At 40.3% G+C, this 72,089-nt stretch overlaps 6 protein-coding genes across 6 annotated transcripts in view; 2 read left to right on the top strand and 4 right to left on the bottom strand.

The window, feature by feature from the left end:
- Window positions 1-42,251: 42,251 nt before the first annotated feature.
- Window positions 42,252-42,959, bottom strand: LOC131686999 (uncharacterized). The gene has a single exon (XM_058971035.1). It carries the CDS (start codon window positions 42,957-42,959, stop codon window positions 42,252-42,254), a length of 708 nt encoding a protein of 235 aa, XP_058827018.1.
- A 153-nt stretch (window positions 42,960-43,112) lies between these two features.
- On the bottom strand, window positions 43,113-44,942 carry LOC131686998 (uncharacterized). Its single transcript, XM_058971034.1, has one exon. The coding sequence runs from the start codon at window positions 44,940-44,942 to the stop codon at window positions 43,113-43,115; it is 1,830 nt and encodes a 609-aa protein (XP_058827017.1).
- Window positions 44,943-50,610: 5,668 nt separating this feature from the next.
- Window positions 50,611-51,235, top strand: LOC131690919 (enhancer of yellow 2 transcription factor). Its single transcript, XM_058976995.1, has 2 exons — window positions 50,611-50,815; window positions 50,887-51,235. The coding sequence occupies exons 1-2, from the start codon at window positions 50,760-50,762 to the stop codon at window positions 51,107-51,109; spliced, it is 279 nt and encodes a 92-aa protein (XP_058832978.1). The 5' UTR covers window positions 50,611-50,759; the 3' UTR covers window positions 51,110-51,235.
- Window positions 51,236-51,411: 176 nt separating this feature from the next.
- Window positions 51,412-53,556, bottom strand: LOC131690917 (F-box only protein 42-like). Its single transcript, XM_058976994.1, has 3 exons — window positions 53,261-53,556; window positions 52,809-53,199; window positions 51,412-52,754 (listed from the first exon to the last, which is right to left on the bottom strand). The coding sequence occupies exons 1-3, from the start codon at window positions 53,379-53,381 to the stop codon at window positions 51,446-51,448; spliced, it is 1,821 nt and encodes a 606-aa protein (XP_058832977.1). The 5' UTR covers window positions 53,382-53,556; the 3' UTR covers window positions 51,412-51,445.
- A 5,379-nt stretch (window positions 53,557-58,935) lies between these two features.
- LOC131691006 (pre-mRNA-splicing factor syf1 homolog) lies at window positions 58,936-61,827 on the top strand. Its single transcript, XM_058977129.1, has 2 exons — window positions 58,936-59,097; window positions 59,169-61,827. Exons 1-2 carry the CDS (start codon window positions 59,056-59,058, stop codon window positions 61,719-61,721), a joined length of 2,595 nt encoding a protein of 864 aa, XP_058833112.1. The 5' UTR covers window positions 58,936-59,055; the 3' UTR covers window positions 61,722-61,827.
- Window positions 61,828-69,283: 7,456 nt separating this feature from the next.
- The window catches only part of LOC131690953 (eIF-2-alpha kinase GCN2-like), a 5,226-nt gene continuing 2,420 nt past the window's right edge, over window positions 69,284-72,089 (bottom strand). The window contains exons 3-5 of the mRNA XM_058977050.1: window positions 71,881-72,089; window positions 70,379-71,819; window positions 69,284-70,315 (exon numbers count right to left, since the gene is read on the bottom strand). The exon at window positions 71,881-72,089 is cut by the window's right edge and continues 6 nt beyond it. Coding sequence (XP_058833033.1) covers window positions 69,430-70,315; window positions 70,379-71,819; window positions 71,881-72,089 — 2,536 coding nt within the window. The 3' untranslated portion in view covers window positions 69,284-69,429. The remainder of the gene's footprint in view (window positions 70,316-70,378; window positions 71,820-71,880) is intronic.

The raw sequence follows: 72,089 nt of genomic DNA, 5'->3' as shown, positions 1-72,089 counted from the left end.
GATCATTGTTTAGGGCACTTAACATTAAATACCGTTGGTGTCATATGAAATAGCGTGCTTTGTAGTATAGATCACCAAAAAATGGAAAATACGATATTTTTTATATCTTGCAATGTTTACTCAAAAATAGTTTATTTTTAGTAAAAAGTATATATATATAACCTTCTAACGAGAGAAGTTAGAAGTTCGGTATATTGAGACAAAGTGTTTTTCTCCAAAATATCTTAAAGTATTTCTAAAGTGATCTTAATGAAAAATCAAAACTGCAAAAGTTATACAAAGAAAATCAGTTTTTAAGAAGCACTCTAATCTTTTTTGGTAAATTTCTTGTAAAATGAAAAGTACACGACATAGAGTTCCTGTGTTTTCGACAAAGTTTTTTTAAATTTTATTTTATTCAATTTTTTGGAAGACCGCGAGACTATATCTCGAACCATTAAAAAGTTAATCTGATTTTACTAAATTTAGAACCCTACCCACTATTCAAAATAATAGAAAAGTATTGTAAAGTTCAATATTTTATCATGAAAACGAAACTATATTTTTATATTATCTACCGTGAAAGTAATTTAAACATATTACAAAATGGTCAATAAATTAAAAACCACATTTTTTATATAACTTTTTCAGTTTTAATTTTTTTTTTCAACCTATCCTTCAGATGTTTTTCGGAGTTCTTGAAGACAAAAATTTTCTTGTAACACATCAAAACTTCAGCTTCTATTATTCAAAATATATAAGCACCTAATATATCAAAAATATAGTTTTTGAATCAATTTTATTTTTATACCGTGTTCGCCATTTTTTGCTCAATTATAACTCAAATCATGAACTAATTTATAGTTGAAAAAGAATTATCTTTTGATTGCCCCAATGTGTGATATTGTTAATCCAAAGAACCCCATTTTAAACAAAAAAAGTCCCTATAACTTTTCAGCGAAAATAGTTAGATATGTGGTGCCATGAAACAAATTATTCGCTTTAAAGTTACCTGAAGACTACTTCAGTTTGAAATCAATACCGCAAAAGTTATTTGAATGAAACAGTTTTTCTAACAAACATCCCAACCTTCGATTTTAAATTTGTTGTAAAATTAAAAATATGACAGGTATAACTTACATGTCTTCAGCAAACTTTTCCAAAATTTGTTGTTCTACAACTTCGCTGAAGGTCGATTGGCTCTAGTTAGAATGATGAAAAAGTTAATTTTTTGATGCTGGTAAAATTAGAACCACCCTAACTGTTGTTTTAACAAAAAGGAGGGGCTCATAAACTACAAAAATTTCTCTAAAGACTTAATAAGGCTAAGTTGGTTAGTTTGAGTAAAATTACAAAATTCTCGCTAAATTTGTATTCTGGACCACTGTGCAATGTTCTGACTATTGAACTAGGATTCAGGGACCAGTTCACGAATACATCTATAATATTTGATGATTTTGTGAAGTATTTTACGGGCATGTTTGGTCAGTAGTGACTATTATATTAGGAATCATGAACCAGTTCACGTATACATGAATAATATTTGATGATTTGATGAACTATTTCACGAGCACGAATGGTAAGTCGTGATTATTATACTATTATCATAGACCAGTTCACGAATACATGAGTATTTGATGATTTTGTGAACTAATTCACGGGCACATATGGTCAGTCCCGACCAGGCCCGTGCGCAAGGAAGGGCTTTGGTGGTTCAAGCCTCCCCATGCGAGTTTTGAAGTTTTTAAAAATTTATTAAATTCCTGTTCAGGAAAAAATATAATGCGAGGCTTTTTGACACACAAAATGTCATTTGAGTTCGGTCACTCTAGAGCCAAGCCGTTGAAAAAACCTTGAGAGAGTTGCTGAAAAGAAATGTATAATAAGTTGGTCGGCTTCAGTGGATCTGTTCACGTTTCGACAAGTTTCGATATTAGTAACTGTTGCAAATAGACCAGTTACACAGCAAAGGTCGGTCAGCGGGCTAGCAACGGGAGATAAAGAAGAAAAACACGAAGTCGTAGAAAATCAGGATATCGTTGTTTGGAGAAATTTCATCGCCGATTATCTCTCCGTCGGAGTGACTGGCAGCTAAATGGCTTGCAAAAATTGGCGTCAGTATCGGGAGAAATACAGCCGCCAAGGAAGTCTCAGCGTCAGCTAGCAGATAAATTGGAACAGGTAGCACCCAGCACGATAAGAATTCCAGCAAAGGAGGTTGTTAAGAAATGTAAATTATTATGGTCGACACCTCTGGATCGGTTGGTGTCTCAACAGCTAGCGATATTTGTAGGAGAACTGAGAAGGTCAGATATACCGCGAAGGTTGGACAACAAGCAAGAAAAGGCAGCAATGAAAAGGAAACATGAACGATTAACCGCAAATAAAAGAGCAAGATCACAATCCCCACTGCAGTAACGCCTAACGGTTGCCCAGCATGGATGACGATTGCGAAATACAAGAGGTTTAGGTTTGGTCGGTAGGCTTAACTACTATACGGGGTATTTTTTGCGAGGATTTTCCAATTAACGCGGTTTCTTTTTACGTGGAAATTCCAATAAACGCGTTTGTTGCAAAAATGTTCTAAGTCCTTTTGAATGCAAAAGGCATACTTTTTCTAAAAAATATTCTAAGTAAAAGGAAACTTCTAAGTAAAAGGAAAAAGGAAGAATTTTGGCAGTTTTTTTTTGCACAGATTTCACAATAACTACGGTTTTTGCAAAAATATTCTAATTGCTTTGGAATGCACAAGACTTAGAAGATTTTCGGAAAAATGGAAGAGACAGGTCTGGAAGAGTCCTTATAACCTCGCACCTAAACAATATGGGTATTTTTGGAATGGTCTTGATTTTTGACGCCATTTTGAAATCCATGGCGAAATTCGCTATAACCCAATCAATATGGGTATTTTCGAAATGGACTTGACGAGTGGGAGACAAAGGTCAATGTTTGATGTCATTTTGAAATTCAAGATGGCGATTTCCGGTGCACCGAAATTCTCTATGAATTAACCAATATGAATTTTTCAATTAACGCGCTATCTCCCGCACAAAAAACCTGGGTTATCATCCAAAACTTCCTCGAATAAGATCTGATCTTAAACCAGCGAAACGCAAAATATTTTTATGTGGTCATCCGGTGAGAATACAAGTGAGAGAAGAAAGAGAAGGATGTGGTGCGACTTGGAGGTTTGAATTGATTCAAATTAAACACACTGCTAAACTTCAAATAAATTCAACTGTTTACTTAAAACTTTTTGTACTACTGCTTCAACTTCCGAAAATACCCACATTGATTGGGTTATAGCGAATTTCGCTAAACCGGAAGTCGCCATCTTGGATTTCACAATGGTGTTAAAAAACAATTTCGGGCACCAACTCGTCAAGACCGTTTTGAAAATAACCATAGTTTGGGTTATGGAGAATTTCGCTAAACCGGAAGTCGCAATCTTAGATTTCAAAATGGTGTCAAAAATCAATTTCTGGCACCAACTCATCAAGACCATTCCGAAAATATTTATATTGATTGGGTTATAGCGAATTTTGCTAAACCGGAATATCAAAATGTCAAAAATCAATTTCTGGCACCTGGTCGTAAAGACCATTCTGAAAATACCCATATTGTTGATGTGCGGGTCAGAAGGAGTCTTCCAGACCCGTCTCTTCCATCTTTCCGAAGGTTTTCGAAGTCTTTGTAAAACTGCGTAATTGGAAAATCCGCTTAAAGCCCGTGACATGATTATTGCAGAGTTCATAGCACTTTATTCACGATATTGGGAACAATTTTTTTCCGTGCAAAGTTTGTGTAATTTTCTTCCGAAGTTGGCGCCATCGGCTGGTTTCATCCGCTGAGTTTTCTACGTACATTAATCTACACTCGCATCCACTTAACCTCTGCCTGGGGCGATTTGCAATCATTATCCGTTGCAGGAAGCACTCAAATATTGTAATTATCTCAAGAAGCTTTTTCGCGAATCGCTCATACGCATTCGAACGCGAACAACGGGGTAATGTTTCACAGTACAGTGCCAAAAAAGAAGATGCGATCTTATGAACTTAGAAATTGTAATTGTTTCTAAAAACTTGTCAGACTAAATATTAAGTGTAATTTTCATCAAAATACCCTTTCTTTATAGAACACAATTTGTTCCAAAGAGCCATCTGGCAGGCAGATAATCTCCAACTAATAGCACACAAACACGCCCCATACCAAATACCTGTGTGCAAATTTTTACGAAAATCGGTTAAGCCGTTTGGGAGTCTATAAATCATATACATACAAAGATTGACTTTTATATATATACTAGCTAATACCCATCGCGCGTTGCTGCGACTTTCAACGAAATATGAGGAAAACACAATTTGTCCCGAAGCGCCATCTGGCGGGCACATAATCCCCAATCAGTGGCACACAAACATGCTCCATAACAAATGCCTACTATGTATAATTTTTTACGGCAATCGGTTAAGCCGTTTGGGAGTCCATAAATCATATACATACAAACATTGACTTTTTTATATATATATATATATATATATATATATATATATATATATATATATATATATATATATATATATATATATATATATATATATATATATATATATATATATATATATATATATATATATATATATATATATATATATATATATATATATATATATATATATATATATATATATATATATATATATATATATATATATATATATATATATATATATATATATATATATATATATATATATATATATATATATATATATATAGATAGATAGATAGATAGATAGACAGAAAGATAGAAAGATTGTGCTAATCTAAACTTTTTAGCCTAAATCAAACATGTACGAATGTGCGACGCCTCTACTGCTCATGACCTAATATTATGCCGATTTGCTACATTTTTTGGCATAATTTTAAACCTCGCAACAGACGGCGAAAATTGGTGGCTCGGAAAAAACGGAGCTAAAAAATGCACACTCTAAAGCTAATCACTCGCAGAGCAACAAACATTCACTTGAGTAATGTTCATTTCGTTACCATTTTTCTTTCCTTCTTCAATTGTTTCCTTTAGGCCTCTGACTTTGTTACTTACTAACTTAGTCCTCTTCTTCGCCTCACCTCTTCACCCAGCTTTGTTTTCGTTGCAAATGTTTCAAATTTGAATTGCTCTCCTTCATTCGAATTGGCGAGACGCAGCTGTTTTTTTTTCGCTGCTTGCGTTGATAATTTTTAACGACTTTTTTTTTTAACGTTCACGCTTTTTACCTCGTTCTATCTGTGGGTTCCAGAGCCGTCACTCCCAGTCTGAAGAGTCAGCGAAGTAATGCGCCAACTGGTTAACAACCGATGCAAAAACCGGTAAAACGGTGATGATGTCATAAGCCACCGCCGCGCCGCCACAACACGGTTGAACGGTCGTTTCATAGTTTACTGCCAGAATTGGAATTTTTGAATCGCGCGGAGAGACTGCCGCCGTCCTGTGCAGCCCCCACAAGAAAAAGGCGTACAGACAGTGATAAGTGAAATATTTTCGTTGAAGTAAATTTAAACCACTTTTCTGCCTCCATTCCGACTCCGCGTACCGGCAATTCCACTCGAATAAACGTAAATGTAAATAATTTTGAATGCTGAAGAAGTTCGGACTAAGATCAGTCCCGTATGGGTGCGGGTAATCGTGGAATGGTAACCGGGGTGCAGCTCGATTTATGAATCTTTGAGTTTGAACGTCGCAAATAAAGAGTTAATATTAATAAGAATTGAGTTACTTCGCCACCCAAGCCATCAGCAGCGGCGCGGGTTCCGATTTCCCCCGAATAGCGATGGTTTGCGATCACGACAAGCGAATGGTGGGTGAAGGCACGCAAAAAAAAACCGTTTAAGGATGCTGAAGTGTTACGGTTTGTTTTGCTTTGTGGTTGTGATTTCGGTGATTTATGTTTCGAAGGTTAAGTTCAAGAGTACAGTTCCGAGTCTGTTGTATCCAATTCGAAAGATTTTGGGTTCTCTAGACACTTTATTTCTCCGACACATTTTAAGTGTTTTAACCGCTATTGAAGCGCCAAGAAGTTCAAGGTTCTATCTCTTCGCATTTTCAGTGTAAAGTTGGTTAAATCTTATATCCCCTGATACACAATGAGTAATATTTAGCACGTTTGTGAGTAGATTTGATTTCATGATTTTTTTTCTATTGCATCGAACTGTACTAATTTTTTTAACCAGATTGAGGAATTTAATCAACGAATTTTAATAATGGTATTGTCGTTTGCAACAATGCTCTACACCGGTGCATTGGTTTCTGCAAACTTGGGTGTAATATCTCTACTACTCCAGTGTAACCACAGGAACAAACTAAAACGCCTCAAAAATTGAAGTGTCTACTGCCATTCGTTTGTTCATTTGGACAGTTTGGACGAAAACAAGGGTACTTTGAAACTATCATTATGATTGATGGATTTGAATTAAATTGCAAGTTCACACTTTACAACTTTTCAAATTTAAATTTTCAAAAGACTGATTAATAAACAAGTAGTTCATATAAAGGTTACTTGCTCACTTGAAATATAATCTATCTTAATTTTCTCAATACGAATCTTCAGAAGTAAATTGTTGAGTTAAATACTGCGTCCTTTCTTGCTTATTTTTCCTAGAGGCTAAAGTAAACTTTTCGAATATTTTAAATCTCAGGGTGTATTCACTATCCATAATAAGTAAACCAAGATTTGTCTCAGTTAATTAAGTAAACCTTTCTCTGGTCGCATCACGTGTTGACCGCCTGAAATGTTGAAGGAATCTTCCCATCAAATGATCCTACATGAGACGTTAGTACGCATGGTGATCCACCCACAGAACATCTCCCCTTACCCTATACAAATAAACATCGCATCAAACATTACCCGCCACAGTCATCTGGGCCTTTCGGACTTATAACATGTTAGAACTTTTATGGGACTTTACGAAGTAATATTTGGTTGTAACCCAAAAAACAAGAGTGGGAGAAAACAAAGGAAAAATATCGTAAATAGCCTCGAACAGGCAAATCAGATTGCTTTCAGTAACAGTTTCGCGTCTACGTACCTGCAAAGACAGTAGAAACAGATGGCGTGTTCGCCCAGCCACGTCTGATGTGCAAAGATCTGTTCAAGTCCACGGTTGTCTGCTTTAAGGACGCCTTACTTCAACATTTGAAAATTTTGTACTGTAAGCAGTTGTGTTCAGCAAACATCGAGGAGAATAAGACTACTTAATTTCAAAAAGACTCGTTTCCAGGTATTTTCGCCAGGTCTTCACTTCCTAATTATATCCTCTTAGATAAAGTCCGTCTACTTGTTCGCCTGTTTTGTACCGCCTGTTTTGTACCGCCTGTTTTGTACCAGCTGCATCAATTGCAAACAGTTGGGTCTCACATTACCTGCTGTGGTAATAAGAAACGGAGGGGGTACTACGCATGATCGTCTATAATACACTGAGTACAAGCAGTGTGAAAATTAAACTAAACGCTCTCATATGGAACGCTCAAAGAATGCATAGCCCGGTCCTTTCGGAAAATTTATTTCCTCTTTTGCCTTGTGTTGAGTATGAATCTGATGATCCACTTGAGGGAATTTTTTTTATTAATTTTGGGGGGGGGGGGACCAGGAAGAGCAAATATCTTTCCTCCCCTAGATTGCCTGCGCCAACTACACCCAATAAATCCAATGCAAATCCTGTCTTAAAGCTAAAGCAAGTTGTTGAATTTAATTTTCACAGCCTTCAATGTTACTGATACGTCTTCTGATAACTTTTCTTCTTATACTGAATACATTATTGAAGCAGTTGACAACTAAATGATCCCTTTTGCAGTGATCGAATCATTCAATAGCTAAGTTGTCGAACAAGGTCACCGATTCGAGCACTGTTCTACAGTGGAATTGCAGAAGTATCCTCCTAAAAATAAATTTCTTAAAAATTATACTAAACAGTTTGAGATGTAATACAATTGCATCTCAGCTTCAACGATATTAATATTATTCATGTGAATTGAAAAGAAGTGCTTCTGGAGAATCAATAATTTGCACCCATTTTACATAATTTGGTCGACTTTGAACGGACGTTTGGCTGTGCAGCTCTAGCAGTTCCGCGCATCGTATTCTTCCAGTTGTCAATGAAACACTCAAGCTAGTCTTATTCAGCTACTCTATATACACAATATCGTACTGATAGAATTTAATAATGGCTTAGCATTACCACGACATTGAGCATGTTGTTTGGTCATACACTGAATATCGTGAAAATACATTCTTTAGCCTTTCTTTAGTCCGAGGCAGACCAATCCATGTTCCTGTTCAAGACATGCTGGCCTACCGCGATCCTCTATCCATATTATTTGACAAACATTTTTAGCAATAGGTTCTGTCAAAATTTAATTATGTTTATCTTCTCATGCTCTCATCCACGGCAAATCAGACACCAACTTTTTTTTTATTTTGATTATAGAGGTTTTAACCTTAGGGTCATTCGCCTCTTTGTCAGGTTAGAGAAATCTCTTTAGAAAAATCTCTAAGTCTATGTGCGGGGTTGGGAATTGAACCCAGGTGATCTGCGTACAAGGCAATCGATTTGCCAACTACGCTATTTCCACCCCTCTTTAAACACCAACATTATATTTCCCAAAAATTTCAATTTCGTTTAAAATACTGTCAACAGCAGAAATGAAATGAATGAAATACTCAAAAATATTTTGATATTTTGGATTCTGAAATTTTTTGTAACATGCTTTGTAAAATGAATAATGGCTGCACAAATCAATTTTCCCCGTAATAACATACAACACTTTGTTGAGTGTAGCAATGTTAACTCCAAACGCTCTTTTACAATGAAGATAACGCAATAGAAAGCCGATTGCATAATCTGTCTTCGAATACACAATAGAGTGGGACATGATTATATGAAAAATAATAAATTTTGCTCCGAGCAACTTTTTGGGTTCCATTTGGGTCCTAGAATAACTGCAAATTCTAAGCTCAATCGATGAAACTATATTGAAATCTGATACATTCTATCAATTTAGATTGTTTTCGGCTATCTTTTTCATGTAATTAGACTATTGTGAATACTAGATAACTGCATTTAGCATCGAAAAATGAAAACGGAGCAGCGTCAAACACGACAAGAGAACACATATTTTGTTTAAAACAAGTTGACCTCTAGAGTCTTTAAAAAATAGTTTTGGAACCCTATATAAGTCAGAAAAAAGTTAGACATTAAAGGGTTAAATCACAACCTGTTGTCTAACCGCAAACAAATGTTAAACCATCAGTGAATGCTGAATTTTCTAGGACAACATGCAGTGCATTTGCAGCAACAGGTCAGCACCGCCAACCCGCAAATCGATTAAACAAATTAAAAACTTCAATAATCTTCAAGATAGCAGCAGTGATTGTAGTATGGATGAAAGCGAAAACTAAGGAAATTCGCTTCGCGAAACAACATGCAGCACACCGTCGAATACGAAAACGTAAAAGTCAGTATTCTTGTACATAAGATAAGTATTCAATAGAGACTACACGATCTGGTACCGCGTATCCCTGTGAAATATGGAGAGGTGGATTCTGTACGGGAAGATATTTGTAGGAATTTCTTAACAGGCGTTCCCAACGGCGTCCGAGTGACGACTTCTTCCTAACTAACCCTTCGAATCAAAAGCTATATAGTTTTATATATGCTCAAAACATCGCTGATTACGCACCCGTGCCAGATCTGCAGTCAGGCGCATTACGGAAAGCTATCAGCATTTGTTAGGGAAAGTTTGTCTACTGCAACGTGCTTTTACGCTGAACGCTGAAAGATTGCCAAACTAATAATTGCGCATCAAAAGCTTATATTCATGACTGCACCTAGTACCTCAAAAGCAATAGACATAACAGTAAGCGAAAAGGCAAATGCTGCTAGCAGATACACGATCGCGACATGCAAGATCAAAAATCAGTCAGAAACATCTAACAATACGCACCAAGACAACAATAGCGACAATAACATGGATGCGTACAACAACGACCGAAAAGGCTGATAGGAGGATCACCAAGCTGAATGACAGTTCCGAGTATTGTTTGCAAGCGAATAAAAGCATTTTGCCAAAAGTGAGCGGAAAAATGTGATCTGTTATGGACTTTAAAAGAAGGAGTTGCTTCGCTTGGCCGAAAGCGGTTAAATTTGAGTAATTCCAGGAAGATTTGTCCATCACCGGCATGGAAGACTAAACGTTCTCCGGAGTCGATAATAGTATTTTGACTCAAGAGCATTTTTTAAACGGGCGTGAAAGTTTCTACATGTAGCATTTTCGAAAAAAAAATGTCGATTACCTTATTTTATACAACAAAACTATATGAGAACGAGTTACAGGCAGTTAATATTTCTGTTCGAAAAAAATATACGCTGAACAAAATATTGTGTCATTTTTCACAAAAACAAAAATTTATCATAAAAATTGAGTTGCAAAAACCCATTTTTTAAATTTTTATATTTTGTCGATAAAAATCTAAAGAGAAAAGAAACATTTTGAATGTAATTTCATGATGGAGAACTTATCGGTACAATAGTTCTTCTAATAATAACTTTATACATGTTTTTAAATTTCATACTAATTGACATACAAAACGATAATTTTATTACAGAATATGATTCTAAGTATCATTTCAATTCAAAATTCATGTAACAAGAATCTTACCAAATGCGATAGTTGTCGAGATATTTGGAATTTTGCTCCAACAAAAAAAATTGATTCGTGTAATTGTGCCCTTTTTAAATGTTATTCGCGTTTCACCATCTTAAAATATCAACAATCTAATATTTATCGTTTAAAAAACGTTAAAAAAAACTTTTTCATTGTATTAAGCTGATGGAGAGGTTTTCAATAATTTTTTTTCTGACTACACAATGTTGTCGGCCTTTTGGAAAACGTCTTGCTGTTGATAAAAAAAAACGCGAACAACTTATGAAAAGGTTAAAACAAAATAATTGTGTTGTTAAAACAAATTTTAAAATATCTCGTGAACTACAACATTTCAAAAAAAAAAATTGCTGAGAGCATTTTGATTTGAAATGGCGTTTAGAATAATATCCAAACAGAAAATGTATTTTTGACTGTAAATAGCATGAATTATGAAAATATGTCAAAAGTTGTTGTTAGGAAAAATGATTCATGATCCAAAAATATACTGAAAAAGTTTCTTTTCCGTCTTTAAAACGGTAAACATTAGATTGTTGACATTTCATGATGGATAAAGGCTTACTTTTAAAAAGAGCATAATTACACGAATTAATTGTTTTTGTTGGAGCGAAATTCCAAATATCTCGACAACTATCGTATTTTGTAAGATTTTTGTTGTTTGTTTAGATTTGGAATGATACTTATTAAAACATGTATAAAGTTATCGTTAGTAAAACTTGTATAAAGTTATCGTTAATAAAACTTTGGAAACTTTTTACCGATAAGTTCTCCATCAAGCAATCACATCCAAAATGTTTCTTTTTTCTTCAGATTTCCGTTGATAAAAAATTAAAAAGATGGGTTTTCTGTAATTTAAATTTTAAACATAATGCGATGCTTTTGAAAAATGACGCATTTTTAGTGCATATTTTTTCGTATAGAAGTATTCATTATACAGTACAGTAATCGAACGGAAAATTTTCGAAGCTGATGCACGCAGAAATGTTTGCGTCCTTTTGAAAAATAGCTCTTGTATCAAAATATTGCAATTGGCAGAGAAAATTATAGAGATTCATAAACCGAACACAACTGCAAAGGTTCGTTCGTATCGGCGATGGTCATATTTTGTGGTCGGCCTGTTTTTCATGGAATTCCTCATTTCGAACATCGTATTTTCTGTCGATTGTTTTTCAAATTGACCAAAGTGTTCTAACATTGTATCTGGCAATCGCATTAATTCGAACTTCAGTCTGGTTGCAGCGACAACTCATGCTTCTCTTAAGATCTACTCCCAACTCAGTAAAATTCTCAGCGTCAAAATCACATCAAAAGTGGCAACCATATTTGCAGCTTTTTTGAAATCTCTCCCAGCTTCAACTTTCAAGTAACTCTCGTGATGCGTCACTTAACGGCCAGCATCAACCACATTATAGCTTGTAATGGAAATCAACTATTAACTGACCCAAATCTGTCGCACACGGTTGATTCAACAATTACCCGCTGCCAGTCAACCCTAACCCGGAGGTGTGCTCCTCCCCGACAAAGGAAACGGATCCGTAAGTTGCTGTGAAATCATAGACATCTCAAGACGTGTACCTGATGGAACTTTTTCTCGCCGTACACAAAACTTTGCACATCCGCTTACAGTGCTTCAACGATTATGGTTAGGCGTTTTTCCTCTCTCAAAGAAATCAGCGAGTTTACCGCGAAGCTAAAGCTGTAAAAGTTGCCCATCGTTATCGGTAGAATACCTCGGAGATAACCGGAGAGACTCTCGGATAAGTCTGCGGTTACACGCGAAGATGGCGCCAGCCTAAACCTAACCGTACATTTTCCCCGACTTTTGACTATTTACCTGCCAGGGGTCATGATTCCGTTCTTGCACGCGGCGGCTTTCGATGGTTGTTCGCTTTTGTTGCGAAACGGCCCTCTTCATGCCTATCTCGGCGAAGATTGCACATCGGACTTGAAGCACACGACGACGAAACATGAAACAGCGAGTCAGCAGAATAGAAAAAAATGCTTTGCTAAATCCGATTCAACGCTCCAATAAATTAAACGCTGTCTAAAGGTAGAAATTACAATGGAAACTATTTAATTAACTATTGATACGACGATTTCCGCTTTTTGTCTTTTTGCGAGTTGCTGCCGTGCGTCCGTAGCCGGGTTCTGTCTCGTTCAGCTGCAATTTTTTTTCGCATCTGTTTTTGTATCTGTAATTCATTAAAGTTTCTTGGTTCGGTCGGGTCTCAGCTGGTGTGCTACCACCTCGGTTAACCGCCCCAGCCAGGGGGGAAGCAAGCAATGATAAGCGATCCATGGTCGTAATTTTCTTTCAATTGACGCTTCAACAAGTTTTTCTTTTCATTTCCTAACCATCTTCCTTCAGCTGTACAAGTTCTCGAGTGAGATAGAAACAAGGGCATGTTCGTATAGATGGTTAGAGGAGAGAAAGAAATAAAACGGACAGTAATTGGTGCATGTATAGTAGGGCATTGCAAAAAAAACTTTTTTTTGAATTCTCAAAGGCCCCCCCTCTCATATTGTGACAAATATCAAAGTAAGCTCAGATGCCAAATTTCACATCATTTGGACAATTTTAGACCCCCGCCCACTTCGCTTGAAATTTTTTGAAACTGGTGCTATGGGAAAATATGGAGGAAAAATACATTAAATGCTATAACTTTCGAAGTAGCAATCAGAAAATTACAATTTATACCTCTTTTGAAAGGAAATAATCTAAGTATTTGAATGAAGAGATATCTGTTTCTTGAAAAATACGGGAAAGTGGGGTACTGGCTCATTTTGACCCCAAAATCCCCTATTTTTAATGATTTTTCTGCTCCGTGATGCAAATCATACATATTTTGTAGTTTTTCTAATGTGAAAAAATCTCAGAAATCGAACGGAACCATTTTGACCTTAGTTCGAATACGAGAAGTTGGGGTTATAGGGCTTTTTGTCAGTCATATTAAATTTTATCATTTTCTCATGCATATATCTCTATTATTCTTCAATCAATTTTCATAAAATGTAACTTATTGAACGTGTAAAATTCTGAGGAATAAAACAAAAATAAAAACGTTAAAGGTAAAATTCAGAAACATCAAACTTTTTGATATTTACTCTACAAATCTAATTTTTTTCATTATTTGTCATAATACCTCAACTTCCCCTATTTTTCCAGGAATGGAACTTTTCTCATGTGATCCCTAAGCATATTTTACACTAAAAGTAGTAAATTAAATAAGAATTTTGTTGTTAAATGGAATTAATATGTGCGATTTTATGATAAAAATGTGAAATCGACACTATATGTCAGATAATTTGATGTTCCTGAATTTTACCGGTAACGAATCTATTTTTGTTATAATCCTAAGGATTTTCCACGTTCAACAAGGTATAGTTTATGAAAATTGAGTGAAGAATAATAGAGATATATTCACGAGAAAATGATGAAGGTTAGTATTAATGTCAAAAGGCCATTTAACCCCAACTTCTCGTATTCGGACTAAGGTCAAAAGGGTTCCGTTAGATTTCTGAGATTTTTTTACATTAGAAAAACTACAAAATATGTATGATTTTCATCACGGAGCAGAAAAATCATTAAAAATAGGGGATATTGGGGTCAAAATGACCCAGTACCCCACTTTCTCGTATTTTTCTAGAAACAAATATATCTCCATTCAAATACCAAGATTATTTCCTTCCAAAAGAGGTATAAATTTTAATTTTCTGATTGCTACTTCAAAAGTTATAGCATTTAATGTATTTTTCCTCCATATTTTCCCATAGAACCAATTTCAAAAAATTTCAAGCGAAGTGGGCGGGGGTCTAAAATTGTCCAAATGATGTGAAATTTGGCATCTGAGCTTACTTTGACATTTGTCACAATATGAGAGGGGGGGCCTTTGAGAATTCAAAAAAAAGTTTTTTTTGCAATGCCCTAATGTATAGTGCTGCTGCAATTTTTTCGCAGTAATGGTGCCTTCTATTGCGCAACCTAGTGGTAGCTAGTTCTACCTTTCATCGCCAATGGAGCGTTTAATTAGTGCGAACGGTCCGTTTCCATCTGTTGAGTCATAATGTTCTAGATAAGCTGAATCGATTTTATTAATGTATCAGAAATGCATTTTTCTTCATTTCACGGAAAACAACTTATTCAACCAACGATTTCGATTAAAGATTGTTTTGGACAATCAGTATTGTTGATGATTTCACTAATTACTAGAAACGAACGTAACATGATTATTAGGCAGTTTGCCGAAGAGTCCTAAAACATATTATTTATCTATTCAGGCACTTCAATTTAATTCTTATGTTATGCAAGGCAATTCATTATGCCTTACGTCTCCCCCTGTTCATCATATTTCGTCAATCACACTATTTTAAGCCGTTGATGAAACCTATAGAAAGAGTTCATCAGTCCCTCTATTTTAAGCAATGCCAAAACAGATCCTTTTTCTATTAGCGTATTCTATTCTTCGCACCATCCAAAATAGGAACACCCTCTTCGCGAATGTTTATTTTTCCGTTACCCGAAATCGTACAAACACCCAACGGACGCTATAAGGCTCCACCTGGTCGTTCGTTTCATCTATATAGCATGACCACTTTTGGCTTCGATGCGAAAGATAAACAATTTCGCGTCTGCCTAGGCCTATTTTGGGCTGGTGTATACATTGGGCCATAAAAAAGTGATACAACGCTGAATTAGAGAAGTAACTTTCCAAATGCGAGCTGCACTGAGGGTTGGGAGGCGTTGGAGGGTCAATCTGTCAAAATGCTTTTAACTCTGCATTTCAATAATCGTAACCGCTGCATGTTATGGTGGAAACGATTTCCTATTGACGGTGGTGGCAGCGTGAAAAAAAACTTTCTCGACCCGAAGACGTTGAAGCACAGTGGTAGTGTAAACAATTTTGTCCGAGGGCCCAGACTGTTGTTGATCTCGTGTGGGTCATTAAATATTATTAAATGCAGTGCTTTCTTTGCTGGGATTAATCCAACAGAGGAATCGGATCGATTCAGTTTGCCAGGCAAGCCTGTCACTCCGATAAACGCTTTAATTAGCTTTGAGGACCAGGGGGCAGATGTGTGATCTGGGAAGGCTGGCTTCGTTAACATGCCTAGCGCCTATGAGTGCCCTGGTTCGTGTTGTTTGAAATAAAGGTAAATATTTACTCGGCGGTTCAGAAGAATTAATTTGCAATGCATATTTGTGAGTAGTAAATGGGTGAACCATCGAATGGTGTTGTGATGGAAGGAGGCCATGCAAATGCATATTTCAGCAGTAGCAGAGATTGTTCAAATAAAATACACTCAAAATCAGGCTCTTCTAGGGAATAAGAGCAAGTTCCCCGCATATGAAGACTCTTATTTCCAAAATGGTAATAAGACTCATTTTCGAAATGATCGTAACTAATACATTTCATTGTCCGGGTATTTTTTCTGTTTTGTGCGACGTATGCTTTTGTTTCTGCTCGCTTTGTGCATATTACACGTTGTACAGTTCACGTATCACGAGGATTAAAGTATAGTCTGGATTGGTGCGTCGTTCGAAACCGAATCCAATATAGGTGCTGTTGTTTGAAGCAACAGGTAGACAATATTGCTTACTGCGATTTCTTCATGGATTATCGCATCTACATCTCTGATCGCGAAGTCGAGATCGGTGGTGTGATCACTGATGAGAGTTTAACACACAAAATCTGCTGAAATGCATGGTTGGCTATTTTAAAGACCCCTCACTACAACCGGTGAAAATACTGGATAGCAATCGTTTGCATTCCGTTTTAAACGTGAATCTTTGCTGGATCTTCTTTGCCGAGCTATATCCTCTTGTATAAGCGTCTGTATGTCTATCTATTTACACGGATCATGAACTGCTTGCAAGCAACTGGGCCACACAGTCACTTATTGTAGCAATAAGGCGCGCCGTGAAAGTGCGACGAGAATCATGGATGATCCATGCAGTGAGAATGCTGATAAGTGTCCTTACTGTGGGAAAAATCTGTATGATCTTTCGATATGTCCCGCGTACAAACTGCGCTGGGATAAAGTGAAACATTCCCTTAAGGAATATTCCACGCGTGTGTTGTAACTAAACCGAAGCAAGGAACTCCTGGTCTCAGAAGATTAATATATGACAAGCAGTTCCAAATACTTCACTGAGTGCCAAAAACACAAGTGTTCGTTTGTTTCAGTCCGAAAATGATCTCTGTGCTGAAATTATTAATTTTTTTGACAGTAGCAATTTGTTAATGTTGAGACTTAGCCAGACAAACATCAAAATGACGAAACAATGGATGGTGAGAGTAGTGCAAGAAGCGCGCAATCAACCCCCCCGTTGCTATTAATCTTTACAGTACCAGCTTACAGTATTTCGGAAAATTTGATTTTAATTTTGCTCTCATTTCGGCTTTAAAAGATCTGGAAAGTCCAGTTTCTGAGTACTCAGTAGCGTTCGAATCCGTAGACCACTTCCGGAATTAATCCGAATTCCAGTGTGGCTACATCCGGCATCCCAGTGGGGTGACGAAAGAGTTTTGAAGAAACATCTCTTAAATTTAAGTAATTGTTTTTTGAAATGCGCTACGTATGACTATTTTCCATTGATCCTTCACAATAGACATGAATTTGACCAATATTGGCCATCGGAAAACTGTTCCGCGAGAACCGAAGAATATACTTTTCTATCATTTTGGGTTTATACGAAATGCAAAGTTCTTTCAATCAGACGGTCCTGCAGGTCCGTCAACATATGGCAATTCCGCCACCGGTTCCGGAAGGAGTTAAAACCGGTTACCACAACCCAGTGAAAACTATCATCAATATGGGTATCATTTGAAAGGGAGTGGTCAGTAGAAAACAAAAATTGATTCTTGACGCCATACGTTGAAGGAGCTGTAGGACCGTATGATTGAAACAACTTCGCATTCCTTATAAATTTATCAACCCAAAATGCTGGAATGATAGAAAAATATTTACTTTTTGTGTATGTTCTCCCGGAACAGTTTTCCGGTGGCCAAGATTGGTTCAATGTAGCGCATTTCAAAAAACACTCACGTAAATTTATTAGATGTTTCTTCAAAACTCGTCCGTCACCCCTCTGGGATTCCGGATATACCCCATGGGAATTCGGGTTAATTCCGGAACCGGTCTACGGATTCTAGTGCTAATAGGTGCTCAGAAACTGGACAAAATTCCAGATCATCTAAAGCCAGTTCCATCCAAGTCAGTCAAAAGTTGACGAAATGAGAGCAAGATTATAATCAAATTTTCAGAAAAATTGTAAGCTAGTACTGTAAAGGTTAATCGCCTGTCAAATTAAGGTCCCTAAAGATCCTTAATTTTCGATTTGACGTTCTTGTAGCACGTTTGGAGGATTGTCCCTATTCTGCACAAATATTTTTGTCTATTCAACCAATCCATCGTATTATTCACATAATGACAGTTTGAAAGAGCAAGCATCTATTGATATAAACATCTGTATCAACCAGCTTCAGAGTCACTGAAAAAGCCTTCTCAGAAATGACTGCCTACACCAAGACCTTCCGCTCGAATTTCGATTCGTCAGCAAATTTAACATCGTTTGGTGTTGCTTCAATGTTTTCAGTATAATAGTCATCGTTTTCACTTCATTTTTGGCGCGAAAATGTAAAGTACGATTCAATGATAATTCAATAATGAATTATCTATTCGCAGTGTTTTTCACTTAAGGGGGTATTCCAGCGAAAAATTTTTTAAAAAAGTTTTTTTTTTGTTTTTGCATATTCTACAACTTTGAAGAAAAGTATACTCCAGAAAGTATTTACTCGAATTTAGTTTGGTTCGTCTACCAGAGTTCATAAAAAAATTTCATATGAGGCTGACAAAATAAGATCAAAAAGCTGATAAAATCGGGTCTGCACTGTATTTAAAAATATATATTTTGTTTGCTTGCAATTTTAAACTGCTAATACTAATTTATATCTTTCCTAAAAAATATGCGTATATGCCTTATAAGGACTGAATTATTGCAAACTATGGTGAATTAGTTATGGAATTTGCGTTTCGACTTCGTCTCATCAGAACCCGGGAAATATGGTGACATGACGCCGAACCGATGCTAGCTCCAAAAACGAAAACAAGATTTGTGTTTCTGAGCAAACTGATTTTTCATTAGTGATTAAAAATAGTTACCTAAATTTTTGTCCACTAAGGAGAAATATGGTGTTATGAATCTATGATGACTCCAAAATATCCTGTAGTATTATCAAATCATGACCAATTCCATAGTGCATGCGAAGATTTTCTTACGCTTTCATCCATATTATTGTCCTACTGCTTGCGGCCAGTGATTGCTTGTTTTCATTTGTTATCGTATTGTGAGAGACGAGTTAGTGATGTTACTTCTTCGTTTTAGTTGTCAATTTTTGGTCGAGAGGCAAACCAATCATCCAACAGAGTAGATTCGCACGTATCTCATCTGCATAGATGTATACTGTTGTCCGAGCGTAAAACGTACCCTAAGTATGATAACAAATGGGATTAGGCGGTCAAAACGGATTCTCACAATGTTATCAGACCAAGAGAGACATTCCTAAATATTGCAAATTAGCTACCTAACGCTATTCGATAATTTTTCTTGCCGCAAAATTACGATCAATTAAGTTAATTATTAGTAGCGATTTTTTGTCCCTACTCATATTCCAACACACAATAGAAAATAGATATTCATAGAATGCAGAGTCTATAGAAATTTAAAATTAAAATAATGGTAGGTTTCTGTCCATTTTCAAATTAAAGAACAATTTTTGTTTTTTTTTCAATCAAGTTTTTCCAGTTTTATTTGAAAAATATTCCAGTTTAGTTAAAAAAAGCTATTGACACCTATGTGACATAGACATGTGTGCCGATGAATTTTTGAACGGCGAGGGTCGTGTCAAAAGTTAATATCAGGCCTCGTTTTCAGGAGAAATCACTATTTTGGTGGGTAAAGGTTTTCTTCTTAAAGTAGTCAACAGACAGGATAGGTTGCAAAATATACCAGAAGGTACACCAATCAGTTGCATCAAAATTAACTCGAATGACTTCCTAAAGTATCAACAAAAACATATGTTATTTATATTGCTACATGTCACCGCTACTAATTAATGGTATGCAGCTAATTTATTTTAAAATATAAGAACGCTAAAAAGCAGCATAGCTCCGATATTCCTGAGACCACCTTTAGTGACTGCTAATTATTTCTCTCATCTATCCACAGACTGAAGTGAAATCTGATCGGGACCGCGGTGGTCCTTGATGGGAACGGCCGAAGCTACTTTGTCTTATTTTAGGACTTTCATCGCCTTTTCTTGTTACCCTTTTTCTTTCTGAAATTGCGTGCTGCCCATCTAGTTGTGGCATTTAACCATCACCGTGGGAATAAAACGCAATCAACTCTGCTCGAACTGGGATCCAACGGACTGGAACGTGGCACGTTGGTGCGGTTTCTGCCGGCTGTGGCAGCCATCAGCAAAAAAGAAAATTCCACCGTGAGTCATCGCTGGCAACGAAAGTGAGGACAGTCCGAATGAAACGAGGGTGCATAAGTCATTAAAACAAGTTCACGTTTACCGATTACGCAAGTCATTAGGGAGATCATCTGGAGAGCTTTCGAACGAGAAGAACGTGTAAACAGTCGGACAGTGTCGGATAACATCTTCTCACAACCAGCACTAGTCGTTCAGGTTGCGGTGGGATACCATTAGATAGGAAAGCGCCGTTCGTAAAGACCGGAAGCAGTATAATGATTCCACCTTTCCGGTTACGGAATCGAGCAGGTTGAAGAGAAAAAAGTAGCAGTGCAATTTTTACCCAGTTGGAAAATCCAGATGGAAGATCAGATGATACAGCTAGAAATGCAGAGGCCTTCGACAGTGGGTTGAATTTGCGTCGTCCCGCATCTGCATTCAATCTTTGGCGGATTGATTTATTCGGTTGCCAATTGTTTTCATTTTTCTTTAATTGTATAATTGCTTAAAGTGTTAATCTCTGCAGATTTTCTGAAGCAAGGGATTGGGAAGGTAAGACGAATAAAAATGTATATTGTCTAATGTATTGGCAGAGAAAATCCAAAATTTCATGAACCAGGTATAATCGATTTTTCGGAATCTCTTCCTTCTATTGCGATTATAGATAAAAGACATTAAAGATATAATGGGCTCATGGAGCGGGCGAAATATGCAAAGACACGAAGGTCATAAATCCCTGACTTGGAGACAACACTGACGCACGTGGTTTCAATTTCAATTTTATTTGTTCAAATGTACGTACGGGTAGGTCGCGTATTTTGTGGTTACTCCAGAGTGCTGGAATAAATTTGCATACGACACAGCTGTTTTAAGTAATGCTCCTGATTGCGAAATCGTTTCTTTGTTTGAAGACTCAAATAGGGGTTGCCCAGAAAACAGTTGAACAGCTAGAAAATTGAGTTTAAATGCGATATGAGGGTGTTTCTTGAAAACAGAAAGTTATTAATTTTAGATGTATATGTATGTTTGTATTTATAACATCCTTAAAACTAAACTAAAAATGTTCCCAGTTTCACGAAAGGTGTAAAATACATCATTTGAGATTTCTGACAAAAATTTGTAAGTTTTCTATTAAAAATTTGTTTCTAAAATCCAAAGAAATCCTGTGTTTGCTGGAAATATATCAAGCTGTTTACTTACTACAAAATTTAAAACAAATTCAAGGTTCTGAAGCCAATACACTAAAGTAACCGACTTACATTCATGCGACGCACAGTGGGTCAAGTGAGCCGTTTAAAAAAAATAAACGATGTTCAACGCGCCTAATCCAATTACTAGTGGGAAGCAAACCACTGGATCTGTACATACACCTATTATTATATCTGGCTAGAGTACTCGTAACGGGACTTCAGGAGAGACGTTTCTTTACAAACAGTTGGCTACCATTATGTAAAGAACCACATCAGACGCCAAAAAGCCGCTTTCATGTATCCAAAATACATAGTAGCGGCCGACGGAAGAGGCTCATTGTTGCCACGCTGCCACTTCATGGCTCCGTCAAACGGTTTCTACAAAGTATGGGCACATTTAGATTTCAGTATGACTGCTATTAGCGTGGCACTGAATACGATGGCACACTTCGGTGAGATGGTAAGTTCGAATTCCATCCGGTGTTGCGAAAATAGTTCTTTTCATTTTCTCCTCACGACACACATGCAGGTGATTCAGCAACTACGTGTAACTGTAGAATTGTTACGAGGAATACTTCGCCAAAACGACAGTCATGTTCCAGTTGAGGATCCAGTGCCTGGCTGCCAAGTAGAAGACGACAGAGAGCTAACGCCAACACTCTGTGGCGATGAAGAGAGAGAGAGGTTCGCAGAATGGGAAAAATTGCTGTGGTCTTGCGCGCCTGCCTCCGTCAGATAGGTACGTATGTTTTGTTTACTTTTACGGTGGAAACTGTGAATAGGAGAACGGAATTTGATGAATGAATGAATGGGAAAGGGAGAAACAAGCCGGCATCGGAAAAGGTCATTAGCGAGGTGGTCTCTATGCTTGAAAGTTGATCCAGTTGTTTATAAGCAAGCGGTATACGAAGCCAGATTAGATACCTTGATAATTATGTATATCAAAGCAAAGCGCCGCACTATGTTAAATTGAAATGTCAAAATTAAATTTTATTTTAATTGTATGACAGCAAATATAAGTTGATTTTCTCGAAATATGGTGACTATCCAATCAAATGTGCGCCCGCTCAGTTGACCCCAAATATCCCTGACAAAAACCCAACTCAATTTATTTTAATGCATTCATCACAAGAAGAACAGTTTTCCACCGCAAGATTTATAACCGTAAATAAAGGTATAGATATTTCATTCCCAGCTATCAAACATCCACTCCCCGCCCAATCCCGTCATCCGATTGCTCGGTACCCAGTTGACACACAATAGAGATTAATCTAGTCCTATGTGAATAGCAAAAGAAAGTTGGGCAAATGCTGGGATCAATTCGATTCCTCCCGTAGAGCTCGCCGTAAAGAGGCTCGTATTCACAGGTAACATGTACAGGCCCGGTTAGGTACTCACCTTTCAATATTTTTTTTTCTATTCTCAAATCTGTTCCGTACGATTTGTTCGTTTCGGCGACTTCCTGTTGTGCTCGTGCAAGCTTGGCAAAATGTTATTTCACCTTTTTTTTCTTCACCGTTTCTAGCAGCAGCTGCTGTTACACTGCCGCAGTGTACCAACTGGTGATTAAAGCAGATTATTAATTTGGTGGTAGATGCCGACCAGCACAAAAAGGTATCCGGATCACAATTCCAATTGCTTCATTCACCCTGGCTCCGGCTTCACTGCTAGGTGTTTGCAAAAAATACAATCAACGGATTCGTTTTATATTTTCGCTGTACCTTTCACTGTTACACTTATCCTCATTTATTCCGGTTGGAAATTAATTGTCAGCACTCACTATTTTTTAGATTTTACTTCTCGACCAAAGATTCAGATAATCCTCTGGCTCTTTTTTATGGGTCCACGATCAAAAGAAACCGAATCGCAGCACTTTCCACAAAATTAGATGTCGGCGGCTTTCTGCAAAAAGAAACAAAGCAAATTTGATTGAATATTAGTGTTGATTCCGGGAAATCTAAAAATATTACAGGGTTTCGAAGTAATAGACACACGAATTATTGCTCAAAAATTAACCTGTCGTGGTTTAAACAATTTCAATCTTGTTTATGATGCTTTGGAAATAATATGCAGTGGTGCACACACATTTAATCTTGAACATTGGAACGGAACCTGGGAGTAGTTATCCATCCTTAATGTACACTTCTCGAGAGTTCTATACTTTGAAATGGCAAAAACGGCACCTGCCTCACTCTTACATTCATCAGGGAAGGAAAGGAATGTTAGTGTAAGACCCATCGTTCTGGAAACCGTGTGCATGTTGACGTTTACTGTGAAATGGAGTTTTTGCTTGAGGAATGGAATAAAGAGTTAAAGAATTCCGGATCACTGCAACTCTCAGAAATGTTATCATACGATCACTGGTCTGGGCAGTAGGCTGCCGAGAATTTATGAGATTTATCGTTTATTGAATTAATGCGGAAAATCTCAGCTTGAAAAAAAATGTTACTTCAATTCTGGACAAGCGACGGTTGGAAACTTATGTTTAATTTTATCAACAGGCATTTTATCATTTCTGATCCTTTATTTCGCCTAAACACGACATTTTATGAACAATGTAATGTAACAAAAAGCGATTACCTTAACTGTAACAAGACACTTAGCGAAATATATATGCTAATAGGTATAACTCCAGTTTCCTAATATAGGGGAACATAGGGAGACTTGACCAAAAAAAAGTTTTCAATCCTACAAAACTCATTGAGATATGATTTGCAAAGGTATTGTGCGTGTTCGCAATTTTTTGCAGAATTTTGAACAACAGAACAAAAAATAATGACATAAAATATACTGTAATCCTTTTTTATGAAGCAGAGATCCTTAGGTATCAGTAAAAAATATAAAAGGGTTGCATTTCATAAATTTCGATTTTTTTAATGGATTAATTGTACTGCTGCTTTGGCGTGTTCACATGTCACGAAATCAGCCATATTACTGCTAACTTTTTTTAGTAGTACTAAAAGATATACTGATGTTTGAGGTGAGATTTTTTTGTGACGTGATTAACACTAACAGTAGGTACCACAGCATAGTAAATATCTGAAATTTTGTATCTTACTTCAGTTTATTGCCACTTGGTCAAGTCTCCCCATAAAATCTTCGTCAAGTCTCCCCAACATTAGTTATTGCGTTCAATGTTGTGCAAATTTTAATACCCCCCCCCCCCCTTTAAATTCATTTTTTTCGCTACATCTCCCAATGCAAACTATTGGGATTCCTCTTCTCTTGAAAGGTTCGACTACTCGCTTGTGATCCTTCATTCTATACCGAAATCCAGTTTGGTCACTTTTTGCTTCCTATCGAAGGTCAAATGTCCGTTGTGCCATTTCAAAACACTACTGATCGTAGATTAGACTTTTCCAAGCTTCTCGTTAAAGGTTTGGTGAGATAAATCCGGATTCTCTAGAAACGGGCGAAAATTTGTTTACACTGCTGATATTCTTCCGACTCCATTTTTGCAATAGTTGAACAATGACCAATGCAACGTACACAATGCAAACCATACACACTGCACGGATTTCACCCAAATTTTTCAATAGAAAATACCCAGTGAAAAAAAAAGTTGCAGTAATTTTGAACTGATACATATTGATTCCGTGCGCGCTTTAGACAATAAAACGACAGTTATGTATTGCTTTATTTTTCTGAGAAAAAAAATAACACTGTGCCACAAAAAATTTACTTGAATGTTTATTTAACACGGCTTGATGCATGAAGTTAACGAATATTTATTAAAGTGTGTCCATCGGATTTGTCGCACGCAATTTATCAGTGCGTGCGGAGATTCTTTTCCGTTGCCGAGGACCATTTTAAGCGTCACTCGGGTACGCTTAATGGTCATTCAGTCCACTTTCTTCTTCGTCGCTTTAGTCTAGGCCTGGGACGGGACGTGCAAAGTGAAATAAAGTAACTCGTCGCTGTTGTGCTATCTTATGACAAGCGCCATTTAGCACATTTCGAGAAAAACGATTTTTAAAGTTTGAGATTGAATATCTTGAAACTTATAAATGGTATAAACATTCCAAAGAAGACAATTAATGCTTCTATCTATTCTTCATCAATCTCTCAAATATTACGAAGATCGCTTGACTATGTTGCGAGTTTTTACTATGAATGTAAACAAAAGTCGCACTCACACGTGCCATAGGCGTGTATTGATGACAAAATTTGTATAACGTGTCATAATCGTGCATGAAAAATTTTCCATAGAAAAAAATCATCAATTTTTCCTTTTATTCATATCTTTGCGTTCATATGGGCTATAAACAATCGGTGAAATGCATTTTGAAGGGAATGAGTCAGGGCATCTAGAAAAAATAGTCATTTTTAGTTACAGTGTTGCCAAATATCCTTTATTTCCAATTTAAAACTAAAACTGTGTTTTTCTCACAACTCGTGTAATTTTCTTTTGAAAATGTTTATGTCATTGTGTTCCTCAGACATTTTCACGCATAAAAACATCTAAAACTTCAATATAACTTGAGCAAATCCCTAGATACAGTGATTTTAAGCAAAAAACTCACAATTTCTCATGACGTTTCTCGCAATATCTAAGTAACCAAGTAGAATTTCAAAATTCTGAAAACGCCACTTTGTAGAGATTTTTCAAACAAGTAATGTGGCATATCTAACTCAGTTTACCCCAAAATGGCGTTTGTCATAAGATAGCACAACAGCGACGAACTGTCACCGCGAACCGGCAATGGCCTGTCACTGCGAACCGGGCCTTTCTTGATGATTTTCATTGTCTTGTAATAAACAGTGTCTGGGTAGTATCGTAATATTCTGGCTATATACAAGGTGTTTTTAGAAAATATATTTTACATGTTGCTTAGATGCATGTACATGCACAGAAACAAATATGAAAAATGCAACGACGGCAAGTGCAATTGTATTATTCTGCTCAACAGTTATGGTTAATGTTGTTTTACATAGCACAGAGAAACGATAACATAATTCATGTTATGTATTTTCGGCACAAATATGTACCTCATCGGCAGAAATCTATGCCGCATCGGCACAGCATTATCATCGACATTTGCTTGAAATTTTTTTTGCAAGCTGATTTTTCCCTGCAAAATAACATCAATATCGGGTAGAGAAGACCGTCTTCGAATGTTCCGTCCCAGGTCTAGTCCATACTTTCATCATTACTGCTGTCTTGGATGTTGTTGATTTCTTTTGTTTGTTTCTTTAGTTTGCGAATTATGGTCGTGAAACCATCTTCATCGTTTCCTGTATTATTTTTGACGGTACTATTTCTTGTTTTAGAGGTACTAACTGTAGTCGTAAATAATTTGGCTTTCGTTGATGGTTCAATATGTGTTGGTAATTGGAAAACTATTTATGAATTAATTGCATATGATGAAATCTGTTTTAGTTGTAGTAGGTGCGTTTTGCTCGGTAATCCAGTGCAGGATTGCATAAGATATGCAGATTGTTTGCAGTACTGACAAATGATTGATTGTCATAAGTACACCGCGTGGTATGAGCCCGGATAGAGCCAGGACACAGGTTCACGAAGGAATAGGGTGCCTCAACCGCATTCTAAACACACAAACACCATTGTCAACGTCTGGGAAGAAGTTCCTCCATTTATCGTCTCTAATGGGAAGAATTTGTGTGCATTGCGACATAAACTGGCGAATAGTGCAATCGAGTGCATGCAGAGACGTAGTCATACCTTCGTTAGCTTCATAATACACGGGGATCTTTAACCTAACATTGTCTTACTCAACAGAGTGGCGCATGTTGTTAACGGAAAAAAATGTTTGGTTAGCCGATACTTTTGAATCCTACCAGTACAACATCACGTACATGGTGAAACTGAATAGAAAGAAATCAAGATGCCTGAAACACAATTTATCTTTTAGTAAGCGCTCCACTTATCGTACGTGTGGTGTAATTTAGGAACCACGAAAATCCACTACGGCAGTAATTTGACCCTGCAAAGAATTTTCCTCACTATCACTGAGACATATCTGGACCAATACAATCCTCATTGTCAGAACGAAAAGAGCGGTACTTGACTCCTATAGCACAGAAACGAGCGTAACGGTATTTGTGTTTCTATGGCACAGTGCACATGTACCTAACGCGAATGGTTAACGGTATATTTCTTCGGTTTGTTATTCGCGACCAATGTCTTTACTGGATGGAAGCAGACTGCGAATGGCTGTTTATTTACGACAATTTACACCGAAGGACGATGCTTTCGTATCGGAAGGCACGTTTTTATATTTTTGGCTCAATCTTTTAATTTTACAATGTTTTGTATAAATTCGCTTAGACTTTTAACATTACATAGCCCTATTGAAAAAAAATCTGCAGGTGTGATTCACACGATTTGGGCGGCCAACTGACAGATCCACGGGGAGAAATTAGACGTTCACCGAATTTCTCCCGCAATCATTCCACTGTTACATTACTTGTGTGTCACGTGGCGCCGTCTTATTGGAACCAAACGTTGTCAAGCTTTAAGATCGGACAGTAACCAGTTAAGATGTTTTTAAACCAAGAATCTTCCGTTAAATACGCCATGTTGTTGCATACGACAAGCCTCGTTGTTGAGAACAATGTCATTGTTTAAAAACCTCAAGTTGAATCACCCTGTATATCACGCAACCTTCCAGCATCGTCGTGTTTTCTGCAATGAAGAATCACATGACAAAACCGAACTGATCTACCGCCGTGTAGACACTCGCGCAATAGATTGCATCGCCAGCAGCTCGAATGGCAGTTTGACGGTGTCCGATCATTTGAGTGAAAGCCACGCTGTTTGGCCGAACGCTATTAGGCCGATTGGCACCTAGCCGAATGACTGTTAGCCGAATGGGTTATCGAATGCCATTTTGCCGAATGTCATTGGGCCGATTGATTTCAGTCCTAGAGTTATTTGGCTAAAAGTAATACTTACAAAAATACCCATTCTATTTGACTGAATAAACGTAATAGAGAAATACATAGGTACAACCTAATTAGTAACCAATATGATTTGCTTCTTTTGAATACAATACTGTTTATTTAATCTTGTATTTACAGTATTTGTTGTTATTTATCTAAACATTCTGTGGATATTTTCATTCTTTTTAACATGAGCTGTTCTTTCTATACATTGATTTTATATCTGCCTATAAGGAAATTAAGCAATATTTTCCATATCCTAGAGCTCGATAAGGTTCAGGTTCAGAAAAGAGAGAAAGTGTGTGTGAGAGAGAGAACATTCGCGTTGAATGTATCATTTAGATCATCTAGAGGAGACTGAGTTTGTATATGAGCTTGTTTTTTTGAGACCAAGATTGACCTAGGTTGCAGGGACCAAAAGTCGAGGCTTCTGGACGAGACCGATTCTTGTTCACGTGGGAATGTTATAATCACACTGGAGACGACGTTTACAACTTTGTAAGTCCTAACATCATCGGCGTAGATGTGCACAAATGATCGCGATTACATCATCTTAACAGCTAACACTGTGTCGTTGGGGCACCAGTAAACCGAAAGCTATGCTCCACCCAGAATCGCTGGACAGACCTCAGCACCTACTGCCTGGTCCGGTGGGTAGGTTAGGTCTACTACCGGGGACTAGATCGAGTAGATCGGGACAATGCAGGGAGCAAAATGAATCACGGAAACGAACATCAATATCGAGACAAATCTACCGCCGGTGAATCCACAGTAGGGTAGATTCGCTGCCGTGGACATTCCTCAGACGAGAAGTAGGGTGAGTTCACCGTAGGGGACTATCCGAGTAGATCGTGATAAGGCCGGGAGCTGAATGACTTACGGAAACAGGAGCTAAATGGTTCATGGAATCGGTATCTAAACGGCTCACGGAGACGAGAGATGAATGATGATGTAATAGATGTAGACAAGAAGCAAGAGGAGAGTTAAATAGTTAAATCAAAGCTTAAAGCTCGAGCCATTGCATGAATCAAGTGAGGCTCTGCGATAGAGTAGAAGAAAGAGATGCGAGGAAAGCACGAGCCCCCACGAAGTAATACATTAATGTAGTTCCGTGGGTAAGATGGGCGATAAAAGAGTAATGAGTGTATTTAGTGGTTAAGCACGAACGTGGGTCGTTAGACTTTTGAAACTTTTAAACCATACTATAAAAAGCATGATCCCATGCGTGCTCAGAATTGTATTATCGCAAAGGACATTATCTGCATATTCACGTGAGATTTTGAATGTTCGCGCGAGTTTGATGTTTAATTTTGAGTGTACGGTTCAAATAAAGGAAGAAAGTGACCTCACCCATCTCACTGGGGCCTATAACTATGGCGCCCTGGGACTTGTCTAGTTTCTGTATTTTAGAGTGGGAGCTCCCGGAAGATTATGCTTTAAGAAACGCGAAATCCGGCGTTTGTATGTTGGCATAGCGTTTATAAATTCGTAAGGGCTACCACTACCTTAAGGAGTTACGCCACTGTAGAATACAAAACAAATTAAGCATGTTTCAGAAATATTTCTTGTCGCAATGAAGTGGTGCATTGAGATGTCTGTAACATGGGATTTATAATAGTAGCACAAAAACATTTTTTCAAATAATTTTGCCACAAGATGGTGGCTGCGCAGCATTTTCTCGCGAGAGCGTTTTTTTCTGGAAGGGTCAACGGCCAAAAAGTCGATTTCTTATAACAATAGCAAGTGACGTACGTAGGATTTTGTCGATTATCTTGATGTTTCTCGAAATGATACACTTTTCAGTAAGAAAAACTCTAAAAATGTCATAATAATCGACACAAAACTGTTTATTAAAAAAATTGAGCAATACAAATCGTCGCTGGAGAAACAAATTTGAATTATACTTTGAAAATTTCAAACCGATAAGAAATCATATGTTCAAGTTAAGTTTTCGACAAGCTCAAATTATTTTTCAGTACGCTGGCAGAATTTCAAATTTGAACATTTAGCTATTATTGTCGTTTTCCATTTTTGGTATATCGTTTTGAAGCCTTTAAAGCACATTTTAAACAAATAAAAAAACCGTTTTTTATAATTCTACAGTAGTGTACTACCCATGGTCGCATAGGTGTCCCGTTATCTATGGGATTTCCTATCTTTATGGGACTGATATGCGATCATGGGCAGTGTAGCCCCTTAAGCCTAGAAGTCTTTTGTCTGAATTGACTTATGAGTGTTACCATAACGCTATATAATTGTTTTTTTTAAATGCAACTATTTTCACTTGTTTTTTCAGATCTTCGATAGAAAACATCAAAAGAAAGCTCATAGTTGCACTCGTTTTGATAAATGTTGAATTACACTTGTCAATAAAATATGACTAATCTACTGCCATTGAACAGTTGATTGCAAAAAAATCCTACAGAATGAAACTAGACTCCTAAACCGTCGATGGCAGAACGTTTCTGTGTTACAATAAAAAACGATTAAATTTTCTGCCGCTTTCTAACAAAGTACGATATCAGTTGCAAATGTTTTGTCCAACACTGTACATCTTCAAAAATGGCTGATTTACGGTACACTATTGCCTACGAAGAGTAACCAACACAACTCTTTTCACCACATTCTGCAATGCATCAGCGACACATAGTCCACCTCCGAAGGTCACATCCTGTAAATTTTCGCACCCCTGGATTGCATGACTCATGTCTTGTTTGTCTGTATCCTTTATTTGCACGAGTACTCGTGAACAGCACGCGTTCGGCTCCCGTATACGGTCGCGAGAAGAGGGGGGACCAGCAAAACAGAAACGAACGGGAACACACAAAATTGCAAATACGATATCGATTTTTTGTGCTCCACGGTCGGTTGGTCGGTCGGTGGAATATATCCTGAGCACACAAACAGCAACACAGAAAAAAGAAACACAACACTAAAAACACGCTTCCCCATTCGCCAACATCCACCCTCGACTCACACATACACCAGCGAAGAATCTACACGTATATATTCCGTCTTTTCTACGTGTGGTTCACGTTTCACTTCCTTGCACTTCCTAGTTCATCCCACTTTCGCCCCCCCCCCTCATCAACCATTCCATTGACCGTAATAACCAACAACACGCGCCACCTTTATACATATAGTAAGCATCCTGCGCTTCAGTTTCCTATTTCGCGTATTTTTGTTTGAACACCTCCGCACCGCACCCTTCGATTCTATCCGCAACAAAATAAGCAATGTTGAATCCTGAAACATGTTTAGAAACGAAACACTTACACAAAACTTCAGTAATTCAGTACACCGGTTTGCTGTAAAATTCCGCATCAACACAAGCACATAATCGAATTCCACGCTTGATTAAATTCCACTCTACGGTCACGATTATTATTCTCCACCAAAAACTCCCCAAAAGAATAAGATTAGCAGCGCGCGCGAATCCTTTTTCACTCTACACTATAACACCATCAACGGTTATATGCATTACCCAAAAAAAAGTAAACAACCAACCGTACACACAAAACTTGCAACCGCTCAGAAGTCCCGTTCGAAACTGATCTGATGATGGACAAACACAAAGCCGAGAGCTTGAACGGATGGATTTCCACAAAGCGAAGCGGAACGAGAATTGAAGCTCCGAAGGAACGCAGGAGCATAGAAACCGAACACACGAGCTTACCTGTTCGGTTACTTGCTTAAAAATTCTCTGGAAAAATGAGTGTTTTGCTTTGGGGTTGGAGATAAATGACGATATGCATTTACTCATATTTAATTTTCCCCTATCTATCAGTATCCAGAATCCACAACTGTCGTACTAATAATATTTGGAAAAACTTCTAGCAATACTTTGGGATTACATTTTCTAAACCCTGCAAAAACACTAAAAAAATATTTCCGTAAAGCGACAATGCACCGAAGACATCGCTTTTGTCAATCCCCTTCCCGAAGCAGCTGATTCGTCATCGGAGCTTTTATGATTTTGCGCAATCGCGTGAGTGCCAATGCCACGTGTAGAAAAAGAAAGGTAGACACATTTGTCATTGTGAAGGCGCGTTGGATATTTTTAACGAACTTAATCAAACGAAAGTTATGAATATTCCGAATATTTATTGTTCTTGTTGCAATTGAAATTCGAAAATAGTTAAGTTGTGCCTTTCGTTGTTCTTCTATTATTGGAGTGAGCAACTAATGCGCATCTTGTTAACATTGTGAAGTATCGCATCATGCATAATGTGCACTAGACTCGTACGCTGAAAATTGAGTTATTTGACATTAAAGACACAAATACAGTGTGTATGGATATAAATTTCTACGAAATAAAAGTGTGCTTGACATTTTCCACCTGTTTTAACCTTTTTTGTCCAAAATTCCACCCGATTTAACCTCAATTAAGTACGTAATTACCCACTCGGTTATTTTCGAGTGGGTAGTACTACCCATACTACCCACGCTTTCCGCCGGCCCTGATTACGTATACATTCGAATTTAAAAGTGAAAACAATAACGTGGAAGTGTGGAATTTAAAAGTGGAAAAAATAACGGAAGATGTAAGTCTAGAATTTTACAGTACGCGACAATCCCTTACTAACCCTTTAAGAGCTCATGCGAGCAAGTTTCTAATTTGGAAAAATAACTCTGCCACTTTCAACCGATTTTGGTGATAAATACACAGAGAACAGACGTCCATCTTCAGCATTCAACTTGTGTAAAATCTCTAACGGTTTCGAAGTTAGTTGGGATATCCAAACCAGGTGCGCTACTGTCGTCATGTTTTTTGTGGTTGAGTTCGACAGAATTGACAGCGGTTATTCCTCTACCCAGTCAAACTAGTCCGGAACCGGTTCGGACTTCCAGCATCAATTCCAGCTCAAATGCATCAACCGATAGAGTCGGAATCGGTTGTTTTCTTTGAGCAAGATTCCATACTGAATCCATTCAGGATTTCGAACCGATTCCGGAATGGATTTGACGGATAGTTGGGATAGGTTGGTTTGGCGGTGCTAGTGTTTATCGTATATTAATTCAAATGTTTACACACGTTTTTTAAATATTTTTGTTCGATCATGGATGTCTGTTCTCTGTGATAAATAGGTAGTTAGATGCGGAATTACATGTTCTCTCTAAATTACTATTGAAACAGATACACTTCCTAAGGAAAATGTTGAGTAACTTTCATGGAAAAACGCAAAATAAAAGTTGTTTTCATATTGTTGTCCCAAAATCGCATGGCATTTTTAACAAACGAACATCCCGCATAAATAAAAACTTTATCTGGAATCCTCCATATTATACAAAAATCATAAGTGCTATGGTAACCACATACGTTAAAATCTATTTATGATATTACGATAAATGCGTTTTCCTGTAAAATTATATGAAATTATAGAATGAAGATACGAGTTATTGTTACAATATAGGGAATGGTTGTAATATAATATTGTATGTTAGAAAAGAAATGAGGTGCTTCCGCAGGATTATTAAAAAATATATCGAAATGATTTGAGTTGAAGTCACAATGATGGTAGTCGTTTTCATATGGTTCTGTAAGATTTGCTTTAAAGAAAAACGTGTAGCGTTACAATTTCCTTATAAGATTACCATAATGTTCACCTCACGTCGAATCGTTTGGTTATAGTTTTCAGTAATCCTTTATATTGAATTGAATGTGTTGTTAAAATGAAATAACGAATCTTTGTTTATTGCACATATTTATTGGGAAAAAATAATTTATCCACGGATAAAGTGCTTTAATACTTTATTATTATTTCTTACCAAGTTGAAATCTGGTTATTTAGGTTGGATGAAAGAAATTCCAAATTTAATTTTTTGCGTACAGGTTTCGTTTTTGGATAAAATCTAAAGCTTCATTACCTTAATTCACATTTCATCTATAGCAACAATTTGTTTATAAGCACATTCAGCAAAATGGTAAAACTAATCATAATCAAATTTCGTATATGGCAAAATATATCACATCATAACACTGCCGTTTAAGAAGTTCTGTTAGTAGGAAGGAGCTTCACGAATTTAGGATGAACTTCTAAAGGAGGGCTAACAGCATGTATTGCAGTCCTAGCAACTCAAGAAATTCAAATCCTCCTCTAATACCCGAGCTTATACCTATTTCTTAAGTAAATCAATGTAAATGTATTAGATTTTTCGTATACATCACGAGTCTTTTTAACAACGTAAGTACACAACTGTCGGAAGTTGCTACACCTGTCAAGACGAGGAGGGATGGTCAATTCTAATAACGGATGCATCATCCAGATTCTCGATTTGCCTAACCAACCAGATTCAACGGTTTATATATTATATATAAATATATTGTATAAAACACACGGCTCACCATCACCAAAAGGCTCGCAAACCTCCTCTTAAACCAATTCAGGGAAAATTTGAATTGAAGTTCCAACCACATACGGTGTGCTCCGTAATTATGCAGTTCATACAATCATGGTCATTCGTAATCATCAACAGTTTATTAGTATATGACATGTCGATTTGCCCTCTTCCTAAAGTCGATTGTGGCTAGATTATTATGAAGACCAAAATACGTTCCACGAGATTACAGAAATAGCTCAATTGGTAAAAGCAGCAGTACCACCACCATAAGATGTCAACAACCGAACAATGGAGGCCGGCATGTAATCAAATCCAGATTACCATAAATCGATAGAATAAAAAACATTATTCGAACTGATGAGGGGGGAGGGGGAAGAGGCTCTTGGGTGAATCAGAAAAAAAACATTTATAAAGTTCTTTTTACATCTGCCGCATTTGATAGTGTCGATAAAGTAGTTTATTATACACACTCATCACATTTTGCCCATGGCATAGTGTCGCTCGAAAACTATAACTGTACTATTCGAGAAATGGTTATCTGTGGTCACAATACACCAAATGATCGAAACGATTTGTGGTATGGTACCCTGTTATATCCAATAACAATGTAGTACCGCAACAATGGATTATAAGATCACCATTCCCCTTATAATATGTCCTAAAATTTGTTCGAGGAAATCGGCATTTTTGAATGGTAACGTTACTTAACGACCTATTCGGTAAATGGTACAAGTGGCGCTGACCATAAGTGGAATAGTCAATATGATTGTCGGTAGCGTTGGTTTATCGTTTCGTTAATGATAAGAGGAAACTTCAGGGAATGGTTTTTTAAGGTCCAAATACCATTGCGGTTATCTTACAGGAATGGTCACCAAATATGCGGGATAACATAGCATACCGTTGGAAAGGTCATTTTTACTCCTTTCCAAAACACTTACAAAATATAGGGTTGTTACGTAATACGACAAAATAAAAACGCGCCGAATCCGCGTGAAATTTTGCGTCGTTCTCGAGCCAAATAAATATTACAAATTGCATTGGTTTTTATTTGAAAATTCTAGGATTTCTCATGTATTGTCCACCTGAATCTTTTATTAATAAGCCAAACAAATCGTGTCTTATTACTTGTAAATATTGCTAGCTTTTAGAGCTATTTTTTTTTAAATAATTCAGCCCAAAATGTTTTCACCAAATGTTACAATTGTTTTGTTAACGAACATAATTTGGATCGAATCTGACACCCATTTGGTTTTGATTTTTCGTTATTGAGAATGCAAATCACATTCGTTCTACAAAGCAATCCGTCATAATGCAGAATAAGGCTGATTAACAATACTAATATGCGTAACAATATACATATGGGCGACGAAAATTTTTATTGCATTCTTCTTACCGCACCATCTGACCATGCATCCACATGCTTCTCATTCGACTGGCGAACGATGAATGAAGCATTTAGCACAAAAATGCATGCGGAACTTATATAATTTCCCAATATTCGATTTCGTCTCTTAGGTGCACCATATTGACGGCTCTGCCTGAAATAGACACTCAAATCGGGTTTTCCGCGTCACTTTCGAAAGTTTTTGCGGTTTTCATAGAAGTCATGCATACTTCGAAATTTAAAAGAAAATTGGTAACTATTTTTCCAACTAATTAGTACAAATATAATGTAGTTCCGTTCAATACAATGAAAGTTACTATCGCTCAAAAACTTTTGAAATTTTTAAAAGAAGCCTCTATATGGAAAGGTAAGTCGTAGTCACGACAAAAGAATATGAAAAACTTGAATCAGATTCCCCAAAAATTACAAATAACTACATACTTATGCGCAAATTGGTTCATTCTTTTTTTTCCTTCAAGAAAAATAAACGTTGCATACTAGTAATGATTATATTCTTTTTAATAAATGCAGGGTTCTTGTGGACTCAGTTGACTGCAACTACTTTGATTGCGCAAGAATCCACACAATTGCGTGTGTGTATGTGTGTGTATTTTTTTATCGCGGAGGAATCATCAAAAGAAACCACTACCGACTTGGCCGTGGTACTATCGGATTCTTACTGCAGCTCTTTCTCCAGCAAGCCTACCGACTAAACCTCAACCTCCTGTATCTCCGTATTCTCTTCCTCCCTGGACCACCGTTGAGTATTACTTCGGGAAGGGATTGTGCTCTTGCACTTTTTCTTTCTTAGAGGCCCTTGACTCCTCGATTGCGCTTTTTAGCTGTGTGGGTGCTTTTTATCAATTTATTATAAAGGGCGAACACGAAATTATTGCGACACATTCAACAGGGCATAACTTTTTTACCATTGGGTGAAAATCAACCAAATTTTGCACACTTTCTCATTGATGTGTATTGTTTACATGCTGTCAAACTCGAAGTCGTGTTTTTCGATTCAACGAAAATGGAGGTGAACCAACGCGAGTCGAGAGAACAAATTCTTTCCAAACATCTGGAATTTCCTCACCTGTCGCATCGGCAGTTGGGAAAAATGTTGAACATTCACCATTCAACCGTCTCCAGAGTGTTGAAGCGGTTCCAGGAGCGGTTGACGTTGGACCACGGCAAAGGAGCTGGAAGAAAACCGGGACCGGAGAACAAAAAGACGGAAGGAAAGTTGAAGCGGGTGATTAAAGCAAATTCCAACGTCTCAAGCCGTGATTTGGCTAAAAAGATCGGCATGTCGCAGAGCTACGTCCAGAATGCAAAGAAGAGAGCTGGACTACATACATACAAGGTACAGAACTTCCTAAACCGCGATAAGCGGCAACAATCGACGGCTAAAACTCGGGCACGGAAGCTTTACGAGAAGATGCTGACAAAATATGGCTGCTGTGTGATGGACGACAAAACGTATATAAAAGCCAATTTTAAGCAAATTCCGAGGTTGAAGTTTTTCACCGGCAAGAGCAAGTTCTGTGTGGACGACAAATTTAAGAAGAAGAAAATGTCGAAGTTCGCCTTCAAATATCTCATTTGGCAGGCCATCTGCTCTTGCGGACTGAGGAGTGAGCCTTTCGTGACAAAGGGCACAGTAAATGGCGAGATCTACAAATCTGAGTGCCTCGAGAAGCGCCTTTTGCCATTCTTGCAGCAGCACGACGAAGCTCCGCTATTTTGACCAGATTTGGCATCATGCCACTATTCTAAAAGTGTCCTGGAGTGGTATGAGGCCAATTCTGTCCATTTTGTACCAAAGGACATGAATCCGCCAAACTGTCCGGAGCTGCGCCCGGTGAAGCAGTACTGGGCAATGATGAAGCGGGAACTTCGGAAGAGCAAGAAGACAGTCAAAGACGAGAAGGACATGTTAAGAAAGTGAAAAAAAAAACTGAGAAACTGGTACCGGATGACACTGTAAAGACTTTGATGGAGGACATCAAGCGAAAATGCGTTCAATTTTACACTCAAGGCTCCATCGATTAACTTTTCTTTTGATTTTTGAAGTAAATATATGTATAAAACTACCCTAAAATTTTGGTTTGATTTTAAACATTATAAGAGCATGTTCAGGAGTGTTTCAGTTCTAGATTCATAATTTTGACAGTTCTATTATATAAAACTAAAAATTTTAAAACTAGAACTTGCTGTCCCCAGCAGCAGGTTTAGCGGATGTTTTTTTCAGTTTAAAATTCATGTCTCGCCATTCCTTCAGCGTTACTGCATTCAAATTTATTTTTCCTCAGTCTATCGGGTCTAAGTGTCTGTGCTGAAAACTTTGCATGTATTTAAAACACAGTTCTAAACGTTTTTTAAAATCAGCAACAAATAGAACGGAGTCGTATAACAGTTTTAAATTTTGAAACAAAACTGTTCGAAATTATAAAACAAAACGCTCTGCTGGGGATGTGAATGTTTCAATTCCAGTTCTACTTTGAAACTCCTATACAAAATAAAACGCTCCTGAACATGCCCTAAGAAAATTGGCATGACATTTTCGGTGTCGCAATAATTTCGTGTTCGCCCTTTAATTTGTTTTGTTTTTATGCATTTTTTTAGCACTAAATTATGTTTAGTGCTCGTATCTCTGCTGCGCTAAAGCTCCGACAGAATTAATGTTACTGTCATTAGCTCCCAACTGTCCTTGAGTCCGTTGGCCCCTCTACATACGTGGAGCCCGTTGGCTCTCCTGCGTACGTTGGGTCAGCACGCTATCCAACCCTCGATGCGTAAACGGTCGCCAACGTTGGAACCCGTCAAGACGTGAACCGATCTGGAGATGCCGAAACGTGACTCGCATCGCTTCACAGTCACCCTCGCAGGATTTTTAACCAACTTGAAGCTGCTTGTTGGTGTCGCTAATTTAGTGCTCATTTCTCCACTGCGCTTGAGCTCCGGCAGCCTTCGAGTCTCAATACTTATCGAGTGCAAGCAAGGTTGGAGAAAGGTCACTTTTCAATTGAACTGAAGGATGATCTGTTAAAAGATCTTCACGGGTGTCTCCTTTCAATCCCTCCTAATTCATTCATCCACAGTTTCAGTGGCTAGGTATGGTATTGTTTGATTTTCTTCGGATAACGAACAAAGCTGTACCTAGCTGAAAGAGAAATTGGAGGAGATAAATGAGAATGCACAGGACTTCTATTTTATTATCGAGCTATATAGCCTTCACTAGAATAAGATATTCCTTTACATTCCGTGGAATCCCAAGGAATGTTTGAAGAGTACTGATGTTTTGATGAGTTCCATAATTCTGGTTCGTGGGCAGTTTAATGGGAAGTTCTAAGAATCAAGTCGCTTAGAGAGACAAAACAGCAGTATTTTTGCAGTATCGACGATCGTTCTCTAAAATTTCTAGCGAAAAAGTCTTCCAAATGTCACGGCGAAAGTTTAGAAACCTAAATCGGTTTAAGCCGAATTTGAATGATAGTATCTCTTCGAGGGGGGTTGTCGTTCGGTTATCTCAATATCCCCTCGGGGGTGCTGATATATCCGCTCATCGAGAAGTGTTTTTTCCCTTGGTAGTGAAGAATACTTCCGTATTGTCTACATTCTCTGTGTCGTTATTTTCCTTATCCCTAACCTTACAACTTTCCTAATCCTGCCCATCAGGGAAATGATGAAAAGACTAATCATGGTAAGCCACAAATCTCCGATCAACATGGGGAACGTGCCATTTGAGCCAGTCGCTACTGATTGCTGATCATTCATGAAATCTCCGAGCACATCGTTTATAGTGATCATTTCTAAAGAAATGTTCTTACTGGAATATTTATTAAAGGGCTACAGATTTTGCAGGCAACATATAATAATTGTTTAAAGAGAATAGGAAAGATTTCGGCGTATAGATCTTTCAGGAACTGACCGAACACTTCATTATTTAAAATAAAATAATTCACTCCCCGGCAGACTGACTAAGCCATGGATCTCTCTAATCTGTATTGGCAGCCGCAGGATGAAAACAAAAACCGAAAAGTACTTTTCAAACGATGCTGGGTCATTAGGCCGAAGGCCGTTAGGCCGAAGGTCATTTGGCCGAAGGGCATTAGGCCGAATGGTCATTAGGCCGAATGATCATTAGGCCGAATTGTCATTAGGCCGAATGGTCATTAGGGATCATCCATAAATGACGTAGCATTATATGGGGGAGGGGGGAGTTTTGTATTTTGTGATGATGTGTGACGACAGGGGGTAGGGGGTCATGTCATGCTACGTAGCTTTTTTAAAGAGGAATAGGGGTTGGCCTGAAGTCACGACAATCTTACCCGTTTCATCTAACATCGTTTTTGATTTTTTTTAAATTTTTTACGGGGACAAGGAGGGGGGTGAGGGCTACCGTCAAGCTACGTAATTACCATGGGGGTATATAGAAGTTTGTGACGAAATGCTACAATGGGGTGGGGGGTGTTAAAAATCACTCAAAAAATGCTACGTCATTTATGGATGGTCCCTTAGGCCGAATGGTCATTAGGCCGAATGGCCATTAGACCGAATGGTCATTCATCCGAATGCAAAAGGCTGAATGGCCATTAGAACAAATAAACCAAAGAGTGATAGATGAAGTGGTTGGAACGGAAAAGAATTATCAGTTTTCAATGAAGGGTGATTTATTTAGATTTTTTTAACTTAAAATTATAACGTTTAGCATATTTACACCCCATTTCTCGCTACTGATTTATTGACTGCATGGAATAAAAAATAAAATGGACGCCTAATGTGGCTACGCCACATCGCTTCAATTCGGGTGATGTCCGACATCGCTACCGCTCCGTCGGACTTAAACTAATTGATAGCCCATATGTTTGAATAATCCGGGCAAACGAGTAGATCACAAGTTCGCTTGTGAGGGGCCGCCGCTTCCGACGGTGGCCACCTCGTCCGGCGGATCCTCAGCAGCTTTACGCTGCTTCGGATCCTTCGCCTCGGTTATGCGGCAAAGCCGCATCACACAGGCTTCGCTGCATGCGGTAGAAAGTTCAAAAAGTAAATGAATAAATATGCGTGTTTCTGGTGAAATATTTGACCCGACAGTGTTTTTGTTCATGCCTTCTAAAAAAAATTGCAACTTAGTGGCATGTACAATGACAACTTCTAGAATAAGTTATCCGCTTTAACTACCGTAATCGAATTAAAGAGATTGAACTTTAGTAAAAGTTGTATACAATGTTTTATGAATGTGAATTGTCATCTAGGTCAACTTCCGTAATTTGACTAGCTGGATAGAAGTCGTGGAATGCACAGGATATAATTTGAAAAAAAACAGCTCATATTAAAAACAAGGATAAAACATCAGTGATTTAAATGAATTGAGTTAGGGAAATAATTAGAGATTTTGAGAGAGAATGTAGAACAAAATAGAAAAGAAAGAGATAGTGGAAAAGAGTGAGATAAAATGGCAGAGAAGGAATATGAAAGAAGAAAATTGGATTGTTTCCATTCCACAAAACTTGATAATGCATTATTGATTGTTACGCACGCTGCAGCGACAAGAAATAATCCAATTTTATCAATCCTCAATAAATGTTTATTTAGATTATAAAATTCCTAGGAAATAAGTAAGTAGATGTAAGTTGTAGATTTAAGATTGTAAACGAATTGTGCTTACGCTTAGTATTTCTTTTTGTCGTACAACGCTCCGTATAACCTTTACATATAATCACGCGTTGCAACTGTTAAAGTTCGCGGAATCTAGTAGTAAATATGCTTAGGTGAGATGGCTATGGCTACAGTTATAATAACTCACCTAATAGTTGCTCTCGCAAGTGTTCTTACACAGCGCAATACGGAGTTTCAAGCTATATTGATTCTGAACAAGTAAATATTTCGTTTAGAATATAAATACTAGTAAATTTTCTGAGTTCTTACCCTAAATTATGCACGAGCTGCCTATATGCAGCAACCAGCCACCTGTCCGTACTATTGTTCTTCAGTACTTAGCTATTATTTCAATTTAGGTTAAGATTTAGTTTTAATTAGTATTACAATAAATTTAAGTTAAGTTTAAGATTCTTCAAGTATTTTCTCACCTAGATATTTTAATTAGATTTAAGTTTCAATATATTCAATAGGAAACCTTAGATTTCAATTACTTAACAGAATATACGATGGGACGCCTAGCTATCACTGCGCACGTTATCAATCTGTTCTCTTTTTCCTCTCTGTCACTTGCGCTCGATCGATATAAGCTAGGTAGGTCACCTTCACCATCGCTGACGATCCCTCGGCTGGTGCACCCTCAGTACACTATCGGTGTCACTCAATGAACGGGGAAAATGGGGCTCGTTGGTCGATGTGGCGTAATCAACACTCCCCCCCGTAATTCGTTGTAGATTCTTCCGCGACGCATTACTACGAACGCCTACATCAAGTACTGCGAGCTTCACTGTTGGTCTCTCGTAAATTCCGCCGCTAACAGTTTGCACCGTTGCAGATCGTACCTGTCCATCCGAGGCAACCTTTGTTGCTATGACTCTTCCCTTTGGCCAATAGTTTCGTGGGAACTTTGGATCGGCTACGATTACAATATCGTTAACTTCGATGGGCTTCATCGCCACGAACCATTTGGATCTTCTCGTGATGGTCGGAAGGTAATCTCGGAGCCACTGTTTCCAGAAACTGTTGGCAAGGATTTGAGAAGTTTCGTAGTTGTTTTTCAAGGCCCGAGAGCTGTCGTCGAAAGTGATTAGTGGTTTCAACCCGTTGGAGGATTGCAGGAGAAAATGGTTAGGGGTTAGTACCGGAGAGAGGTCGCCATCAACGGGAATATTGGTCAACGGTCGAGAGTTGACTATGTTCTCCACCTCATTCAGTGCGTTCTCGAGTACCTCGGCGGTTACTACCCTTGACGCTATAACCTTACTCAAGTTCTGCTTCACGGTCCTGATCAAGCGCTCCCACGCCCCACCCATGTGTGGTGCCGAAGGTGGATTGAATCTCCACTCGGTGTGCCTTGATGTGAACTCGGTCACTAATTTGTCCTGATCTATGTTCCGAATCGCCTCTTCGAGAACCTTTTCAGCGCCTTTAAAGTTGGTGCCTCTGTCACTATATATCACTATATATTACGAGTCCGTCGATAGTGAGTATGCGACCTGCAGATGGATGGCTCTAGTAGTGAGACAGGTAGCTAGAACACCCCATCGCTTCTCAGTGCGACGACCGATTGATACCGTCATCGGCCCAAAATAATCCAAACCTGTGTGAGTAAATGGACGAGTATAGGCAGCCAGCCGTGCTTCTGGTAAGTCAGCCATCATTGGAGGACAGGGTGTTGCGCTGTCGTTATTGCACTGCTGACATTCCCTACGCACTCTCCTGTAGACAACTTTCAATCGTGGGATATAGAAGTGCTGACGTAGTTCATTTACCACGGTTTCGTGATTTTGGTGATGGAACTGCCGATGAAAGTGCGCCACAACGAGTTTTGTTATGGTGTGTTCGTGGGGAAGAATTACTGGGTTGGAGGCATCTACATCGATGTACTTGCATCCCCCTGTCCGGCCTTGAACTCGCAGCAGATTCTGATTGTCCAGTGTAGGACAGACACGGTAGATTGAGCTGCTCTTCGGTATTCGCTTCTTCTCTGCGGAGAAGGCATTAATCTTCAGGATTGCCACCTCGTCCGCGAACACGTCGCCTTGGGCTATGCGATACAGATAATTTTCGGCTTTGACCAGTTCTTCGTGGGTGAGTGGTCCACTAAGTGGTCGCTCCTTTTTCGCCAATCGTCTCCAGTTGGAAGCTTGCCGAGCGAACACTGCAGTTCGGCGTAATAGCGTCGTCCAGCTTGAGAATTTCTCCAGCGCGATCAACGGTTCTGGTGCAACAATGTGTGTAAGTAGATGAGGACGAAGTTCTTCGTCAGTTGTTCCATACCGCCGCGAAGTTATAGGCCACTCTTCTACTGGTGTCGATAGGAACGAGGATCCCCGAAACCACGGACTTTGCGAGCTGAGATCCGGGAAACCTTTCCATTTAGTACCCAAGTCAGCTACGTTTTGTTTGGTCGATATCCAATGCCATTCATATACTTCCGTGCTCTCCAGAATTTCACTGACTCGAACGGCAACATATTGGCTGTATCTTCTATGGTCAGAGATCAGCCAGCAGCACACGTCCCTGGCGTCAGTGTGGAAGAACCGCTGATTCACCTTAAAGCTCAGGGCAGTTTGGACGGCATTCGTTAGTCGCACTCCGAGGACAGCTGCTTGAAGTTCGGCTCGAGGAATGGACAAGAAGCGAAGTGGAGCCACTCTCGTCTTGGCGGCCACAAGCGCACATTCTATATTAGCTCCTTGTCGGAATCGCAGATAAACCGCGGCTGCAAACCCATTCTCACTTGCGTCGACGAATGTGTGTATTTGTACCTCGGCGTTAACTGAGATCTGGATCCGAAAGCATCTTGGAATTTCAACTTCTTCTACCTTGGGAAGGACTTTCAGCCATAGCAGCCACTTTTCGAACTCATTCTCTTCGATTTTATCGTTCCAGCCAATTCCAGAGCTCCATATATCCTGCAGCAAGACCTTGAGGTACATCAGGAAATGTGCGATAAATCCGCATGGATCGTACATCAGCATCAGCATTCGAAGAGCTTCTCTCTTGGTTGGTCGCCGTTGACCAGATAGGAGATCTTCCTGGCACTTCGAGGAGAGCTTAAAGGTAATGCAGTCTTTCTCTGTGTCCCACCACATTCCAAGAATTTTCTCCGTGGGAAGGCCATCATTGACGTTTAAGTTTTTATTGGTCACTGGTTTTTCATTCAGCGATAGCAGCACCGTCGATGAATTCGACAGCCAATTTCTCATTTCGAAGCCGCCTTCCTGGTGAATCATCTTGATGTCGTGTACGAGCGAAATCGCTTCCTCTTCCGTCTCGACGCTGATGAGCATATCGTCGACGTAATGCTGCTTGACTATCGCATGAACTGCGGCCGGAACTCGTTTTCGTACAGTTTGGCATGCTTGTTTTTTACATACTGGGCCGTGCTTGGTGAGCAGCAGGCCCCGAACGTCATCACCTGCATGATGTAGACATTAGGTCCGCCTGTGCTCTCCTCGCGTCCCCAGAAAAACCGTTGACAATGCTGGTCCTCTTCTCGCATCAGTACTTGATGGTACATCTCCCTCAGGTCTCCGCAAACTGCTATCCGGTGTTCTCTAAATTTTATTAGCACGCTTAGCAGAGACGCTAGGAAATCGGGTCCCTTAAGAAGGACGGAGTTGAGCGAAACATCGTAAGCTTTCGCGGCGGCGTCCCATACCAACCTCGTCTTTGCAGGTTTGTTCGGGTTAACAACGGGGAATACCGGAAGATACCAGACCCTGGGATGCTGGATCGTGAGCTCGGCATCGGTAAGCTTCCGTATGTATCCTTTGCAGATGTAATCCGCGATCTTCGTGTTCAAAACTTCTGCCAGATGCGGATCATTCTGCAGCCGATGTTCCAGGCACTCCCAGCGCTTTAGTGCCATTGCTTTATTGTTCGGAAGGCGTACACCGTCGTATTTCCAAAGAAGGCCTGATTCATATTTATCCCCTTTCCGATGCGTTAGTGTGTCCAGCATTTGTAGTGCCCGTTCATCTTCTGTGGACATGAGCACCTTTCCCGATTTGACCACGCCCATACTGTCAAGGGAAAAATATTCCTTCATGGCCTTATGTAGATAATCTCCGTTTTCTTGGTTACATGAGCAAATATCTAGCATATGATTGTTGACGACACCGGTGCTGGACGAACTATGTGCGACATATCCGTAAACGCACCATCCTAAGCAAGTCTTGACCGCAACTGGTTCCTTTGTTTTACCTTCACGACTCTTCGTTACGTGGCCAAGCTTGGCGTGGTCGACACCGATTAGTATGCGTGGAGCAGTGTCACTATACGACTCGATGGGAAGTCCTTCGAGGTGCCGGAACCGTTTCTGCAATTCCGAAATAATCATCGTTTGTGGTCGCAGTTCTAGCTTGTTCACGGTACGCGCATCCGACAATGCATGTCTCATCGATTTGTTCGATGTGCCAGAAATCTGCAGACTGACCTTTTGGGACTTGCACTCCACTCTTTTCGTGCCACCAGTCCATTTTAGACACAAAGGTGCTATCTGTCCAGAAACTCCTAATTCATCTGCCAGTCCTTGCTCCAGAAGGGTCAGCTCAGAACCATCGTCGATAAATGCGTATGTATGTAATTCTTTCGACGGCCCGTATAGAACAACAGGAACAAACCGGAGAAGTACGCCACTGGTTTTAGTTTGATGGACATTGACACTGCTCTCGAGTTTCCCGCCGGGGATTAAAGAAGTGGATGGACCAGAAGTTATTGTTTCCGACTCGGACTTTTTGCTACCGTGAAGAAGGGGATGATGAAGGTATGTACATCCGTTGATTCCGCATGTCCTTTTCAGTTTACAGGGACTATTATGCCGTTGAAGGCATTTTCGGCAGAGTTTGAGTTCCTTGATCGTAGCCCATCTAGAGTCGTAGCTGAATTCTGAAAACCGTTCACACTTGGCTACCGAAGAGCAGGTTCCCTTACATACTCTGCACGATTGCGAGAAATCCTTTTTGTCCCTGGTTGGGTTATACGGTTGCTTCTTATCCGACTCGATATGCACGTTCTCCCTTCTGCTGCGGACCTTTGATTCGTCTTTCGGTCCGTTGTTCTGCGTTCCCATCACTGCGCTGGCATCTTCCGCCATCACGTACAACCAAGTGCTAAACTCTAGCAATGTCGGTACCGGATTTCCCCTAGTCGATCTTGCCCATTCCAACTTAAGTCCGGGCGGTAGACGTTCTACCAGCTCGTATCGCAGAGAAGAGCTGTACATGTAGTCACTTATCTCGCACGCTTGTATTGTGGCGCAGAGATTCTTCACCGAAAGTGCGAAATCGACAAGAGTTTCTAATTTTTCGACCCTAGGAGCTGGCAAATCTCTCACCTTCTGGATGACCGCTTGAATGATCGCTTCAGGCTTGCCATATAACATTTTGAGCGTTGACATCACGCTCGCCACATTGCACGGGTGCAGCAATTCGCACCTTACCCTATTCAGCGCCTCACCTTTCAAACATTTCCGCAATCGAAGCATATTTTCTTCGTTTGAAAAACCGCACATTTGCGTTGAAGAGTTGAACATGGCCAGAAACAATGGCCACTCTTCGGCTCGTCCGCTGAACTCTGGCAAATCCTTGGGAACGGCGTGACGTGCAGCCAATTGACTTCTATTCAGAAGATACATGGTATCGTCGCCATTATTTTCCGTGGGTTCAAGTCGATAACGTGGAGGATTTGGCGTTGAACCCTGCTCAGGAACAAAGTTGTCGACGCCACTCACCCTTCGGGTTAGAATACTAGGTTGTGTCCATTGCAAGTTGTGAGGAACTGGGCGAGGGGGATGCACCCCAATTTGTTGTATTGGACGTCCTTCAGGGTTTGACAGTGGAACGTGGAGGGGAACTTGTGACGTTCTTTCTCGATTGTAACCGATTGGTGGTTGCCCTTGATTGTAAGCGATGTGCTCTACAGGCTGCGAACTTATCGGCTGCTGTTCATTAGTCAATGTGGGCTGAAAATGGGCCTCACCTCTATCACCAATACGGTCCGTACCCTCTATCCACTCCTCTATTTGCGATACTTTGTCGACTATTGACCCAACTTCATCCTCCTCACTATCGCTTCTGTATTTGTCGAGTATGGCGAATTTCATGTCCAGAAACCTCTGCTCCAAGGCTTTAGTCTCTTCCAGTTTGCGTAGCTGCAACTTCATCTCACGCCTTGATCGACTTCTGCTGGTACAGGTGCTCGACCTTGTTAGGGTATTGTTAGATCGCACAGATATTATATCCTCAGATGGTTCAGGTTCGTGTGTCGATTGTTGCTGTGAAGAACAGATATTGTCCGGATGGAGAGGATTGGTACTGTTACTAGTTCCACAAGACGGGCAACTCCAGTCTGTCTCTGAGACTGCTTCAGTAACATTTGCGCACGTGAAATGGTACCAGTTGTCGCATGAGTCACATTGGACCATTCTGCTATTATCCCGTTCATCGCACAGGGAGCAGTGATTATTTCGTGTGGACCGGCGAACTTTGTTTATCAAGTTGACACCCGCGGCGCCTTGCTGGCTTCCTGATCCCGTGTTAAGTACAGGAACATTCATAGTAGTGTTGAAAGAGAGTCCAAGTACTCGTTCAGGTTGCGTGTTGATGGCTGCTGCATCGGTGTTAACAGCAACGGCATTAGCAATGGCGGCGGTACCCTTTGTCTGAATCGTCAGCTTAGCGGTTTTTACTTTTTTATTGGATTTTGTATTGGACTGTTTGCCCGGCATCTTCTCAGTTCCAATAAGCGAATTTTATAATGTTACGCACGCTGCAGCGACAAGAAATAATCCAATTTTATCAATCCTCAATAAATGTTTATTTAGATTATAAAATTCCTAGGAAATAAGTAAGTAGATGTAAGTTGTAGATTTAAGATTGTAAACGAATTGTGCTTACGCTTAGTATTTCTTTTTGTCGTACAACGCTCCGTATAACCTTTACATATAATCACGCGTTGCAACTGTTAAAGTTCGCGGAATCTAGTAGTAAATATGCTTAGGTGAGATGGCTATGGCTACAGTTATAATAACTCACCTAATAGTTGCTCTCGCAAGTGTTCTTACACAGCGCAATACGGAGTTTCAAGCTATATTGATTCTGAACAAGTAAATATTTCGTTTAGAATATAAATACTAGTAAATTTTCTGAGTTCTTACCCTAAATTATGCACGAGCTGCCTATATGCAGCAACCAGCCACCTGTCCGTACTATTGTTCTTCAGTACTTAGCTATTATTTCAATTTAGGTTAAGATTTAGTTTTAATTAGTATTACAATAAATTTAAGTTAAGTTTAAGATTCTTCAAGTATTTTCTCACCTAGATATTTTAATTAGATTTAAGTTTCAATATATTCAATAGGAAACCTTAGATTTCAATTACTTAACAGAATATACGATGGGACGCCTAGCTATCACTGCGCACGTTATCAATCTGTTCTCTTTTTCCTCTCTGTCACTTGCGCTCGATCGATATAAGCTAGGTAGGTCACCTTCACCATCGCTGACGATCCCTCGGCTGGTGCACCCTCAGTACACTATCGGTGTCACTCAATGAACGGGGCAAATGGGGCTCGTTGGTCGATGTGGCGTAATCAACATTGATTAAATTGTCATAGAACAGATTATTTTAATTACAGACAGATTTTATGTGCTTAGCATCCTTCTGCCTAATGGCCGGACATTGTTGCCGACGTAACGTAAAAAATAAATTATAATAGCGCCTAAAGTGGCTACCCCGCATTGCTTCAATCCATGTGCTCGGACCTCAAATGAAAAAAAAAAAAACAAAAATATTTATGATATCCAGACAATGGAAGCAATACGAGATTCGTTCAACCGAGATACGAAAATTTAGCTCATACCGAGAATCTCCGAAAGCTGTACGGGATAAGTTTTGGATCCCTTTTTTCGGATCCCTTTCCTTCCTCTCTATTAAGCACCCGACCTAAAGTCCATTCGGCCCAATGATCATTCGGCCTAAGGACCATTCGGCCTAATGACCATTCGGCCTAATGACCTTCGGCCTTACAGCCTAATGGCCGGACACCTTTTCAAACAGACTCTTTCTAGTTTGTACCCGTCATTCTTTACTGCTTAGCTAATGCCCTCCAGAACGAAGTGCTCCTTTCTCTTTGATGATTTCGTTTTATCTGCTGTTCTCTTCGCTCTCATGTCAGTGCGAACAGAACGATATTCCCAAATACGCCGTGTGCATTGAAGCGTGGAACAGAAAAAAATGACAGCTCTCACATATGCGTGCACTTTGCGATACTCTGTAGTAGTGTAGGTGTGTGAAATAAGCAGATGATTAGTTCTATGCGAACTCGTTCGATGGCTTTACTGAACAGAAGACAAAATGAACAGGGTCTGGTCATCGTCTTACACGCAGCGCAAATACAATATGAATTTCTACTTTGATAAAAAGAAATTCATTTAATTTCGCTGATTTTTAAAATGCACCACAAATTATTTGCCTCTAGGTCCATCCAGAATTTCCACCTAAAGTGATTTTGCAGTTGGCTTTTGAGCCCTAATCATATGTTTGTCGAGATGTGTTAAGCGATTTTGAAAAAAATATAAAAAACAATTCAAATTAAATAATTCATAATTCGAGCTTCTGCATATTGTGACGCTCAAGATTAGAAATCGGCTCAATGAAATTACTTTGTAAGAATCGGATAAATTGTTTTACGATTTTTATAATGAAGGTTTTTATCCGATTCTTACAGAGAAAAATTCCGATTTTAACGCTTGAAGTTTATTTCCGATTTTTACATTCTAATCCATTTGAAGCTGATTATATGAAGCATGTTCTGTCCGTGCGACTTTTATTTTCGGTCGCTCACTTTCGTGTTGTATTTTTTACACCATCCCCTGTACCCTACCCACTGTAAATTTCACAGCATAAACATAAACTGACAGCATTAAAGCATGCGAGCATGAAAGCTCACGAAGAATCAGCAGCTGCAGTCAAACAAAATCTTTCAAAACAAAAGAGCCGCAATATAAAAAATATATACCTTGATATATAATCTAAAACAAATAAAATCACCGTACCAATAATTAGACTCCGCTGCTTACCAACTCAATTTTCTTCACACAACCATGACATTCACGAAAAGCGTTGATCAGACGACAATTCTACAAGGAGACCGATCAAAGTAAGTACATTATAAAAGTACCATTTTCTTCGATTAGTATAGCTCGGAGTTCTAACCTCTGTTCGGTACAGATTGAAGGACCTCCTGCGACTCCGTTTGAATGCCTGCGGCTGGAGCGATCAGGTTCGGTTGCTTTGCAGAGAGGCTATCAAGGAACAGGACACCATCAATTGTGACGCCCTGGTGCAGCAAGTTACCCCGAAGGCACGAGCTTTAATTCCGGACACCGTGAAAAAGGAACTACTGCAAAAGATTAAAACCATTCTCATTCAGCAGGAAGGAATCGATATCTAGCGGATGTAGTCAATTAGAAGAAGGAGGCTAGAAATGCCCTGAAGTTTCAAGTGGCAGATAAGTTACTTGACGAGAACTAGGTAAGGTTTGTGATTACGAATAATAAATGGGAAATAATTCAATGAATTTCCAATTGTTTCTTTCATAGAAAAACCCTAGTTTTTTTTTAAATTTTGAGAGCATTTTAGTTTATTGGAGCCAACATTTAAAATAAGACCATAATTCTTGGGCAAAAAGGCTGCAACTGATCGAATGCGAGAAAATTAAACAAAACACGTTTAAAAAAGAAATCGCACACCTAATTTACTCGATTGTAGCAATAATTTGTGTAGTTTTTCAAACCACTGTCGTGGGTACGGTTAGTAAATGTACAGAATTTGTTACACTGGAGCTTTCTGATTTTGGATTTTTGTTCAAACCACCGAACACAATCAGCTCTCCAGTTCCACCGACCATCGTGGAAAATGTGAAATGATCGGGAGCTCCGACTATGAGACCACTGTTTTTGGTTTCCTGCCACTCGATAATTGGATTCTTCCCATCGTTAGCCAGCAATTGTGAGATGTCACACACGTAAATGGCCAGTCCGTTGCGTTTGATCCGTTTCGACGTGACGGATTGTTCCTGGGCGGCTTTTGCAGCTGCAGCCGCAGCTGCTGCTTGTTCTTGTTCACGCTGCTCCTGTTCTTTTATCCGTCGCATGGCAGAAATTTTCTCCTCCATTTTACGAAGTCGTTCCAATTGACGTTCACGAGATGCATGTGAAGGAGGCGGATTTGCCGGAGGGACGCTAAAGGCAGCCATCGCCATGTGACCGTGATCGGGGGGAGTCGATTGGTTGAACCGTTTGGGCAGCATATGGTCATCATCTTGCTGATGTCGATAAATGGGACTGCGAATCAGAGGAAGTGATCGCGATGGTCCACCTGTTGCTTGGGTCGGTGAGCTAGAGCTAGATAGCCTCGAAGGGCCGGGCTGGGGTTCCAGTTGACGTGAGCTTGTGGGGGATGGGGTTCGAGCACGAGCTGGCGCTATCGGCGCTGGTAGTGGTGGAGGAGGAGGCGATCGAACAGGATTTTGACGTGGCGGAATGTTTTGTTCATTCGCAGCAGCCCTATTACGTTCGGCTTGATTAGCAGGTCTCGCTCTGCCCAGGTTTGGTGGGTGAAGTCCGTGATTTGTGGGTCTATGCTGTCGGATGATTTGGAAATCATTTGGTGAAGTTGGTCCTAAAACCACGATTTTAGATCCAACATTACATGCAGGATAGCTCCAATTATGGGTCACAGTGCTCTTTTTGTTTTTAACCTGAACGATCCTCCAGCGCCAGATATCGTTCCTCATATCCAGTAACCAAGCATCGTTGAAAATTCTGTTGACTCCGCCAGTTCCGCCTAAGATCAGAATATGATGCTTTCCGATAGCCATTTGAAATTGACCGTAGCGAGCAGGTGGTTTTTGTTCGCCAACCGTTGGCCTCTTCCAAGTCAATTTTTCCAAATCCAGTACCCAAATGTCGTTTGTTGTGCCAATATTCTCCATGGTTTTTTGATACCCGCCGAATACAACCATCTTGTTCTGATGCACAGTTGCCGAATGACCGGTCATTGGCGGTGGTCCAAAAGCAAGAACGTGTATTGTCCATCTGTAATATTATGCATTAAAACAGTTTTTTATCCGCGAAATTAAATAGACGTACCTATTATCAGCAATATTGTAGAAATGCAGCTCGTCAAATAAAGTGCACATCTGAAACGGTGTATAAGAGTGCCTCCAGCCACCAAACAGAACCAATAAATTCTCGAAGCATACTAACGAAGCACCAGCCTTCGGGGAAGGATAGGTGCCCATCGAAATCGGGCGAGTCCACTCCCTCCGACCTAGATCGAACCGCCACAGGTCATTGAAGGTCGTATCGTAAGATGAAGCTCCACCGAACACGTACATCGAATTGCGATGCAGTGAGCTGGCATGGGCGAAACGGGCAGCTATGCTAGGCATTTGGCCACCAGTCAGAATTTCCTCCTTCCAGCAGAGGTTGAAATCCATCAGTCCTTTCTGTAGACATGCTTTTTTCCGTATTCGTACATCTGTAATGGATATTGTTAGATTATTGGAGCCATTATTTTTTACTACGATTCTTTTCCATACTGTTGGCCAAAGAAACCCAACGTTTGCAAACTGAGGCGCACTGTTCCAGATCCTGATACGGAGGAAGCAGACTGAATATGAACTCCAGGATCTCGTTTGGTAAATTATTAATCGAAGCCATTGTCGCAGTTGGTTGAGTGGCACAACGTAACTGAACAAGTTTATTAGCGGTTTTTAGCAATTTTTACTTGTTTTCTCACTTTGGACGTTGCAATTACTCAGGAAAAATTTGTGAAATCTTTTTTTTTTCTTTGCTGTGTCAATTACTTGACAGCTGAGATCGTTCACGGTCCATCTCGCCTTTTGTGGTCTGTGTGTGTTCTTGGAATTTCGGTTTTCCGTGGTTGATGTATACCAAAGAGAATAGGGAAAGAGACGAAGAGTGAAAATCAGTCAAAACGGCAACACGCCCTTTATGATGATTTCAACACTAGAATTTTGGCAACCGCTTCTATAGGCAGCACTTTAAATGACTCCTATTATATTTTGAAAACAAACCGTATGTCGATCGATGGATTTGTTTATCAAACGATGTGCATTTCGAAACAAAGAGATGAAATAATTCTAAAGCTTATTTTTACTCATACATATACTCTAGAATGCACCTTACAATCACGATTGAACTAAATTCTGATGAAAATTCAAATTTCTTTTTTGATAGAAGTACAATACTTATCTCCTCCAACTCAGGCATGAGTAATGTTTATTTACATTGCACGATTGGTCTGCTCAATAAGGTATTTTTGGCTTCACACTATTCGTCTCTTTCCCTATTCTCTTTGATGTATACTTGGTAGGCTTGGTTGTTTGAATTAAAGGTGCATATCTCGACAAACAATGATTACGGCCTAAAAGCCAACTGTCAAAATCCACTTTGAAAATAAATTGCGGACAAACCGTTACACGCCAATCACAGATGTTGGTAGTAAATGAAAGAGAAAAGTTTTCTCTTTCATAAACTGTTATGAACTGTGTTCGACTAGTAACGGTTTGCCTGGAATTTTCATTCAAAGTGGATTTTGACAGTTGGCTTTTAGGCCGTAATCATATGTTTGTCGAGATATTAATTTTTGTTAGATAGTGTACTATTTCCTTCAAATCGCTTTCGGAGTTTTCTTTGAGTATTTGTTGTAATGGTTTGCAGTACTCTAGGGTTGGATATTCTGCTCTTTCGTTGTTGTACTTTGTGCAAAAGTATAAGATGTGCTCCAAGTCTTCTATTTCCTCGCAAATATCACAAAGTTCATCGGCTTCCCATCCCCATTTGTGTAGGCGCTCCTTTGTTAGGGTGTGGCCAGTTCTGACCCGATTCAAAATAATTTGTTCTTCTGAGTTGAGAGCCAGGTCATGGCTCCATATTTTGTTCCCGGGTACTTCCATGAATTCGTAGTGCCATTTGCCTTTCTCTTCCGATTGTTTTTTTGGTATGAACTAGTCCAGCTTTCCTGTATTTCCTTTTTGGCTAATGTATAGACGTCTGTGAGAGGAAGCGCGGTGAAGTCGTCTTGGAGACCGTTGCAGCTGCATTGGATAAGAATTCTTTTATTTTGTGCTAGTTTCAGTTTTTTTATCACCTGCCAGGCTATGAAATGTTCATGTGCGATGTTGTTGTTTAGAAGGATCTTGCACGCTCCTTGTGAGTCGGTGAATATAACTGCTTTTTTGTAGTTTTGCCGTAGGACTACGTCTTTGTTTTCGATATGGGGGTACACTCTGCAAATTCTACAAAAATGGTATGTAACGAAAAGTGGTCCAATTTTAAACGCATATAATTCAGCCATCTCACGATAAATTTTCAATTTTTTTGCGCAAATCGCCCCGAAATACTTCTAAGAATAAATTCCAATAGATAAACCCAAAGATTTTTGATATCATAGCATTAAAAAATTAAATAATATACAACCTTGTCAAAATATCACGCATTAACACACAGAAGATAGCGCTTCCCAAGCCCTGTACGACAGATTGGTGTACCTAGCGCGCTACGCTTCTATGAATGACGTCATCATCGACTATTTAAAGAACGGACTTGGCCAGACACGCTCAGTTCCCTGTTGAACGGCTGGCGAAGCAGATCACTGCGCTGTGTTTTTACAGCCAGTGTAGCTGAATTAGAAGTCCGTTACACTGGCTGTGGAGGGACGCTACCGTGTGTCGTCCAACAGGCTCCAACTGCTTCCTAAATGCCGCTGTAATGTTGCCAGTAAATTTTTGGTTTAACTAGCACATGTATTTGCTATTTGCGCTTGAAATTAAGTAATGTAGTGATAGTAATAAGCTTCCCATTTTGGTTTAAACGCAAGGACAGTTTTTAAAACAGGATTTGATTAATTAGTTTAGCTCATCTAAGCAATTTTATCAATTCTGTAATTTAAGAGGAATTTTACGGAACTTGGTGAATTTGGCCCCACTTGCAACTGGTATAATCAACCTGCACAAAGTGTTGCATAACGCAGGGCTGTTTTTTGGAACGAAATGTGTTATCATTCAGCCCTTCGCTATGCAAAATCGCGATATTATGACAGGTGGGCTAAGCGCGGCCGTTCCTTTCAATCGGGAAAGGCCGCGTGGAATTTTGGTGAAACGCACTAATAGTGTCGTGGTGGTACTAGTTGTCTCTTTCGCTCTACCCATCATCATCATCAGCGTTGACTCATTTTGCATTGTGCACTTGGGTTCAATGCTTAGGGCGAATGAACTGGCGGTAAAATGAACACGTTAAGAAAAGTCATTATTTTCTAACTAATAAGTGAATGAGATATTACAATCACCTTATATGTTTCTTGTTAGACATGTTTTGTACATATCTGGTAAAAATAATTCGTCATAAACACATTTTTTCAAACATGATTCTTGATTTCTAAACATGTCCAAAAATAAGACATGTTTATAACGAGTGGGTAAAATGAACATGTGGCGGTGGTAAAATGAACAGCTTCTGGTGACCTGCAAAATGTCCTGTATGTATGCAATGCGCAGCGCTGGAAAGCATTTTCCGATCAATGCAAATATCCCTACAAATCATGAGCTTTGCATACACACAGGGCATTTTGCAGGCAAAAAAAATTGTCACGGAAGAATTGAATTTTCATGACGTAATATTAACCATTTTATACAATCCTGTGGCATCGAAACACATCTACAAACTTGGGGTTATCCATGGGTGTTTGAACTTTTAGGATCTGTTTGAGAGCAACTAGAAAGCTTGGTCTATACATGAGATGTGATTATATTGTCTAAAATTTGATTTTTCTTCACCGGTCCGGGTGTTTTTTCCCACACACTAAGTACTAAGAAAATAAATATTTTACATTAAGTAGTATAGTCCTACGTCTACAGTTCGTGCAACCCCATAGGGCTGCCCCTTGTAGTTTTTATTTAATATTACGTCTATACAGCTTTATCGATTGCAAGGAGTTCTGCGTTGGTAGTGGTGTAATTGTTGCTGATTTTCCTTCTTAACACCGTGTTGTCTGTTTCATCAAAAACGGTCATGCCTGTTCCAGCCGTTGTTTTCGACGCGTCCGTGTATAGGTAGTTGAAATGAGTGTGTTGGGCTTTTATCGCTCGAAAGTGTTGCTGCCATACCTCAGGGTTGCACTCCTGCTTTGCTTTCTGGCCTTCAAACAGGTTTGGCTTGATGATCTTTGCCTAGTTCCAGATAGACCCTTCTGTTAAGCCTGTAGATTGTCCTATCTTTTGGGTGAATTTGCATCACAATGTCGTTGTTTCTAGCTGCGATGTTCGTTAGAAAGGAGCCGTTTCCTTTGTCGTAGTTCACCGCCTTTTCTATGAACTGTTGGATCTGGTTGTTGTGGTATGTGCTTTTTGCGATATCCTTTAAGGTCAGCCACTCTGTTCTCTCGGCGACAGGCAGTTGACCTGTTTCCGCGTGGATGACGTGGATGGGTGTGGTTTTGAGGTAGCGCATGGCCGATCTGAGGGCAGCGTTTTGGATCGTTTGAAGCTTGTGGATGTTGGATTTCGCGGCACTTCCGTATATCTGCGCTCCGTACTCGATTCGGCTTCTTACGACTGCGTTTGCGATTTTGATGAGCGTTTGTGGGTTGGCGTTGCTGTTTCTCCTTCCCAGCATTTTGATGATTTTGAGTTTGTCTGCTCCTTTTTCTCGTGCATAATCAATGTGTTTTCTGTAGGTCAGGAGTCTGTCTAGGATGAATCCCAGATATTTGTGTGTGTTGTTGAGTTGGACTATATCATGACCCAGGCGTATTCGTAGTCCATCGGTATTCCTTTTGGAGAAAACTATCCCAGCACTTTTACTTACGTTCGTTTTTAAGTTTAATTTGGGGAGTTCTTCGTTAAGTTTCCTGAGGAATCTGTTTGCCTTTTCCTCTATATTTTCCATGGTTTCACCTATGACCAGTACCGCGAAGTCATCTGCGAATTGGATTGTGGTGTAGAGGTTGAACAAGATCGGTGAGAGCGGGAAGCCTTGTGGTAAACCTTCGCTAATCTCAGCCTTCGTTCGTATGAATTTTCATTACTCTGCGTTGCAGGTATGTATGTAGCCATGATAAGATCTTGTTCGGTATTTTTAGGGTTTTCAGCTGGAGTAACATGGTTTGAAGCTCAACTGAGTCAAAGGCTTGGGACATATCGAGGAAAATGGCCATTCCTATCTTTCCCTCCTCTTGGGCCACTTTGACCTTGTTCACTAAATAATTGACGCATGTTATTGCAGAGCAGTTCTTCCTGAAACCGAAAGAAAGTTGGGGGATGATCTTTTGGATTTCAGCGATTTCTGCCAATCGTTCTTTAATTCCCGCGTTTATGAGTTTAAGGTTTACGTTCATCAGTGAGATTGGCCTTTTCGAGGCTGGGTCGTTTGGGTCTTTGCGCGGCTTTTGGATTGGTCTGACGTCAGAGATCCTCCACTTTTCTGGGATATCCTCCGTGACGAAAACTCTGCTCATCATTTCGCATATTTTTAATTGTAAATCTATGTTTAGTCCCTTTAAGATTTCGTAGGACATGCCGTCGTCGCCTGGAGCAGAGTGGTTGCTCTTTTTCCGGAATTGTGACATTAGCTCCGCGTCCGTGAGTGCCATTTCGTAGCCGTTCATGTCCGGGCTTGTTTCTGATTCGATTTTTGGGACCCACTTCATTTTGTCCTGGTAGTAATGGTGCATGAATGTCCTCCCTTCCTCTAGGCTTAGTTCACGCTTATTGTTTGTTGGATGTGTTAGCGCTGTGTCTATTCCTTTTACTATGTTCCACAGCTGGCGGCTCGGGGTGGACTCGTCTATCGCTTCCGATAGCTTTTTGCAGTATTCTCTCTTTGCTTTGCGAATCAGCTTCTTGACCACGGCTCGTGCTTTTTGTAGTGTGAGATATTTTGACAGGGATTTTTCCCTATTGTATTCCTTCAGTGTTTTTCTTTTCGCTTGGTACGCTTCGTTGATTTCATCTGTCCACCACTTCTTCAGGTAATTTCCTTTTTTGTTTTTTACCACATTTTCCACTGAACTATTAGGTAGTTTTAACGTGACCGTTCAGTGCTTTTTTGGTGGCGTATAAGTTTGTATAAATGGCAGCTCTGCTTCGGACAATCAAATAAAGATGGTGCTAGCCGGCTTATTCAGTTCATCGAATTCATCCATAAATGATCTTGACACCCCTAATGCATCAGCAATCTTCTGTCAAACGATGAAGCCGACTTTGTTTGGAAACGTTTTGCGACAACGTAATTTTGTAATTTGCAATTTTATTAACTTACTAATACAATTGTTGCATTGTTTCGCACTTAACTTTGCCGAAAACGCCCAGCGACGATGCCGATTTCATCGGAAGTTGATTTGACCGATGTGTTTTTCGTAAGTATCACTTTAGGGTAACAATATTACCGATCATTCGTAACCAACCTTCCATCTGATTTGCTTCACAGAACGAAGAAGACCTTCCGTACGAGGAGGAAATCCTGCGGAATGCCTACTCGGTAAAACATTGGATGCGTTATGTGGAACACAAACGGAATGCTCCGAAATTCGTTATCAACACGGTGTTCGAGCGAGCCTTAAAAGAACTGCCCGGATCGTACAAGCTCTGGTACAACTACCTGAAGACGTTGCGAAGGCAGGTTAAGGGTAAATGCATAACCGATCCCGAGTACGAAGAGGTAAACAATGCTTTCGAACGATCGCTGGTTTTTATGCACAAGATGCCCCGGATCTGGATGGATTATTGCAGCTTTATGACGGGGCAGTGCCGGATTACGCGAACCAGGCAAGTTTTCGATAGAGCACTGAGAGCTTTACCGATTACGCAGCATCAGCGGATTTGGCCATTGTATTTGGAGTTTCTGAGTAGATTTGACATCCCGGAGACGGCAGTACGAGTCTGGCGGAGATTTTTGAAGCTGTGTCCGGAGGACGCCGAAGAGTATGTAGAGTTTCTAGTTTCCATCGGTCACCTGGACGAAGCAGCGCAGCAGCTGGCCAGCATAGTTGATAATGAGAATTTTGTTTCGAAACACGGCAAATCAAACCATCAGCTGTGGAATGAGCTTTGCGAGTTAATTTCGAAGAATCCCGACAAGGTTCACTCGCTGAACGTTGATGCAATCATTCGTGGGGGTTTGAGAAGATACACTGATCAGTTGGGACATTTGTGGAATTCGTTGGCTGATTATTACGTGCGAAGTGGTCTTTTCGATAGGGCAAGAGACATCTACGAAGAAGCCATTCAAACGGTTACGACTGTTCGGGATTTCAGTCAAGTGTTCGATGCGTATGCCCAGTTCGAAGAGTTGAGTCTGAGCAAAGTCATGGAAGAGATGGCTAAGAATCCTAATGCAAACGAAGATGAAGAAATCGATATCGAACTGCGGATGGCTCGTTTTGAGTATTTGATGGAACGTAGACTGCTGCTGTTGAACAGTGTTCTATTGCGACAGAATCCGCATAATGTAGCGGAATGGCACAAACGTGTCGAATTGTACGAAGGGAAACCACATGAGATCATCAATACCTACACGGAAGCAGTGCACACGGTACAGCCTAAATTGGCAGTTGGTAAGCTCTACACGCTATGGGTGGAATTCGCAAAGTTCTACGAGAAAAATAAGCAACTATCCGATGCTCGCATCGTGTTCGAAAAAGCAGTTCAAGTCGATTATTTGAAGGTAGACGAACTGGCTAGTGTTTGGTGCGAATGGGCAGAAATGGAAATCCGGGCGGAAAACTTTGACGATGCCTTGAAGATAATGCAACGGGCCACTGCTATGCCTAAACGGAAGGTTGCCTACCACGACGACACCGAAACGGTGCAGATGCGAGTCTATAAGTCACTCAAACTTTGGTCCATGTATGCAGATCTGGAGGAATCTTTCGGAACGTTCCAAACCTGTAAACAGGTTTACGATCGAATTCTAGATCTTAAGATCTGTACCCCACAAATCATCATCAACTATGGGTTGTTTCTGGAAGAACACAACTATTTCGAGGAAGCTTTCAAAGCCTACGAAAAGGGAATTTCTTTGTTCAAATGGCCAAATGTGTACGACATCTGGAACACTTATTTGACCAAATTTCTCAAACGCTATGGCGGTCAAAAGTTAGAACGAGCCCGAGATCTCTTCGAGCAATGTCTGGACGGCTGTCCACCAGAGTTGGCAAAAAATCTCTACCTTCTATATGCTAAACTCGAAGAAGACCACGGTCTCGCCCGCCACGCGATGGCCGTCTACGAGCGGGCCACTACTGCCGTTAAAGAAGATGAAACATTCGCCATGTTCAATCTGTACATCAAGAAGGCAGCGGAAATATACGGTATCCCCCGGACGCGTCAAATCTACGAGAAGGCCATCGAAGCGCTACCGGAAGCACAGTCTCGGCAAATGTGCATGCTTTTTGCCGAAATGGAAACCAAGCTGGGCGAGATCGATCGGGCTCGAGCTATTTACGCTCATTGCAGTCAGATGTGTGATCCGCGAGTTACTGCCGAGTTCTGGCAAACGTGGAAGGAGTTCGAAATCCGGCACGGCAATGAAGACACGATGCGGGAAATGCTACGCATCAAACGTTCCATCCAGGCTACTTACAACACTCAGATCAACATGATGTCGGCTACTTTAATCAATTCGGCAGTGACTGGGGCCGGGTCGGAACAGAAGGACGCGATGCGGACACTGGAAGCGAAGGCCGCCGAGACGGCGGCTCGAGCGATTGCGGCTGTAGGAGCAAGCGGTGGAAATATAATGTTTGTGCGAGGGGAAACGCAGGGTGGGTCGAAGAAGGCGGACAAGGTGGTTAATCCGGACGAGATTGATATTGACGTTGACGAGGAGGAGGATGACGAGGAAGAAGACGAAGTGAATGGAGCGGAAGGTATAGATGACGAGGAGGATGTCAGCAAGAAGATGCCGGTGCAGAAGCAAGCAGTTCCTGCAAAGGTGTTTGGTAGCTTGCGAAAAGAAGACGAAGAGGACGATGATGAGTAAAGGTTTGCGGCAAGACAAAATGGAAATATACAGGCTGCTGTTGAATGGAAGGTGTTTTTTCCTAATAGTATTACTTAATTATCTGGAGCTAAGAGCTATCTCAAAATTTGTAACCAATGACATGAGATTAGGATGACAATTCCAAAACTACAATGCTAAGCGACTGAACAATAAATACGGACCGAAATAATGTACGGTATGCAGGCTGGATGGATAATTTGGGATCCTATGCATCTTGAGCAACATAAGATGTTGCGTTGAGCTGTTGTCAATTTATATTCGGTGGTTTTTATGCCGCAACTCGTGCTATAGTCTAGTATGCGGAAACCATTGTCAAAAGAATCCAAGGTCAACCATGGCTCTCTAACGTGCTCATGAGCTTTCGCAATATTTCTCGTTAAGGAGAAAAAATTGGATGAACCAATTTTTCTCCACTACGAAAATTGGGTAAAATCACTTGCGCGCGAAGGGCACAAAACCTATAACGAAATGAGTTATGAAATTTGCGCATCGACTTCGTCTCATCAGAATCAAACATAAAGTTAGTGACGGCGCCAGTGGTTTAGTGGTGAGCGCTCCCATGATACTGGTGGAGTGCACAGTACTATATACGGCCTCTAGCAAAAGCAAGTATCGGTCTAGCATTGCTCCCTTTCCTTCCGCGATCTACATTCGGGCCTGGCCGGCGCCGAAATTGATCAATAAAACAGTGTAGGATTACCAGGAGCTGCACATTGCAGGATGTTTCGCTACTCTCAAGCATAATTATCTACTGATTCCCTGTGCAACTTCGGCTAGTCCAGATCGATAACGGAGTGGCAGCTAGAGATGGTCGCACAAGTTCAAGTTTGATACTAGCAGCTGCAATTGCTTCGAGTCTGGTTCTACTCTCGAAACATCGCCCGCCCACGTTAGAGTGGTGCACTACTGCCACTAACCCCAAGGTCTTTGGGTTCTTCAACAAGCGTAAGATGTGATCCATCATCGAGGAAAGCAAACGTTTTAATCACCTTCCGTGGCCCATACAGCGTCACTGGTAAGATACGAAACAGCAACGATTGATTTGCTGAGCGATGCATATGATTTCCAGTCGCTTCAATATTTCGCGTTGGCATTTCTCCAGACGTTTGGTCACTGCGGTTGAAATGTAACAGAGGATGGTGCGACAAGTCCTACGGCCATGCGCGTTCAGGCAGCTACGGCATAGCTGGTGACTGCGCCGTCGTCCACCGATTTTCCACGGAGAGCGCTTTGAATGTCTGACATTCCCGTACATGATGTCCCACGCCTTTGCAAATGTAACACTTCCTTTCATTCGAATTCATCGACTCTCCACTGAACCGCTTTTGCAGCCTCCGCCGGTGTACATAGTTACTCTGCTTGCTGAAATCACCATTCCATCAATAAATTCTCCAAAGGTTTTTAGACTCGTCTCTGGATACCGCTGCATGACATTTGCCCACTCCATCTTTACATGGTCAGGGAGCTTCTCAACCAACTCTATCAACAAGTATGGATTCGTAAGATGAGATTTTAGTCCCGCTGCTAGGAGATGGTTTCACAGCCATCCCCCCGGAGGAGTGTCTCGAGCTTTTTCGCCTTGGGTGCTGGAGTTGATCGTACCTTATCCAAAAGCACGTTGATCAGCAATTGCGGTCGTCCATAGAGAAGCTGTAGCGTACTGACCACTTGTGGCACTAATTCCGGTAGGCGAAGACGGCTCCTGACGGCTTCATACGCTACACCTTTCAAACACCGCTGTAATCTCGCAAGATTTTCTACACGGAAATATCCACACGCAGCGCTCGTATTCGCGAAACGCTGATAAATATCGGCCAGTCCGCGGGATCACTGGCGAAGGGGGGTAAATCACGGGGCATTATCTGTCGTGCGGCTAACTTCGAGGGAGTAGGGGCTTGCTCAGACCTTATGTTTGTCGCCGAAAGAAAAGGCGCATTCACTTAATTGAAGTTGACATTGGGCTGTGTCATTGGTCTGGGAGCAAATCACTCGATGTGGGAAATAGAACGGAGGGGGTTTATTGAACCTCGTTGCGTCTGTAATTGATGGTATGGGTCTTCTGTTGAGCGGAAAATGCATTGATAAAGGGGGTGGGGGGCAGTGAGGGGAAAAAGTTAACTCCATGCGAATTCGAGCGATAATACGGAACCTCTTTAGGTATCACCCCAGTATTTCGCTGCAGAGTTTCCTGCTTTAGACGTCAATCTGTACTGCGGCGCTTATACTTATACAGCGTACTCCATAATGCTCCGGACCAGTACGCAGTATATAGATGTCAAAAAACCCAATGTTGCAAAAGCTTTAGCCGTTGTTGCTGTGATGTGGTCGGCAAAGCGAGGTTTTCTGTCAAATAACTCCCAGGTCACGAATAGATTCCACGCTTTCGATGACACACGCTTGAAGGGTATATTGGCAGCGCCTTAGAGTTGTCGAGCGCCCGAAACTTATCACCTTACATTTATCGACGTTGACCTGCATTCCATTCAGCGAGCACCATTCTTCAATATTGGCGATATCTTCTTGGAACCCGATGCAATTGAGCGAAAGATTTTCAGATCATAAGTGTAGAGCAGTTTTCCAGACTTGATGCGGGTGCAGAGATCGTTGATGAATAATAGAAAGATAAGTGGCCCTAGGTGACTTCCTTAAGGGACACCGGTTGGCGTTTCAAATACGCTTGAGCATCTAGTGCCGATTCTAACAAAAGCGGATCGTTCAGAAAGGTAAGATCACAGATAACAGACGTTTAGGCTAGAACAAAATTTCTTCAAAAACCTGTGTAAACTTTCAAATTGATAAACGTTGGAAATCCGTGTTTCACTATTGCCATCTGCGCAACTGCTTGCTACACGTGTTTGACAGCTGCACTCTAACTGCATTGTATCGATCACTGCGCCATCTACAAACGTTTGCCAAATGTGTTCCAGACGTCTGATTTATTCGGAATTTCAGTAGCGAGTATTTACACACGATTCAAATCGAGCCTAAACGTCTGTTATCTGTGGTAAGATTGTAGCCATCTGGTTATCCACGGAGGAAATCCTAGTCGCTGCAATTTCATAAACGCAATGTTGTGCGGCACCTTGTCGAATGTTTTAGCAAAATCAAAATATATTGTATCAACTTTCTGGCGCTTCTCGATGGCTGGAACTAGAAAACTTGTTTACGTCGTCAAGTTCGAAGTGGTCGAGCGTTTCTTTACAAAGCCGTGCTTACATTCATCAATTATGTGCGAAGATGCAGCGTACATCGCATTGTAAACAATATTTTCCAGAACTTTGGCCAGACAATTCAGGAGTCCGGTAAAACACGCTGGAGTCCGGTAACGGGACTCGCGGAAGAGTTATTGCGCAGAGCTCGAACGCGTGCTTGAAGATCGATGCGTCCGAGGATTGTAGGGCAATCCACCCTGGCAGACAGTAAGTCCGAGCCGAACAGGGCTCGAGAGCAGTCCCTCCGGATGCGTAGAGTATCGACAACGGTTTTCGTAGCTTGGCAGCTGAAATCTGTTTTGCCAAGGAAGATGTCGGAGTGCAAAGCGTATGAACCGGCGTTGGACGGCCTCGATTCCGTCGACGCCGTTCTGGTAGTAAGGGTTCCAAACAGCAGAACAATATTCATATTCAATATTCATAGCTTTGTTGTCCTCGGTCCAGTGACGAAAGAATCGCTTTCGTTGCTTCCGGAGTACGCTGCGCAGCCGGCCAAGCTCAGCGTTCCACCACGAATACTTATATGTAATCTGCTTTTTTAGTGGTACGTTTTTAGATTTGATCAGGGAAAATTTCCCGCCGAGATCTCTCCAAACTGTCAAACCAAAAACTCTGTTGCTTCTTAAAAATACAAACAGCATCAAACTTGCAGCAAATTGTAAGCTTTATAAAAATAATATTTTCCCCGTTGGAAACAATAATTGTCAAATTATTTGTGTTGAATTATTCCCGGCCGGATTTCTCTGTGGAGAGTTTTAAAATCCCGTGATGTTTCCCGCGGTTGGGTTTACACTTCAGGAAAACTGTCATTTTTGTGTAGACTTATTTCCCATCACGGGATTTGAAATCCCGAGCTCCATTTAAAATACACAGGGACCCAAATCCCGTGACACGTATTTCGAACTATAAACTAGCCTTAAGTATGGATGTCAGAGGCTCGATCAATTCGAACACGTTTGTGTCGTTGACGAAGGCCAGTCGAGTGTCCGTCCGTTCAAATTGCTAAGAGAGCAGATTTGATATAAACCATCAGAGACCAAAGTTTCTGTGATGGTCGTCTTCTGCTCCGATGTCGCATTTTCTGGAATGTGCATATTTATAAATCGGTAAGATTAAATCCTACAAGTTAAAGTTGTTCAACTAAATTCATCATTACGAGCATTGGTATAACTTTGTCGAAGACACCAACTTTCTATCTAGTCAGTATAAAAAGTTGTTTTTTTAGTTTGATGGTAGTAAGCCATGCCTAATTTTAATTTTTATCAGGTTGTGGTGAATATTCTTACGAACAATTCGTCCAAAGATACCCTGTGAATATATTCGATGGTTTGGCCTCTAGTGAATTAAGTTCACGCTTTTGGGGTTTCCGACCACTATGCAGCGATGTCTTTTGATGACTCCTTCTCGATAACAAATATTTTATTTTGTTGAGCTGAGTCGTTTGGTTCACAAGACTAGGTCCAGGCTTCTGAAAAAATCTTCAAAGTTTGAGGGTTTTTATACTTTCCTTTCAAACAAACGTTAATAAATCAAACCCTCCCCCCCACTGAGAATTTTCTGCGCACGGGCCTGATCTGTAGGGCGTTCCACCCCCGCTGTACTGGCTCTTTCTTTTGCCAACTGACAGTCCCTCGGTCGTACCACAGACTAACAGACATAACACTCAAAAACAAAGTTTCCCCCGCTTTAACGGTCATTTTAAATACATTTGTAGTTGGGACTGAGGCCACATTTAAAATTATGGCGCCATATGGGGGATAGACCACTAGTGAAAAATTGTTCCAAAATCTGAGGGGTAACCTATCAGCAAATGAGTGTTTGGGACTGTGAAAAAAAGGTGGAGCTAGTGTTCTTGGAAAATTGCCGGATCGATGTTTATTGTGGGAATTCCCTCATAGTGTTATGTCTGTTAGTCTGTGGTACAGGTAAATGACATATGAACAAGCATATGGGGGATAGACCTCTAGTGAAAAATTGTTCCAAAACCTGAGGGGTAACCTATCAGCAAATGAGTGTTTGGGACTGTGAAAAAAGGTGGAGCTAGTGTTCTTGGAAAATTGCCCGATCGATGTTTATTGTGGGAATTCCCTCATAGTGTTATGTCTGTTAGTCTGTGGTACAGGTAAATGATCCCGGTCAAAAAAAGGCGGACGAACATTGTCAGGCGATTTAAACGCTTTGACGTTTGACCCTACTCGCCTGTGCTAATTGCCCCTAGGAACAAATGCGATTTGCGAATGCGAATAGAAAGCGATTTCAACACTTAGACAAATTTTCTGGCGGCTGAAATGGACTTGGTTGTTTTTGCGTTTTTCAAACATGGGGGTTCATGTTTGGCTTCAGCACGCAGCAGTTTTTAGACGATTCCCTGTCGTATTTCGTATGTTTAAAACACGGTATATGAGCATCAGACTACGGTAAGTGATCTATAGCATAAGGGATTGACAGGGGAATATTCTAATAACAATTTTTATCCTTTTGTTTCAGATGACAGGAAATTACGAATTTAGAATGGTTACAATTATATGAGGAGCCCATTTGCCTCGTAAACGACCCTGGGAAGAATCTTATCTATTTGTGCCGTTCTTCTGGTATTGAAGAAGCTTCTACGCTGTAAGAACTGATGTAAACGTCTGACGAAGGCTTTTGTATATTGCGAATGGCGTCTTTCAACGTGCAACAATATTGCAAATCGCATAAACGATTGCACATTGCATTCTCAAATACATGCAACCTAGTTTCTAGAATGTAAAAAATAAGAATAAAATGCGATGTGATAAACAATATGCGGCAATAATATTCAATGGTAAATCCGAAAATAATTATTATTTGCAATTTATGTAAGCGATTTGGGGCGATTAAATGGCGCGTTCGGTGGGCGATTTGGAGGCGGTTTAAGGGCGTGTAGAGCGGCTAAAAAATGACGGCGGCAAATCGCCCAAATGTTGTATATGACATAGCCCCCTAATTGCCAGCAATTTGCTGGCAAATTGATGGGCAATTAGCGCATCCGAGTTGGCAAATGGCCCCCTGTTAGCCAGCAAATTGCCCTTTTTGACTGGGATAATTGAAGTACCGACGACATTATTTATAATATTAAAAAAGAAATGTTGATTAAGTTGTAGCCCGTCTTGCGGACAGAAAATATGAGGCCATCCAACGCCTAATATTTTCTGTCTGAAAGACGGGCTACAAACTAGTGTAATAATTATTGAGGCATACCGATCCTCAATGCCGGCTATAAAGGACGACCAATGACGGAACAGGTGACTGCGACAAATCCTGGATAAATTCATACAATTTGCGAAATCACCATCTGTTTGTGAATTTCAAGGTGGCGTACGATTCAGTACAACGAATCGAACTATGGCAGATGATACTTGAACAGGATTATTCGACAAAACTGATTCGTACGACGCTGAATGAGGCGAAATCGAGTTTCAAAATAGCGAGAGAGACACCCGATTCGTTTGCGACATTAGATAGATTGAAGCATGGCGGTGCACTCTAACCTATTGTTCAACATAGCGCTGTGATGCGCTAAGAAACGGAGTCATCATTGCAGGATCCCACATGTCGCTTGGCTTCGCGGACGATCGCCATTATTGGCATTGATCGTAAATCAGTTGAAGAGGCATTTATGCCTATTAAAGGGGGGCTGTGAAAATCGGACTGACTATAAACTCTGACGAGACAAAGTACATGGATAATGAAGAGTTAGGTAGTCCAAATGGCATTGGTTCCTAGGTGAAAATCGATGGGTTGTCGATGAATTCATATATCTTGGAAGACTAGTGATATTACCAATGTTAGCTGCGATAAAAAGGCGTATTACGGATACGAACAGGTCTTCCTATGGTCTGTGTTGTTAGCTTAAGTCCCGTAGCCTACAGACGCACACAAAACTTATTCTATACACATCTCTGATATACCCTATTGTTCTGTACAGGCATGAGGCATGGGTGTTGAAGGAAGCAAACTCGATATGTTTGAGAGAAGTATTTTGGGCATTTGAGTATTTTTCAGTAGTCGGAGGTACACAAGAAAGTGGATAACGGGGCAGACGTATGAACCACGGGCAGTGCCAAGTATACAAAATGCTGGTTTCGGACGGCTGATAAAACACAGCAGACTACAGTGGATTTGACGAATGCCGGGAGATAGACTGGCTAAAGTTATATTCAACAGTTAACCTGGAAGAGGTCGTCGAGTTGGGGCTGGCTCCTTACTCGCTCGTCGTGCAATCGAAGATTTATGCATTTTTTCGAAGATGTATGAAGATGATGCATTTAAGATCATTTATTTGGTCACGCAAATAAAACACATAGGTACATATATAAAATATATTTTACTGACTTAAATTCCTTCCGAAAAATGAAATCAATCATCATTAGAAGCGTTTTATGCCAAATATGTTAAGACAACATTAGGCTTACGTGTTACACTGACGAAAATACTCGAGTTAGTTACGCACCCTACAATATGAGTCGACAGAACGAATCTATCACACTGTACACCCCGACCACGGGCAACGCTTTACTCTCGCTAAAAATATCCACAATTTCGCCGTAAATTTCCATAATGTTACGCTTGTACTTGGGGTACCGCTCAATGAGGGCATTCAGTTCCACCGAATTCGGCGATGATTCATCATCGTTTCCGCACTCAGTCGGATCGAGCAATCCGATCAGCCCTCGGAGCGGGGCATTCGGAAGGTCAACCATGATCAAGGAAATTTTCTCCTTCTTTTGAAACTTGGACAGCACGGGGGAAAGTTTGTGTTCGACCTGGTTCTCGTAGCGTCGCTTTTTGTTCGTATTAATCTTCTCCGAGGTAAGAAAGATGAGATCAAGCGAGGCAGTGCTGCTATTCTGCGATTGACCACTCAACGAAGGAGCACTTTTGGTTGAGGTAGCACTGGTGAGGGATGTATTTTGCAGAGATACTGTTATATCGTTTGTTGTCGAATCTGGTCGAAGAATTCTCAACGTATAAGCGATTAGTTCTACACGGGTTACGTGCCGCTCGTGAAACCGATCATGATCCAAACAGCGAACACGAAGTTCACCACCATCACCGAGCATGACTACCAGGCTGGCACCGACCTCTTTTGCAGATTCGTCAACCGATAGGGCACCTTCCAGCACTCCAGTTTTAATTCCGTTGGACCAGAGAGAACGAAGAATTTGGACGACTTCCCGGAGGGGAGGTCTAGAACCAGTGATGCAGATCATGACCTCTACGGGTTCGCAACCCGGCGAAGATCCAATAGCGTTAACAAGCTTATCCAAATGAAAACTGAATCCAGCACCGGATAGTTCAACTTTAGGAACCTGCAGACCATTGTTGATTCCGGATTTTCTGTAGTAAAAACAAAACCTTGTTTGATTGTATTATTTTGAGAAGCGAAATAAGAGCACTTACTGAAATTCGACTAATTTAGCGTCGTACCGGCCGCCAACGGCAATCGTAGTTAGTGGGTTTTTCTTTTTCGTTTTCAGGGCTCCAATCAGCTGCCATACCACCCCACCACTCTTGGCTCGTTCATAGTTGATGGGCAGCCCGGGGCAAATGTTCAGCGGACATTGAACGCCCATTCCTTGGGCTAGAGACACAACCGTTTCCAGTTCTCTGATGGCCACTTTAGCCAACATAGCAGCTTCCCCTTTCCCACGGATCAATGCCTTGAGAAGTGTTCCGTTGATCTGTCCCAGTGGTAGCTCTATCTGAAGCGCCTCACAGAGGTAGGCAGTGTTGATTTTGACTCCCGGTTGTGTGATTTGATTATTGATTGAGGCTACCAGTTGAAATTTGGAGATTTTTTCATCCAGGAAATCAAGCACAATTTCGAAAAGCTCTTTGTACTTATCCAGTGGAACGTTGCAGTACAGTAGAATTGACCGCAATAAGCTAATGTGATTCATACGGAAGAACACATTTCGCTGTTGATCGAGGAGATTCAATTCGTGCATGATTTCATTGGCTATCGAGACCAACTCGGCATCTACGATTAGGTTACCACGGTTTGGAGTTACAATGTCGAAAGCACACTCGTAGACCTGTTTCGGGTGAAAGGTGAAAACCTTTTTCTCTCGGTAAACCCGACCGATAGAGTATCGTCGGATGAATTTAATTCCATTCAATGCAACATGCCGCATGAACGGAATTCTCAGATCATCGGGAAGGGAAACGATGCTGCCGGAGTGGGTCATCAGTTTGACTGAGTTATTCCGGGCCGTTGACTTTGTGTATGGTGTAAGGAGGGGAGTTACAACTTCAATCGCTCCGTGCTTCCTGAACAGTTCAACTATTTTTGATTTGAGGAAGTCGAAGTGCGGAATGATAGGAACCATATCAAGATGGTAGCTAAGTTCTCCGATTGTATCGCTTTCCTGGGCGAAGCAGCGAGCTATCAGATGTTTGTAGTGTCTCGATTGTGAATTGGAAAGCACATGTCGGACGATGTCCTGTATTTCTCCCGCTTCGAGGCGGATCGGTGGAACCAGCTCGGAAGAAAGCAGCTCTTCGGCAGTGGGTCTTTTACTAGGATCGTGGTTCAGCAGCCAGCGGATGACTTGAACCTGCTGCGAGTATTTGCTTTCGCTGAGAAAACTTTCAGGGAATCGGATTGTATCCGTCCGGAGGTCCATCAGTGTTTTCACACGCTCCATCCCTGTTGCAAGCGGCTGAGTGCTCATTTCAAATAAAATAATTCCCAGTGAGTATAGATCAACCTTCTGGTTGTAGGTGGATTTCGAAGCATTTCCAGTTAGTTCTGGTGCCACGTACAAAGCAGTGCCAACTTTACCCGTAAGCGAATTGCCCATATCTAACGATTTGATCTGATGGCTGTGAGTTAGGCGTTCTATAAAATATAATCTCTCATTAGATATTTGGAAGTAAAAGCGGAATCAACTAGTTGCTACCTTGTTGTTGATTCTGAAGCGCTAAAATACTAGTTGTGGCTAGACCGAAATCTCCAATTTTGACCTGATCCCGTGAGTCAAGAAAGATATTTACCGGTTTCAGATCCCGATGAATCATTCCCTGCTGATGGATGTGACTAAGCCCTTCAGCAATTTCTCGAAAAAGGCGCCAAACTCGATCGACGTCCTGATACAAACCTGAATCAATA

The sequence above is a fragment of the Topomyia yanbarensis genome, chromosome 3, assembly GCF_030247195.1.
Source record: "Topomyia yanbarensis strain Yona2022 chromosome 3, ASM3024719v1, whole genome shotgun sequence".
NCBI classification, from domain to species: domain Eukaryota; kingdom Metazoa; phylum Arthropoda; class Insecta; order Diptera; family Culicidae; genus Topomyia; species Topomyia yanbarensis.
This window is presented reverse-complemented; position numbering and strand designations above follow the sequence as displayed.

Bases quoted from the DNA above. Each gene is read 5' to 3' on its own strand.
- LOC131690917 (XM_058976994.1), bottom strand. From the start codon at position 53,381: ATGGCTTCGATTAATAATTTACCAAACGAGATCCTGGAGTTCATATTC. The intron at 53,200-53,260 runs GTATGGAAAAGA...TATCCATTACAG, and splicing joins TTGGGTTTCTTTGGCCAACA to ATGTACGAATACGGAAAAAA. The intron at 52,755-52,808 runs GTACGTCTATTT...ATAATATTACAG, and splicing joins TACAATATTGCTGATAATAG to ATGGACAATACACGTTCTTG.
- LOC131686999 (XM_058971035.1), bottom strand. From the start codon at position 42,959: ATGGGTGGGGCGTGGGAGCGCTTGATCAGGACCGTGAAGCAGAACTTG.
- LOC131690919 (XM_058976995.1), top strand. From the start codon at position 50,760: ATGACATTCACGAAAAGCGTTGATCAGACGACAATTCTACAAGGAGAC. The intron at 50,816-50,886 runs GTAAGTACATTA...TGTTCGGTACAG, and splicing joins CTACAAGGAGACCGATCAAA to ATTGAAGGACCTCCTGCGAC.
- LOC131691006 (XM_058977129.1), top strand. From the start codon at position 59,056: ATGCCGATTTCATCGGAAGTTGATTTGACCGATGTGTTTTTC. The intron at 59,098-59,168 runs GTAAGTATCACT...TTTGCTTCACAG, and splicing joins ATTTGACCGATGTGTTTTTC to AACGAAGAAGACCTTCCGTA.
- LOC131686998 (XM_058971034.1), bottom strand. From the start codon at position 44,942: ATGCTCATCAGCGTCGAGACGGAAGAGGAAGCGATTTCGCTCGTACAC.